The 72,089-nt window shown below is 40.0% G+C and overlaps 1 pseudogene; it reads right to left on the reverse strand.

Moving 5' to 3' along the window:
* Positions 1 to 8,347: 8,347 nt before the first annotated feature.
* LOC112630169 lies at positions 8,348 to 38,692 on the reverse strand (annotated as a pseudogene).
* Positions 38,693 to 72,089: the final 33,397 nt, after the last annotated feature.

The following is a 72,089-nucleotide window of genomic DNA, read 5'->3' on the forward strand; positions in this document are numbered from 1 at the left end:
AACATTTTTGTATTAGTTACAGTTCTCTAGAGAAACAGAAATTAGATATTTATATCGAATAAAGAGATTAATTATAAGGATTTGGTTCATGCAGTTGTGGAGACTTGAAAGTCCAAGCTTTGCAGAGAAGGCCAGTAGGCTGGAAACTGAAGCAAGAGTTGATGTTGCAGTCTTCAGTCTGAAGGAAGTCTGGAAACAGAATTCCCTCCTTCTTGGGGGACCTCAGTTTTTTTCTCTTAATACCTTCAGCTGATTTAAAGGTTCAATGAGCACTACTGATTTAAATGTTAATCACATCTTAAAAATACCTTCAGAGCAACATCTAGACTAGTGTTTGGCCAAACAACTGGGCACCACAGCCTAGACAAATTGACACATAAAATAAATCACCACAGACTACTATTTCTCAAGTTGGATCCATGCAATCTTCTTAAGCCATACTTAATCTCCAAGTGAAGACAACAAAAAAGTCATACTTCCGCCTAACATGATACAACTATCTTGTGTGTAACCAAAAATACACTAACCCTTTCCACAGAGGAGAAAGCAAAGTCCTTGAGTAATGTTCACTCTTTTTGATATCTTATAACTTAAATTTTACTATGATATTGTCTTAGTACATTTAATGCTGCTATATCAGAATACTAGAGACTGGGTAATTTATAACGAACCAAAATGTATTGACTCATGATTCTGGAGGTTGGGAAGTCCAAGACAAAAAGGCCAAATCTGGCAAGGGCTTTCATACTTTATCATCCCATGGCAGAAGGGAAAAGAGAGAGTGAGAGAGTGAGAACAAAGGCTATCAAACTTGCCCTTTATAATGAACCACTCTTGTGGTAATAGCCTAATCACTTCTCATTAGGCTCATCTCCCAACACTATTGACTTGGGGATTAAGTTTCTAACACATGCTTTTTGGGGGACACATTTAAACCACAGCAGATGTTAAGTTGATAATACTTAAATCCTTGATGTAAAATCAATATGTCTTATGTTATATGTTAAGGGGATATGGGAGGAAAGAAAACAAGATATTTGCCCTATACACATACATGCATTCAAATGAAATAAGGAAACAATTACCATCCTCATTTCTATAAATAGTCATGTGGTTGTAGCTAGTACTTAAAACTACCTTCTTGGTGCTGGGCATGGTGGTTAATGCTTATAATCCCAGCACTCTGGAAAGCTGAGACAGGAGGATCTCTTGAGGCCAGGAGCTTGAGACCAGCTTGAACAACATAGTGAGACCTCATCTCTATTTGGAAAAAAAAAAAAAAAGGCCAGGCATGATGGCTCATGCCTGGAATCCCAGCACTTTGAGAAGCCAAGGTGGGTGGATCACGTGAGGTCAGGAATTTGAGACCAGCCTGGCCAACATGGTGAAACCCCATCTCTACTAAAAACACAAAAATTAGCCAGGCGTGGTGGTGGGCACCTGTAATCCCAGCTATTCAGGAGGCTGAGGCAGGAGAATTGCTTTAATCCTGGAAGCAGAGGTTGCAGTGAGTCAAGATCGCACCAGTGCACTCCAGCCTGGGCAACAAGAGTGAGACTCTGTCTCAAACAAAACAAAACAAAAACAAACAAACAAAACTACCTTCTTTCATTATCCATTCTGTATTCCCCTTGCCCTCCACAAGCATGTTACTCAGCTGGTCATGGTTTTTTACCAGGTCAGGTGACTCAAAACTTCATTTATGAAAGATCTAAGTAAGCCATTAGTAGTTGTGAATGAATTGGATTGTAGTTTTTCACTGACTTTACTCTAGGGTATGGAGGACTAAGAGATGTCCTAATAGATCTCCTGCATTTCAGCCTTTTTCATATCTCCATTGTGTAGTTGCAGACTAGTCCAGCAGTATATTAACTCCCTTCTTTGTCTGCTAATTCAGAGGCACAAGAAAGCCAAAGTGGCCAGGTAGCAATCTTAACTTCCAGTTCATGGAGCCATTGTTGTGTTTGTTAGTGGAAGAATTCCTCCCTTTGGAACTAAAACCTCTAGATTAGCAGCATAAAAATCTCAGGAATAGGAAGCAAAAATTTTGCTAGTGAATCAGTAGCATAGTAGTGATACTCCCTCCCATTTCTATTTCTTAATTCTCAGACCTGTGAATCCTGGGTATGGGAGAAAACAGCACCATTTATTGACACTGATTTAGGCCCCACACAGCCACCTGGAGAACCCTGCCCCAGTCCTGCAAGATATTGTCACTTAGCTGACACTATAACTGAGTCTTCAAAAGGCCATTCCACTGTACTATCAAGCCAGAGATGTTTCAGGATGGTGGGGAACATGGTAAGACAAGTGAATTTCATGACCCTGGGCCTACTGCACTTCATTTACCATAAAATGAGTTTCGTGATCAGAAGCAATGCTGTGTGGAATGCCATGATGGTAAATAGGAGGTCCCGTTCTTTGGATACCAGTCAACCTTCTTCCAGAGACTCCTGTCATCATTCAGCGAACTCATAAACAAGGTGACTATGATGGCAATATGGACTTCCAATCAGTGGATGCCACTGCTAATTTCCCAGTCTGCCAGCAGCAGAGACCACACCAAGTCCCCCATATGGCACCATTCCCTAATCAGCTAGCTACCTAGTGGTAGGTCAATTACATTGGACTGCTTCTAACATGAAAGCAGCAGCATTTACTCTGGTTATAGACATGCCTTCCCTGCACAAAATGCTTCTGTGAAAACTACTATTATAGACCACTTTGCTCAGAAGTACCATCTTTTTGCAATATTTTTCAAAAGAATATACATAGCACTGAAATAGTAGTTAAAACAGTCTAACTCACTTTCTTTGGTGACCAGAAATCTAGTACTTTATTTGCAATCTATTCATTTTAATAAACTTGCTCTAAAATGCAAAAAAATCATATTTATAAATGACAATTGGTTAGAAACATAATACCAGCAATGTGACATATCTGTAGTAATAAACTGAGTGCTCTATTCAGTATGCTTTCCATCAGTGTATATAATGGGTTGTCAGTGCCAAGCTGAGAAGATTTGGATCCCCACGGGCATAATTTCAAGATTTTTTATAGCATGGTGGAATTTTGTAGGATTTTATAAAAAAAAAAAAACAAAGCTAGATATCCAGATTCTTTATTGAACAAACCCTCCCAGTGTATTTGGCTCAGTTTCACTGTTGGCTTTTTCTTGATTTTTGGTAGGTTTTTCATACGTTAAATTTTAAGTAGGGACATTGTTGCAATTCTTTAAGGAGTTTTTATCTTTGGTCTGCTCACTCCTAAAATGATGTTTTTTAAATGAACCAAAAGGATATATTTTATATAGCATGTTTTAAATAAATAGTCAGTGAAAATGTGTGTAATAGTATCTATTTTTAAGTACTATGATACTATGCGTAATCTGTTTTCTTTAAAATTTGTAATTCTTTCCTTTAAATATATCATTAACTTGTGATAATCTTAACTACATTTTAACTCTCTTCTGGAGTGATTATACTTTCTTTACGATGGGCTTTTTTACTTTTTTTGCTCTTTTTCTTGTCCTTACTTATTGTTTCTTTTCTATTCTTGGTCTGTCTTAATGTCCCTTTCTCATATACTTTTATTGCTTACTTGCTTTTCATCTAACTCTGTAACTCTCTTTTCCTATAATCCTAAATGATTTGTGTCATCTACCAAACTGAGTTTTTACTATTTTTTTCACCAACTGTTAATCAGTTTTTGTCATTTTAAGGCACCCTCAAATGTGACTTCAATTTCAAATAAACTTCCCATTTGCTACTGATATAACTATAATGTTTGTATACATCTCACTTTCCCATGACTTCTAATTAACCATGAACGACTACAGTTTTTAAACTTGATTTAGGTATAATGCTATAGAAATACACTTTGTTAATATGCTTGAAATTAAATTTAAACATATTCCTTATTTTGGGAAAGCCTGTGCACATGCCTCTGGCAAGCATATATGTCACTTTATCATATTTGCTGGAGTATTTTTTCTCCTGCTATTAAACTGTAATCCCCTTAAAAGCAGGAACCATATTTAAATCTCTAGTGTCTGGCACAAGGCAGGTTTTTAATGAATGGATAGTAAATAAATACATGAATGGATGAGAACAAAGTTAGTTGTGTAATTTCCATGGTCTTGTCCAAAAAATACTTCCTCTGCCAGCTCCAAATGATACCAAATGAAATTTCTTTCACAAAGGCCAAGTCTTTTACTTTCCCAACTGGACTTATTTTACAACAAAAATATCGTTAGAAAAACACATTTATTTAAACCTATTCATCCAAGGCAAAAGTTCTTAATCTTGGCTGAAATTGGCTGAAAGTGAGAATCATGTCCCCATCCCAGTAAAAATAAATTAGGAATACCAGTCTCCCAACCCCAGGTGAGTCTGATGTGAAGGAAAAGCTGAGAACTACTATGCTAACTAAGAAAGAAGCAACTGATGGCATGTTCTAAGGAGCATGAAAATAAAGCAAGGTCTCTAATGACTGTGGCAGAGAAGTTCTTTGCTGAGGGAAGGTAGGTGGGGAGTTTGAAGAGTCCAGTTCTCCCTTCAGGAGGCTGGGGGTGGCTGGAGACAGAAGTGTTTTTCTGGTTGTTGTTTTTGTTTTTGTTTTTTGTTTTTGAGACCAAGTCTCACTCTGTCACCAGGCTGGAGTGCAGAGATGCGATCTCTGCTCTCTGCAACCTCCACCTCCTGGTTTCAAGCAATTCTCCTGCCTCAGCCTCCTGAGTAGCTAGGACTACAAGCCTGCACTACCACGCCCAGCTAATTTTTGTATTTTTAGTAGAGACGGGGTTTCACCATGTTGGCCAGGATGGTCTCGATCTCTCTTTTTTTTTTTTTTTTTGAGTCGGAGTCTCGCTCTGTTGCCCACGCTGGAGTGCAGTGGCGCAATCTCGGCTCACTGCAAGCTCCGCCTCCCGGGTTCACGCCATTCTCCTGCCTCAGCCTCCTGAGTAGCTGGGACTACAGGCGCCCGCCACCGCGCCCGGCTAATTTTTTGTATTTTTAGTAGAAACGGGGTTTCACCGTGGTCTCGATCTCCTGACCTTGTGATCCGCCCGCCTCGGCCTCCCAAAGTGCTGGGATTACAGGTGTGAGCCACCGCGCCTGGCCAGAAGTGTTTTTTAAGGTATCTGTTATCTTTAAAAACCTAAGGAGAAAGATTGTAAGTACTGTCTAAAGAGGTAAACTCTGAAGAGGAAAAACATTTAATTTTAAATTTTAAAATGAGGTCAGAGATTCTAACAAGTGCTAATAAAAGGCTCTTTGAATTTTGGAGGCTTTTACAAAAAATACTGTGCAGGCAGGCAAACATAGCAAGTGTGTTAGATATACAGACTAATACACTAAGAGGAAACCCTAAAGAAGAATCAAAGTTGACACGACAGAACTTGAGGGAGGAAAAAATAATTAGTATTAGACTACTAATTCTTTAAAACCTTGACACGGTGGCTCACGCCTCTAATCCCAGCACTTTGGGAAGCCAGGGTAGGAGAATCTCTTGAACCCAAGAGTTCAAGACTAGCCTGGGAAACATAACGAGGCCCCCATCTCTACAAGAAAAAAAACACAAAACAATTAGCCAGGTGTGGTAGCATGCACCTCTAGTCCTAGATACTCAAGGTGCTGAGGCAGGAGGATCAATTGAACCTAGAAGTTCAAGACAGCAGTGAGCTATGATCGCACCACTGCACTCAAGCCTGGGTGACAGATTGAGATCCTGTCTCAAACAACAAAAAAGTATTTTTTAAATTAGTGTCTATAGGATAATAATTCAACAACATAAAAACTATATGTGTCTGTGGATGAGGACTAGAAAAGAAGAGAGACATTAAATGATTGGCATGTTTAGGTGTATTAAACTGGAAGCTTGAAGTTCTAATTCCTACTTTGCTATTAAGATGCATATGTGTGGTGAAGTTTGGGCTTCTGGTAAAAAAAAAAAAAAAAAAGTAAATATAGTAAAAATACAGTTTAAAAAGTAAAAATATAGGTCAGGCGCAGTGGCTCACACCTGTAATCCCAGCACTTTGGGAGGCTGAGAAGGGTGGATCACCTGAGGTCAGGAGTTTGAGACTAGCAAGGCCAACATGGTGAAACCCTGTCTCTACTAAAAATACAAGAATTAGCCAGGTATGGTGGAGAGTGCCTGTAATCACAGCTACTCGGGAGGCTGAGGCAGGAGAATTGCTTGAACCAGGAAGGTGGAGGTTGCAGTGACCCGAGCTCGTGCCATTGCACTCCGGGCTGGGCGACAGAGCAAGACTCTGTCTCAAAAAAAAAAAGTAAAAATATAAACAAACCACCAAAAAAAAATAAAAAAGAAAAGAAAAAAGAAAGAAAAGATGCTGTGTGTCGTTAAGGATGTCTCTTCATTTCTCTGGGGCCCCAATTTCTTTTCTGCAAAGTTAGGGAGTTGAAAGCTTTAGCTAAACTAGTGCTTCTTGCAAGTTTCCTCTAAGAGAGTAAAGAAGTGTAGCCCATGGCTCAGAGCCAGGGCAACCTGAAGCACCCACTGCAAGTGCAAATTTTCTTGAAGTCTCGTGTTTTGCCTTAAAGATGCATATCCTGATATGTGAATTATTTCTCAAAATGCTGGGGTTTTTTGTTGTTGTTGTTTTTGTGATGGGGTCTCACTCTGTTGCCCAGGTTGGAGTGCAGTGGTGCAATCTCAGCTCACTGCAACCTCTACTTCCCAGGCTCAAGCAATCCTCCCACCTCAGCCTCCCAAGTAGCTGGGACTACAGGTGTGCACCACCACACTCAGCTAAGTTTTCTATTTTTGGTAGAGACAGGGTCTAACTATGTTGCCCAGGATGATCTCGAACTCCTGGGCTCAAGCAATCCTTCCACCTCCCAGCGTTGAGATTACAGGTGTGAGCCACTGAGCCTGGCCAAAATGCTGTTTTTTCAAAAAGTTCATAAGCTTTTTATTCCTTGCTATTTTTTTGTGTTTTTTTTTTCTTTTAAATATACAGTTAATCCCATATTGTATATAGAATTTTATATTCTGGTTTTTTCACTGTCATATCTTTCACATTTTATGTATGTCATTAAAATATTGTTACCTTTTATTTTTATTTTTTCTTTTGAGATGAGGTCTTGCTATGTTTCCCAGGCTAGTCTCTAACTCCTAGGCTCAGCCTTCTGAGTGGCTGGGATTACAGGGGCCGCCACTGTACCCCACTCATTATTTTTCTTTTAAGAGCTGTATAATGTTCAGTCATATGGCTGTACTGTAACATGTTAACCTTCTCCTGACTGAGATGTTCAGTGTGTTTTCATCTCCACTATACTCTTTCCCTCCACTTGGCTCAGTGTAAAGACTGAGCTTTCTTTATACTTTCTGTTTTTGTTGTGGTTTTTTTGTTTTGTTTTGTTTTGTTTTTGTTTTGTTTGTTTTGTTTTGTTTTGAGACGGAGTTTTACTCTTGTTGCTCAGGCTGGAGTGCAATGGCACAATCTCGGCTCACTGCAACCTCTGCCTCCCAGGTTCAAGTGATTCTCCTGCCTCAGCCTCCCAAGTAGCTGGGGTTACAGGCATGTACCACCATGCCTGACTAATTTTATATTTTTAGTGAAGATGAGGTTTCACCATGTTGGTCAGGCTGGTCTGGAACTCCTGACCTCAGGTGATCTGCCCACCTTGGCCTCCCAGAGTGCTGGGATTGAGGCACCGCGCCTGGTCTTTCTTTATACTTTCTAACTGAATCCTCGGAAGTGCAGGAAATCGTAAGACAAAAATTTTTCTCTCTCAATGCTGTGGTGTGTGAAATGGTCTTTTGGTGACATAAATTGTAATTCGTCCTTTTTGGAGGTCTCGCCGTAACAGGGGGGAAGGAAGAAAACATGACTGAAGGCTGACTCCACACAAGGTCTTCTGGAAAGATTGTCACATATCACCACCCAGTAAGGGAGTGACTATCCCACTTCATGGAATAATAAGCGGAGTCTAAAAGGAACAAGTAACTGGCTACAAAAGTGGGGTACCGGGGTAAAATTGGGTTCAATCCACCTCAGATCTGTGCCAGGTGGTCCCAGGCAGCACACTCTGGTCCCATAGCAGCAGCAGAGCCAGCGCAGGGTCCCCAACGCTCTCCACCAACCCAGTCTTCCCTCAACTCTGATCTTGATCGCTTTTCTTGGCTGCACAATGGCCTCTCCTGTGATTAACGTCTTATTTTTTGATGAAGATCCTTAGCATACAGCAGATAGATTGTTTTCCAGAGGATATATAAATGAAGGGTTACTTAATGTTTAGAGCAGGGAGCAGCAAACTTTCTCTTTTCCTTTTTCTTTTGGTATATAAACTATGTATTAGCAGACAAGGCCACAGACTTAGTGCTTCTTGGACACAGCCATAGTATGGCCACAGTGGCCAGTGGTCTTGATGTGCTGGCTACAGACACAAAGACCTCAGAAGTGGCGCAGCCCTCTATGCACTGGAATCTTCTTCAGTTGCTCCAGTCTTCACAGAGCTTGTTATCCAGATCCTTGGCCAGGACCTGGCTATAGTGTCCAGCCTTTCCATCCTTCTGTCTGTTCAAGAACCAGTTGGAGATCTTGAATGCATGGATTCTGCTTAGTGGCGGTCATATGTTCCACCTCATCCTCAGAGAGTCCTGCGCTCTTGGTGAGGTCAGTGTCTGCTTTCTCAATACCACATGAGCATATCTTCGACCCACACCCTCAATGGCAGTGATGACAAAGGCTATTTTCTGCCAGCATGGATGTTGGTGTTGAGTACTCGCAAAATATGCTGGAATTTCTTAGGGATCACGAGAGACAAGGCAGCAGCACAAGCTGCACAAAAGTGTGCAGGCCTCCTGTGGAAGAGCAAACTTTTTCTGCAAAAAGCCAGATCATGAATATTTTAGCCTTTGTGAAATACGTGATCCCCGTCCTAACTACTCAATTTTGTCCTTGTAGTGGGAAAACAGCCACAGACAATATGAAACAATGCGTGGGCTGTGTTCCAGTAAAACGTTATTTAAGCACGCAAATGTGAATTTCATGTAATATTCATTGCTTACAAAGTGTTATTCTTCTTTTGAGTTGTTTCCAGCCATTTGAAGATGTACAAACCATCCCTAGCTCATGGGCAGTTCAAAAGGCAGCGTGGATCATCATTTGCCAAGCTCCCCACCTCTCAAATGGGTGGAGTGTTCAAATGTCCAGGCTGCTGAAGTGAGCGCCACTCACTCTACTAGGACAGTTCTAAAGGGCATACATAAACAGAGATCTCAGCCAATAAACTCCTACTTGTACGTTAACATGTGTGGACGGTAGGTGATAAGTGATCACAGAAATGCATCTTCTAGATACCAGGCAATACCGAATATCCTCCCAAAGCTGGAATTCAGTTAGTACTCCTGTTTCTGGAAGGCATCCTTGCACTAAGCATGAGGTCTTGTTATTTCCATCTCCATTCCAACCATCTCTCTAAGAATCACTCATTCTGGGCCCTCAGTACCTGCAGTGCTCCCCTTTATTTATTTATTTTTAATCTGCTGCATTTTTAAAAAGTTTCAATGGTTTTTGGGGTACAGGTGGTTTTCGGTTTCATAGATGAGTTCTTTAGTGGTGATTTCTCTGAATTTAGTTGTGTTCTCCTTTAAAGACCACCTGTCACCCCACGCAGCCCCTCCCTCCGGTGGCCACACTAGAATTTGAAGCTTAAACTAACTCCCCTCCCTGAATCCTTCACATCCTGTTCCCTGCCCCATTCCTCTACCTTCTTACCCTCTTTCACCCCATTTCTTTTACTGCCTCAATGGCAACGATTATTCCACCCATTGGATCCATGATCAATTGCTTCTATTACTTTTTCACTGTGCTTCACCCAAATAAAATCCTCACTTTCCTTATCCAGACTAAATTTCAACATCAATCCTGATACTGTCTTCTTTGCTTGCACACTGAGTCTAGTTTTTAGCACCTGGGTGGTGTCTTTAATTCAGATAGGACACAAGGGAGAAGATGTGGGAAGTAGAAAAGATTATGTAAACCCCATACTCTCCCCGTTGGCTGCACTGCCCATGCCTGGTGATGCCTTTGGTGCTAGGGGCTTTGTGTGCCACTATGGCCCTGGGACTGCCTGCTCTCTAGCCTGAGTCTGGGTCCACAACTCATCTGCTCTTCCAAGCAACAGGCCCAAGGCACAATCAGAGGAGAGAATGTGAATGGAGCTGGATTTTCCAAAATTATCTGGATCACTGTCTTCATTTCCCTTAGCTCTTTCAGGTATATTATTCATGAAATAAATCTGAGCAGAGAATAAAAATTAGATGCTGAGTACACAGCAGAACTCTTCTCTTCACAGTGGGGTAACTTACGCCTCTGGGCCAAAAGAGAGATGACCTAGTACTTTCTACTGGGAAGTAGTAGGCTTGAGAAGTAAACTAGTGATTCTATCCCTTACAACTGATAATCTAATCTGATGCACTCTTAAAGATACTGAACATGTTTCAGAGCAAGCAAAATGTGTATATGATATGACACTATTTTTGTAACCAATAAAAACATTCATACTAAAAGAAAACTAATCTAAGAAACAAAATAACTGCCTTTCAACAGGTCAGTGTGATTAATAGATGATAAGGTATTACACTTTATATATTTGAGTTTTATAAATCATTCATATAGTTACATGAAATTGTACTGAAGAAATCCATTCAAATTGATGTAATTATGGGCACTGGTATATAAACTAAGAACTGACTAAAAGACCAGCAGAAAACCTGTCATGCTTTAAGTTAAAGGCAGGCACTGTGAACTCTTTGATATCTGGCATGCTGTCAACTAGAAGCTTCAGTGAGTGGTTCTTTGATCTACCCATTCAACATTATTTGATCCAAGTTCCTGGAGGGCAAGGTCTATGTCTTACACATCTTTTTGTTTTAAAATTCCTTGTACCTTGTTCTGTGCCCGGCATGTAGTAAACTCAAAAAATAGAGCTGAAATGAATCAATGAGTGAATGAATGAATATGGTAGTGAGGCTGAGACACTACAAAAATGTGAATTGGTTTTTGGTTTTATTTTTTTAGAGACAGGGTCTTGCTGAGGCTGGAGTGCAGTGTCACCATCATAGCTCACTGTAGCCTCAACCTCCCGGGCTCAAAGGATCCTCCTGCCTCAGCTTCCCAAATAGCTGGTATTACAGGTGTGTGCCACCACACTCCACTAATTTTTAAATTTTTAAATTTATCCCTATGTTGCACAGTCTGGTCTTGAATTCCTGGGCTCAAGCGATCCTCCCACCGTAGCCTCCTGAAGTGCTGGGGTTCCAGGTGTGAGCACAGTAATACTAGTGTATCTGGCCTGGTTTTGTTTTTAAGCCAAGAAAGCCTAAATTATATTCAGTATGTATTATATTCTAACATTGTGCCAAATCGTAATTGTCAATTAAATTAATATTTTTAAAGTGGTCTTGAAGTTAGTAATAAATACCTTAATTCGGTTTTCAGGAGGAAAAATGAAGAGCATTTCATTAAAACAGAGAAAGTAGTAAAATGAGAAATAAAATGAAAATTAACTATGAATCTCTAAATATATAAGTTTTACTTTAAAAAGGAAGAGTAAGATATTATCAGGTAGATAATTATATCTGAGCATAAGTAGGGATGTGTTCACATGAATGATTTACTAAAATCAGATATATAAGGTATAACACCTTTTCATTTACTAATCTTACATCTCTATTTAAAAGCAGTTAAATTTTCTCAGATTATCTTTTAGTATGAATGCTTTTATTGGTCAGCAAAATAGTGTTATATCATTTAAATGTTTTAGTACCAAAAAAAATACCCCAAGCAAATAGCTCGATAACCTGCTGCTTGAATGTTCTAAAAGCCCTTACAAAGTGTCTTGATGTTATAAAAAGTTGAGTAGTGATTTCCCACAATTTGTACAAGTGGTACTCCTCCTCCCAGCTTCTGCCCCTGTTCAATTTCTCTCAACTTACTGGAGCAAACTATTTATGCTGAAAGTTGGCAGTAGGAGGAAGATGCCAGGAGAGGAGCTCTGTGGTCCCCAAATTTATGACATAAGCTGTGTGACACTCCTTCAATGTGATAGCAAGCCAGTGGTTTACATTCACTTTCTAGGAAGTCAAACCAGGCAGGGTATATAACTGGGATGTTGTGGCTTTTCCAGCTTCATAAATTCAGTATTTTAGTTGGGTATGGATAAATGTCACAATTATATGCCACAAAAATCAGTTCACATAAACCTGTCCTTACTGAGGTTTTTTTAAGTGGAAAAGGAAAGTTTAAAATTTTTAAAATTTTGAATAAAATATACTTGAATCTCTGATTACAATGACATACAAATAAGGAAAAAATATTGACAAAATTAACATAGTTCTCATGGCAGAATTGATAAGAATATACTATATTTCCCCTCAAAGGTGTTCTCAGAATACTTTTGCTGGTCGGGCATGGTGGTTCGCACCTATAATCTCAGTGCTTTGAGAAGTTGAAGCAGGAGAACTGCTTGAGTTCAGGAGTTTGACACCAGCCTGGGAAACAGGGGGACCCTGTCTCTACAAAAAAAAAAAAAAAAAAAATTACAAAAATTAGCAGGGCATGATGATGTGCACCTATAATTTCAGCTACTCCAGAGGCTGAGGTGGGAGGATCGATCCCTTGAGCCTGGGAGGTTGAGGCTGCCATGGGCTATAATTGTGCCACCTCATGTCATCCTGGGCAAGACCTGTCTGTCTCTAAAAATATAAAAATAAACTTTAGTCAGCCATAGTTGTACATGCCTGTTGTCCCAGCTACTCAGGAGGCTGAGGCAGGAGGATTGCTGGAGCCCAGGAGGTCAAGGCTGCAGTGAGCTGGGATTGCGCCACTGCACTCAGCCTGGGTGGCACAGTGAGACCATCTCTAAAAATAAAAATAAAAATAACTTGCTGTTATCTAAGAAAATTGTTTAAGGAAAAAATTATAATGTTTCTTGCAATCTTTAGTTTCCAGCTGTTCTACTGTCAGTGATGACAGGAGACAGGAATTTAGCTTAGCAGTGTGCCCAAAGCAAGGCAGCATAGCAATATTCTGTAGGGCAAATTGCTCAGCAAGCAATATGTCCTCTGTGTGGGAATCTAATGTGTGCCCATGCCGAGCTCATTTGCTAAAAAAAATAAAGTTTAGAACAAAAGCTATCACTTCATCTTAGCTACTTACTGTGGGAAACTACTATGTAAGTTTTTTTCTGATTTTCAGTCTCATATAAGAAGAAGGAAGGTGTATTGTGGCTGAGGTCAATATTTAACTATTTTGGAGTCTCTGCATTTCAAAACCTTCACAAATTTCAAAATTCCAATTTTTAATTATTCTGCCTCATGCCAAAACATATTTGTCTGGATCAAGCTAAGTTCAGTGCACATCAGCGTACCTTCAGGAATTATAAATGCGTAATTTTGAGATGTTTTATGGCAATACTATAATAGGCCCCATTCTTTCATTTACGTTTGAAGCCTGATAAGAATATGTGTATGGGTGCTGGGGCATGAGGGTGAGCACCAGCCTTCAAGGGTGCTCCTGCTAAATGAAGGCGATTTCTCTGCCCAGAGTTGTGGAGGCTGAAAGCATCCACAAGGTGGTTCCAGAGGTGACAAGCTTTTCAATTAAGTGGAGCTACTTGGATATGCCATTACAATAAAACAGGAGCGCTATAACTGGGTTGTAATTACCCTTAATGTATGAATTTTTCTTTCTACTTCCCTTCCTTCCTCCTTTTCATTCTTTCTTGCTTGCTACTTTATTTGTAAATTTATGTTTCTTTCTAGATTAAAGTCACTTTGTACACATGTGGGACATTTTCTCCCAGAGTTGTGATGGTTGTAAAGTCATCCTTAAACATATTGTTTGACATCTCACTGTCTTCTTATACGGGGAAAGAATAAGGGGAAATATGGAACAATCATAATTAACCATCAATGGAGAGTACAAAAGTAATACATATGAGGTTTTAAATCTCAATCATCAATTTCAAGAACAGGATTAAAGACTAAAATCATAAAGATATCAGCAAAAATGATTTGTACACTCAAAAAGAATGTAGGGCTTTAATACATGTTTTATTTTTAGTTTTAGTTAAAGGCCCTTTGCTTTCGTTTTGTGTGTGTGAGGTTTTTGTTTTGCTTTGTTTTTTTGAGACAGGGCTGCCCTCTGTCAGCCCAGGCTGGAGTGCCATGGTATGATCATGGCTGGGCTGAAGCGATCCTCTTGTCTCAACCTTCCGAGTAGCAGGGATTACAGGCGTGTGCCACCACGCCTGGCTAATTTTCTTATTTCTTGTAGAGATAGGGTCTCACTTTGTTGCTCAGGCTGATCTTGAACTCTTGGGCTCGAGTGATCCTCCCATCTCGGCTTCCCAAAGTGCTAGGATTACAGGCATGAGCCGCTGCGCCCAACCTGCATTTTTTATGGTGAAGTGCAACTATGAATTGCAATGGAAAGCAAGCTAAACAATATATGGAAAATTAAGCTTGCCTTAAGTAAGCATTCCCAAAATTTTGAATTTATCTTACAGATAAAATGAGATAAAAAGGCAAAATCTCTTGCCCCTTTAAGGAAAATGGTATAATATCACAGACATTTGATAATTACTTTTACTTTAATAATTATCTTTACTTTTACAATAGCACTACATTTTTTATAGCTTTATTAAGGGATAATTGGCACACAATAAACAGCACTTAATTACAGTGGGTAAGTTTTGACATATGTATATATCCTTGAAACCGCCACCTTGATGGAGATAGCCGACACAGCCATCTCCAAATGTTTTCTTCTGCCTGTGGCAGTTCCTCACTCAGTTTCCTCCCCACTATCCCCTTTCTTTGGCCCAACCACTGCCTCATTGGCTGTCATGATAGGTTAGTTCAGTATTATGTTTAATAATCCGTAAGGAAACAAAAATGATCCCTTTCATTCAGTTAAAAAAAAATAGTTGCGTTGTTTCTTAACTGGAAGGTAAAGTAATAGTGTTGGAGTGAGAAGGAAGACACACAGGTCATCAGAAGGAACTCTCACCTGATGATTTTGCCGATTATTTTTCATACTCCACAGCCTAACGCTAATTGGATTAAAGATTCAAGAATCCAGGAAATGAAGTATAAAAGGTATGTTGAATTTAATAAATAATGGTTTTTTTCCTATCTTATCTATCAGCTTATTTCTAATTAATAAATGGATTTATGAAATCTGGCCAGAAATGAAGATCTCCACTGATAAATGCTCAAACAAGCTGTATGTTGGAGTTTTATGTCAATAATAAGGCAAATTGTGGCAAATGACATTAAAACACTAAACTCTATCTTATGAAAGTGCAATTTTATTCCATTACAATATGTAAAAATTATGTATGCAGATAAGTAAAGACTGGCTGAGAATCTCAAAAACGATAGTTCAATTTTGCTGGCTTGTGGAATTACGTGTATATTTTTTAAATTAAATAAATATTTTAGTATGTATAATAAATAATTTATTTCTATCCCTTTCCAATATACATTATTCTATTGAACTTGAAGGGTATGCTTTTGCATTTTGAGAGTGTTTTTGTAAGCTGTGATATCTAAAATAAACTCAATACTTCATTTTATAAACAGCACATTTTTCATTCTCTTGACATTGCCAAAGGATAATGCTGTACATTGAAACATAAAACAAAAATAGACCCAACTCAATTTGAAGCATAATATATGTAGTACTAATGCTACTTATTGATTACCACAAAGGTGTTTGCTTTTGCTTTTTGTAGCTCTTCCACTGTAGAGCAAGAAACCAGAAATATACTATTTGTGAAAGGTGGTTGTACTAAAATGTTTTCATGTGGTGAATGCTTATTCCACACTCTCATAAAACAAATTAGTCTTTCATGATAAATGAAGTATTGGTTCTTTGGGCTATGTGCATTTCAAATCTTGAATATGCTTAGATAATTTTAATACCAGAAATCTGTGTAAAATACATAGCTTAACATATACTTTATACATGGGTTTGTATATGAATTTTAATTAAAATATGTTTCAAATAGTCTATTAGTTTCAATTACTGTTTACCTAGTGTTGAAAGATATGGCAGTGACCAGCCTAATTTGACAATTTACTAAAATATTTTTATTGATATAGTTCTGATTTAAAAGATATAGACGTATTTTCAAATCGATTCATACACTTGAAAGATATGTTTTTGGCCGGGCGCGGTGGCTCAAGCCTGTAATCCCAGCACTTTGGGAGGCCGAGACGGGCGGATCACGAGGTCAGGAGATTGAGACCATCCTGGCTAACACGGTGAAACCCCGTCTCTACTAAAAAATACAAAAAAACTAGCCGGGTGAGGTGGCGGGCACCTGTAGTCCCAGCTACTCGGGAGGCTGAGGCAGGAGAATGGCGTAAACCCGGGAGGCGGAGCTTGCAGTGAGCTGGGATCGGGCCACTGCACTCCAGCCTGGGCGACAGAGCGAGACTCCGTCTCAAAAAAAAAAAAAAAATAGAAAGACCTGTTTTTGAGCACTCTGTATTTAGCACCAGACTAGGAATCAAGGTTTATTTAAATGGAATAGTAAATGGTAAAATCAGAGTGTGCTCTTAAGCACACAAAATTAGGGAGGACATAAGAATAAACCAGTGATTGATAACCATAGGTACAGATGAGTATATGGATGAGTCCTAGATAGGTATTTACACTACTTGCTAATACTGATCATTGAAAAGATACTGCAAGTCCATCTTCATTACTAGTTTTGAATCTGTTAACCATTTCCCTGACAGTGAGGCTGAAGTAGAGAGTTTTGAAATGAAACAGTTCTGTGGATCTGTGGGTTTGATTTACAAATGAAATATTTCTATGATGTATCTGCTCTACAAAGATTTTAGATGAGAGGGTTTTCATTTCAGACTGGCAGTTGGCCAAGCAAAATTGAACTCAGAAAATTCTGGGTTTTGGCTGGGCACAGTAGCTCACGCCTGTAATCCCAGAATTTTGGGAGGCCAAGGTGAGAGGATTGCTTGAGGTGAGGAGTTTGAGATCAGCCTGGGCAACAAAGCAAAACTCTGTCTCTACAAAAATAAAAACAAATTAGGCAGGCCTAGGGGCACGCGCCCTGTAGTCCCGGCTACTCGAAAGGCCCAGGCAGGAGGATTGCTTGAACCTAGGAGATGGAGGCTTCAGTGAGCTAGGATTGCACCACTGCATTCTAGCCTGGGCAATAGAGTAACACCTTGTCTCAAAAAATAAATAAATAAAATAAAGTAAAATCCTAGGGTTCACTCACAAAAACAAAATAAATGCTGAATTCTCAGGAAATAAAATTACAATAAAAATTCTGTTTAATGGTAATTTCATACTTATATGGATTTGCATATTTCCTAAAATGAGTTTAGATTTAGTGAAGTTAAAAGTCTATGTTTTGGTTAAAGCCCCAACATTTTAACAAAAAACAGCTGATTTTAATCTATTTCTTTCAGAGATTTATGTGTTACTTAGGAATTCTATTGTTTATATATTGATTACAGGCTATAATAACATTAAATAAACTGTGAAAGCATATCACAAACCAGTTTTAGCAATAACTATATTTTTACGTATCTGTCTTTTGAAAAAGCTGGACTGGATATTTATATTTTACTTAGTAATATCTCAATTTCCTCAATAAGTAAGTCAGTAAATTGAATTTATAGTTTATTTTGTCTTTCCTCCCATCAAATTATATGAATAAGAAATACTGTGGTCTCATAACATAATTCTATTTCCAAGAGAAAGAACATGCAAGTCTGTGGAATAATAGTCAATAGTGATTTTTGTCAAAATATATTTATTGAGCATCTATAGTACACAAGGCACTGTAGGGGTGATAGCAATATATTTTGTTTGATGTGCTTGCTTTTAAGAGAAGTACACTCAAAAAAAAAAGAGGAGTCCACTTTAGGTAGGAATTCACATTCAGGCAACAAATACAGGACATGTTTTCCATTCTATATGTCAAAGGTAGCTTTGGTGGATTCCCACATGCCAATTTAGGGCCTGTGATTCAGACATTTTCAAAGTAACCTTATTAAAAATGAGTTACAAGCCTCAAAAATGTAGGGTGTGAGTGGTGATGGAATGGTATGCCCAGTGAGGTCAGATCATAGAGGGTCTACATTCTTCATGCAATGGGCAACTACTGAAGAGTTTCAAAGCAGGGAACGGTTTTCTATACAGAAGTGATAAGACTGTGAATTTAGTAATATATTTGACTAGAAAGGAGAGTAAAGATCTGAGAAATGTAAGGAAGTACAATTGTCAAGACTTGGTCACTGGTTGAATGTGACCGATGACAAACGCTTCCAGGTTTCTGGCTTGGGTGATGAGATGGATGAAGTTGCCAGTTCTTAAAGGAGGAACCAGGAGGAGAAGCACACATGCAGAAAAAGGTCATTCCCTGTGGGATGTGTTAAGTTTTAAGTAGTCTGGGGGACTTGACAATGAAATGTCCACTAGGCAGTTTGGTCCTCTGGAACTTCAGGGAAAAAAATCTTTGCTAGGATGAAAGATTTCAGATTCATTATATAAATGCGACTCATTAGCATATGTGTTGTCACCAAAATCATGGGAGTGAATGAAATTGCACAGGGTACTCAATAAATGTTACTGGGTCTAATGAATGACTGAATAACCAGGGAAGATTAAAAGAGAGAACTCAGAGGTCAAGGAGGAGTTCCAAAATGATAGGGAAAGTGCCAGACAGGATAAACAGTACCCACTCTGTAAGTTTCCTCAGGACTGTCTTCGGTCATAGGAATATACAGTTTTGTAGCAGAATACCATACAAACAAGTACACTATAAAGTTTTAGTGAAACTTCAATAATCAATAACTTGGAGATAACAATTGCTATGATACCATTACTTGGAGATAGCTAAATTAGCTATTTCAGAACTGACACATTTCAGCAGACTGAATCTACATCATTACGGAGCTCCTGAATCCACATTATTAATGAAATGTGAACGTCACCCCTTCAATGTGTTCTCTGAGAAAAGAAAAAACATAACATGAAGCTTAAGAGGCATTATTAAATAGGAGTTATGAGCACAAACTTTAGAGCAGTGTTTCTCAATCTCATTTTCAGTCTTTCTTTGTTTTTTCTTTTTTTGGAAACAGGGTCTTGCTCTGTTGCCTAGGCTGGAGTTCAGTGATGCAATCATACCTTCTTGCAGCCTTGACCTTCAGGGCTCAAGTGATCCTCTTGCCTCAGCCTCCAAGTAGCTAGAACTACTTGCAGGTGCCACCAGCCACCATGCCCAGATAATTTTTAAAAAATTTTTGTAAAAATGGGGGTGTTACTGTGTTGCTCAGCCTGGTCTTGAACTCCTAGGCTCAAGCCATCCTCCCACCTCAGCCTCTCAAAGCACAATTTCATCCACTCCCATGATTTTGATGACAACACATATGCTAATGAGTCTCATTTATATAATGAATCCGAAATTACAGGTGTAATCACTGCCCTCAGCTTTCATTTTCACTACACCCCTAAGGAGACATTTTAGACAAATTTTTCTTAACCAATCTCTCCTTCCCCATGAGATTTTAATACTATTTGTGTACTATGTGACTGTTTATGTATCTGTCCCTTGGGAGGGCCACAAACCTTGGTAATGTCTAAGATTTTTTTTACCCCCTAAAAATCAATTTCTGCTCTCATGAAGAATGCACACTCTGGAGAGTCACGCAGCCCCAGTTGAGGTCCTAGCTCTACTGCTTTTTAGCTGTGTGACCTTGTGCAAGCTATTTAATCTCTCTGTGTTCCAGTTTTCTGTAAAATGGGGATAATAATAGTACAGTCCTCATAGAAGTGCTGTGAAAACTGAATAAATTCACACATGTAAAATACCTAGCAAGCCTAACACATAAACAGCAATTACTCCTTTTCTACTTATGTGTGTGTGTGTGTGTGTGTATATATATATAAAAGTACTTACACTTTCCACATATATATATATATAAAATCTTCCTCTCTTTTCTTTATTTTCATTTTATCTTGTTACATTGATCTTTGTGAATGTTCACTTTGTGTTTAATAATTTTGCTGCTTGTAATTTAGAAAACTTTTTTTAGAGACAGGGTCTTGCTGTGTTGCCCAGGCTGACCTCTAACTCCTTGGCTTAAGCAATCCTCCTGCCTCAGCCTCCTGAGTAGCTAGGACTACAGGTGCGTGCCACCACGTCTGACATAGAAAACATTTTATTATTAGTTTTATCCATGATCGTTTTTCCTTTCCATGATGTGTAAAAATGAATTGACTTCATATCAGTTTTATTCAATTGTTTAATAAAGCCATATTTTTAAAAGAAAAAAGTAATTCTTTCCTCAAACACTAGATACCAAAACAAAAAACAAATAATAAAACTAGGTACTAGTCTTCAGAGGCATGCATTTTATATCCATGGTTCATATTTTGTGTTTTAGCCTAATGCCCAGACATTGAATATTTGTAACCATTACCAAAATTCTAGATAAAACCAGAATTATTTGGTAGAATGTTCAACTAAAATTTTTAAGTTTTTTCCAAATTTTTAGTATTATGTAGCCAATGTTTATTACATGTGTGAAAGTTGGTCAGGTATAAAGTGAGCACCTGCCCTTCCTTGGAGGTCATCCACATCTCAGGATCACAGAGCATTCCTAGGAACTTTCACAACATGGTAAAGGCCATTAGTTCTCATGCAACTGTGAAGTTGAATACTGAGCTACCAATGGTTTTGTGTTCCCGTATCAGTAAGCCATGTACCCAGGTATGTCATATCTCCTCCAGTTTGCCTAGATGTAACAATATTTTGCCATACATCTCAGAGTTTATCTTTGCCTGTCAAAATCCTTTATCCACTCCATAGCACTACTAAAGGCTTTAACCAGCAGTTTTGATCATGAAAAAGCAGTGGCTCAAATTGCTGAACCAGAGTGCTGCTTAAATTGAAGCTATTCAAACCTGGATTGAGCACTTATTACATATGTGTGGAATACAAAGGTGAATAAACTCACAACCCTGACACTAAGCAGCACACATAACCATTATACAATGCAGAAAGGGATAATGAGACGACACAGGTATGACCACAGTTATCTGAAGCGTAGAGGAGGGGAACGACACATTTAGCTGAAGGGATTGGGAAATGCATTTTGGAGGAGGTGGCATCTGAGAATGGCCATATAGGATTTCAAAGGGCCTTTTAGGAAAAATATCTTGGGATATGATGAAATTCCATTCATTTGCAAGACCCTGCAAGGGGCATGCTCTTTCCCGTACTTTCTCTCTGGGGCTTCACCTGAATATGTTCCTGTCCTTTCTCTGGTCTAGCCACATAGGCCCATCTTAGTTTCTGGTACCCTCTCTCTTGTCACATGATTTCTACATATGTTATTCCCTCTGGCTGGAACACCTTTGCACCACCTTTTCACCTATGTAACTCCTAATTATCCTTCAGACCCCAGCCCAAGTGCCACCTCCTCAGGGAAGCCTTGCCTGGCATCTCTGATGAGATCAAATCCTCTCACACAGGCTCTCATGCCATTCATTTGTATGATCACTTGATTGAAGTCTGTGTGCCCCAGTGGATCATAAGCTCCACAGGGGCACCAAGTGTGTGTATTACTTCACCTTTGTATTACCTGCATCTGGCAGAATGTCTGACACCTACCAGGCACTTAATAACTAGGTATTGAATGAATACGTGAATTAATATGAGCCGAGGAAAGCACAGAGGTGTGTTTGGAAACTGGTAAAAAATCTGGTTTGACCGAAGAAATAATCTTCAAGTTTATGTTCAGAGACAATGATACATACAAATTGTCCAAAAGTGTTTTTCTGGTAAAATTAAATAATAGCTCCTGTTTCCCAGTGCATAAAACAATACATTCACGGATAGATTTCTCCATTTAAAGTTTTTCTCCTATATATGTTTTCTAAGCATTTGAAGACTTACAGTAGTCACAGTCTCTTTTTTTTTTTTTTTTTTGCCTGTAAGCATCGGTGAACAACAAAATAAATGAATGTACAGCAAAAAATATTAGAAGAAAAAAGTTAATCATGATTAGTTTGACAGCATAATCATTATAGACATATGCTCATGGATATTGTATTGTACATACATATAACAGTTATATTTTTCATGAATTAAGTTTTTCCTAATTGATAGGATCCCCTTTCTACTGCAAAGAGGTAGAAAAAATTGTTGGCCAGGATCAAACATTCATAGGAAAAATGTAAGTTCATTAAATCACCCACATAGCTTGAAATATTATAATTTTGCAACTGTGTAGACAAAACATCTGGATGATTAGATATATTTTTCATTTTCATCCCATTGTGTCAGAGTTATATAGTCCTTCAATAGCCTAGTATCACCATGGCAACTTTATATCATATATGTACATTTTGCTTTTGTTACATATTAATTATCTGAAAACAATTTAGGATTTAAAAATCACAATTACAATAGTATGCACTAATTATTCAGAGAATTTCACTCTATTTTTGTGTTGTTATCAGAGTTTCACAACTTTTCTATTTACTAACTCTAGGGTTTCTATTAAGAGTGTATTGTAATTCAAAACTCTAGCTTGTTCTAGGACTTTTTGGTCCATTATATTTTCCTAAAGTATTCATTTTATTCTTGTTTCTTCCTCTTTTTTATTTAATCATTACATTATCTTATTTTATTTGGCTTTATACTAAAATAACCCAATATATTATACTGACCTCACCAAAGCTAGACATATGTACAGCATTTACTTAATTGAACCTTTCTGGCTTGTCTTGTTCTATATTTAAGCCTCCATTATGCAATGCTATTTACTTGATTTATTGGGTTTGGCTTACATGTTTTATAAATTGTGACTGTTGGGAAAATTTTAAAGAGATTGACTTGGCCTGATTGGAGAGTTTTATATTGAGGACTCATTGCCACTGAAGTTACATTTGTTTTAAAAAATACATGCATTTTAATAAGGACCTTGATCTGGGAATAAATAACACTGGCTTCCAGTAGCTAGGACAAAAGGTTCTTCCAGTTTTAGATTATTTTTTCCTGGTTTAGAATTTAGTTGAAGGCTCAAGTTTATGTGATACCAAACAGCAGGGTGAGGGGGTGGAAATGTAGTCATTGGGATGTTTCAGGATATCTGAATAGAGGACATTCTATAGGCCCTGCATTCCAATGGTTTTCTGCATTGTCCTCTTTCCATCCAGAAATTTGGGCTTCTGCCTAAGTCCTTTTCTAAGGGCTTATACTCTTTTTCTAAGGGTATCCTTAGGGAAAATTGGTAAAGTAATAGTTACTTCATTAACCAAGTTTAACAGGGATTGCTGTCCTATAATATCCTCTGATGACAGGGACTAATTCAATATAAAATACTGCCTCTTTTTCCCTTTTATCTGTGGTTTAAATTCCTAATTTTGTATGTCTCTTGCTATGCCCAGTTATACATGGAGTGCTACTATGTCCAAACACTGGGCTAAGTGCCAGGGAGTCAAAACTAAGTTAAACAGAGTCCCTGCCCTGAAGGAGCTCACAGAGACATAATGGAGTAGAGACGACATAGACAAGGTGTAGCGGTGGCATTCCAGAAGGGCAGTGCGCCACGTTACTTTGCCAATGAGAAGGAGGAACAGGGAAAACCAGAGAAGAGGTGACCCTTGAGCTGAGTCTTCTAAGCGGTTTGGGTCTGATCGGTAGGACAATATGGGGAAGGCACTCTGGGGGAGGAAACAGCACAAACGGAGATGCAATACCTCATTCATTCAACCACTCAAAAAATTTACTGAGCAAGTTCTATGTGCTCTGAGTAGAACGTGTGGCTCTGCCTTAAGAAGTGCACTGTCCAGTAGAGAAAGAAGATCTAATACGCAGATAAGGTGAACACAGTACTGTAACAAAATAGCAGAGGCGTTCCCAGGGTGGAACAGAGCTGAGGAAGGACTTCCAACCCAGATGCCCACCTGGTTCGGTTTATAATCTCAGCCCCGCAGAGTAGGCTCCTGCTGCTCTGTGCCAAGGTGGAGCCTTCTGGATCAAGCCTGCGTGGACTCTGTTCATCCCGTCGCTGTCCTTTCAGGGCTGCCCCCGTCAGAGGGCCTGCCACGTGCTGGGCCTCTCCCCAACCCGTCCTATAATATCCTCTGATGACAGGGACTAATTCAATATAAAATACTGCCTTTTTTTCTTTTATCTGTGGTTTAAATTCCTACTTTTGTATGTCTCTTGCTATGCCCAGTTATATATGGAGTGCTACTATGTCCAAACACTGTGCTAAGTGCCAGGGAGTCAGAACTAAGTTAAACACAGTCCCTGCCCTGAAGGAGCTCACAGAGACATAATGGAGTAGTGGCGACATGGACAAGGTGTAGCTATAAGGCTTCGCCAACAGCTACTGACCTCTGACTTGCTTATGCAAAGGGTCTTACCTTTCAATAGAATGTTGCAGTCCCGACATACCAAGGCTTTTTCCTTTGTCTTGAAGTCTTTAATAACCACTCCTCAGGTCACTTCTGCTGGAGAATGATTCTAATTGTCCTGTGGTAGGAATGGCTCTCCTTATACCTCTTCTGAGCCACAGCTTGATCAGAGATAGGATTCCAATGTCTCACATTTCATTATCTTAGAATCCTCCAAATAAAAGCAGTGATATTGACTCAGAATTAGACACCTACAGGTGAGCATCCATACTCAGTGCGTTGTACGAAAAGGCTTAAAAAGTCTTTTTCTAACAAAAATATAGTAAATGTAAAACTTTTAGTTTTCCTTGAGGACATAAAAATGTACTAAAATAATAGGCATAGCTGGGCATGGTGGCTCATGCCTGTAATCTCAGCACTTTGGGAGGCTGAGGTGATAGGATCGCTTGAGGCCAGGGCTTTGAGACCAGCTTGAGCAATAAAGTGAGACTCCATTTCTACAAAAAGTTTTTAAAAATTAGCTAGGTGTGGTGGTGCATGCCTGTGGTCCTAGATACTCAGGAGGCTGAGGTGGGAGAATCCCTTCAGCCCAGGAGGTTGAGGCTGCAGTGAGCCATGGTCTGATCATGACATTGCACTCTAACCTGGGTGACAGAGTGAAACCCTGTCACAAAATAATAATAATAATAATACTAGGTATAATATATTTATTATTATGCCTGTAACTTACAGGAATCACTGTATTTAGACAGCAGTGATTTCTGCATATTTGTATATATTTTGAATATAATTGAATTGAAACAGAGCAATTGCCCCAATTCAGCATGCTGCACGGTAGCTCTGCTCTATTCTTCTACCTGTCTATAAAATTTTTTTTAGAGACAAAGTCTCACTCTGTGGCTCAGGCTGGAGTGCACTGGCGTGATCAGACCATCGTTTACGGTATCCTTGAACTTCTGGGTTCAAGGGATCCTCCCACCTTAGCCTCCTGAGTAGGTGGGACTACCAGCATGTGCCACCATGCCTGGCTAATTAAAAAAGTCTTTTTTGGGTAGAGATGAGATCTAGGGGTATTGCCCAGGCTGATCATGAACTCTTGGCCTCAAGTGATCCTCCCTTCTCCGCCTCCCAAAGTGCTGCAATTACAGGCTATCATATTGTATTTTTATTGCTAAAAGAATAATACTATATATATTGACTATGGTCATGGTCACATGAATTTTAGCATTTGATAAATTGTATAGGACTAAGCACGCACACACACATGTGTGCACACACACACACAGAGCAATTGTTCTAGGCATTTATTCCAGAGAAATAAAACTTATGTTTACACACAAACCTGTACACAAATGTTTACAGCAGTTTTATTTATAATAGTCCCAAAGTGGAAATAATCCAAATGTCCTTCAGTTGGTGAATAGCTAAACAAATTGTGGTATATTCATACCATGGAATATTACTAAGCATTAACAGAGTCAAATTATTGATGTACACAACAACTTGAATAGATCTCAAGGATATCTCAAAAGTCCATATATCGTATGATTCCATTTATATAACATTCTTGAAATGACAAAATTACAGAGATGGAAAACAGATTAGTGGTTGCCAGAGGTTAGGGAGTGGGGTAGGAAGGAGGTAGCTGTGGCTGTGGCTATAAAAGGGTAGCACGAGGGATCTTTGTGATGGAACTGTTACATATCTTCACTGGTGGTGGTTACATGAAACCACACATGTGAAAATATCGCATAGAGTATATACACACACCCCTTCACACATACATATATGTAAATGAGTGCACATAAAACAGAATAAGATTGCTGGACAGCATCAGTGTGAATTTTCTGGTGGTGATATTGTACTATAATTATGCAAGATGTTGTCATTGAGGGAAACTGGGCAAAGGGTATGTGGGATCTCCCCGCATTATTTCTTACAACTGTATGAAAATCTATAATTATCTCAAAATAAAAAGTTAGAAAATAATACAGCAATTTCTCTTAACCTGGGGCTATTGTAAGAATTAATAACAGAAAATCTAGAATGCAGATCTTTGAAAGCTTCCTTTGTGTGTGTAAATCATTAGTGTTATTTTTAATTCTGAAGGGGCACCCCAGCATTAGGTTTTATAGTTCAAAATTACATGAAATTGATGGACCTCACCTTGATTCTATCTTTTACATTTGGAACTTAGAGTTGTTTTAATTTCTTTCACTTATTAGGGTCCACTAGTTTTGCTAACAACTTCAGCAAATGTGTCTGCTACTTAAGAGATTTTGTGTGAGACGTTGAATGCTGTATTCAATGGGTGCTCTCTATAAATACTGTTTAAAATTAGATGGCAAAGACTTTCAATTTACATTCTGCCAACTGTTTTACCACACTTTTTTTCTTGCCTGTTTGCCTGCCATGCTATCCTCTATAATGAGTGAGTTACAGTAATTGTAGCTGGAAAAATCATCATGCAAGGGGGGAGAAAAAAAGCTCAAAACCTGCCTTATTTTTAAATCAGTAAAGCTTCTGTCATTTTTTGGCTGAGTTACAGCCTCACAGCAAAGTCAAAGAACCAGTAGAGTAAATGCCACGTGGGGAAAGGCTCGGTTGAAGCATAAATTAACTGTATTTCATTTTCCCTTAATAAAGAATTTCAGTTTTTCCACCGTTAACTGTATAATCAATTTGCTCCCCTGCTGGTTCGCTAACTTGCTGTTGGCTTTACTTCAATAATATTGAGCCGAGCCTGTAACGAGAAAAAGAGGAGGCGCTGATCTCACTGAGAAAAAATACGCTGCTGTGATAGAACATACAGTTTCTCCTTCCTGGAATTTTTCCGGGCCTTTTATCCTTTAAAAGCCTAAACGTGTTTCCCCAAGACCCCCCACTCCTCTGGCCTCTCCATACCCATTATAATACCTAGTATATTCACTGAGCTATTGTAATCATGTTTTGGTGATGGGAGGATGTTCAAGTTTTAAATCCTTCTCCATGTTCTGCAGCCTTGGGCTTCCCAGCCTTGGAGTGCCACTGGAAGACTTTTGTGTTTGATTGATTGACTGATGTTTTATTTTCTTTTAAAAAATCATTTAACTATGCAAGAAGTAAGAAAGCCGCTTCCATGAGCATAACTCGACATCAAACACTGCTGCGCAATCAGCACTTTAATTGTAAAATTATCCTACTGGAAGGGTTGGAGAGAGCACAGAAAAAATACATTCTATCATAACTGCTGATTTTGTTCTTCCTGCCCTTCCCATGCCTAGAAATTATACCCTATACTATGGGTTGGTTCACTAACTTACTTGTAATTCTACTTTTTTTTTTTCCAGCTTTCTGGATTACAAGACACAAGTTAAACATACAAGATAAACAAATATTATCTTTAGTCACAGAATCACCAGACAAAAAGCTCTTCAGAGCAAGCCGTCTCCACCCCTCCACATTGCTATTTCTGCTCCTCATGCCTAAAGCGGCACTTCAATTTGAGGACGGCTCACTCGGAGAACTGGGAGAAGCTGTAGTGCACTGAAGTCAAACTACCACAACCCCTTTATCGGCTCCAGGGCTGGGTGCCTAAAATTTGGTTTGTGCTTCAGATAGCTTCATAGTCACATTAACCCCTAAGGTACCTTCCAGAGGACTGGGGAAGAGTATAGGATTACAGAACTTCACAGATTCTTGGTGTAGACATTCACAAAAACCGTCCCATTCTCAGCAGTGATTCTTTCTTTTGTTTCCCTTAGCTCCTTTTCCAATGATTATGGCACTTACTGTATAGTTTTGGACTGTATCTCTCGTTGCCATCATTCCTGGGTCATCGTTACATAATAGTTTGGAATGAGGTTTTGTTTTTGTTTTCACCCCTAATTTTATTGTAAATCCCTATTTTTTCCCTCCCTGACTTTCCCCCAGAGAGTCCCCAGGAAGTATTCTAATGAGCTGAGCTATTTTTCAATTTCGCTCAGTTTTTCCATCTGATGGGAGAGTCCATTTAAATTGATTTTTCTGAAAGAAATGGTTCTTTTTTTTTTTTTTCAACAAGTTATATAAGAAGGAGTGAAAAGAAAGAGATGGATAACAAAATATGCCATTTAACACAACCTTTATCCTTCTGGAAACTTCAAGATCTGATGTTCACCCTAAACTATGCACAAAATGCAACAAAGCCTTCATGATTGTCCCGTCCTTGGAAGCTAAATCTGAGTCTGCTCAGCAATTCTCCGTTTTCACTAAAATCACCAGATCAAAATTTCAGTTTGTCTTGAAATCAAAGCAATATAGAAAATTCACACATACTACAATGATTCTGTTTTACAGAATCCACAAGAAAATGAATAACAAAGACACATATGATTGAATTTCTCTTTGGCAATCACAGAGAATTACTTTTTGAGGAAAATATAATTAAGAATGGCATTTTATTTGAGGAAAACACCCTAACACATTGTCACTGAGTGGGCTAGAGCATTCCAAACTCTTTCCCTGTCATTTCTTCTTAAGATGCAGACCAGACTTAGGAGCATAGCCCTCAGTCCCATCAAAGCACACAATAGCTGGATTGGGGCAAAAAAGCACATTGGAGACAGTTGTTTGGCTGCTTTGGGACAAGCCATGACAAGCCCAGGCAATAATTTGAAAGAAACTTTTCCAAAAAGATCATGTAGCAAGCTCCCAATTTAGAAAGCAGTAGGGATCGTGTCCAGTCAAATAATGGCGGCCACACCCATCGTGTCCATTCCGTTCGCCATCCAAGAGATGTGACTGACTCACTTAGAGTGACTGACTCACTTAGAATCCACTGAAAAGATGTTCCACAGACTTTTTCTTTGAGACAAGTTTTTTTCTCCTAATCCCTGGTTGATAGTGAATCCATCCTTTCATTTTTCATTTCCACACTTGCTGAAATGGTCATCATTTCTTAGGTCTTTGTTCTACTTTTTTTTTTGAGATAGGGTCACACTCTGTCACCCAGGCTGGAGTGCAGTGGCACCATCACAGCTCACTGCAGCCTCGACCTCCCAGGCTCAGGTGATCCTCCCACCTCCATCTCCTGAGTAGGTAGGACTATAGGCGTATGCCACTGTGCCTCGCTACTTTTTGTATTTTTCTTAGAGATGGGGTTTTGCCATATTGCCCAGGCTGGTCTCAAACTCCTGGGCTCGAGCCATCCTCCTGCTTTGGCCTCCCAAAGTGCTGGGAGTACAGGCATGAACCACTATGCCTAGGCCCTGATCTGTTAATTCACCATTACTGATCTTTGATAATCTTTGATATTCTCATTCTAATCAAATTCCTTGACAAAGGGAATCTGCATAGGCATAGTTGCTATTTCTAACAGATTTTTTTTTTTTTTCTTGGAGCTTATAAAGTCTCCTGAACAAAGGGATAAAATGGAGGCTAATGCTAAATTTTTTTTCCTTCTTGTCCTCAAGAAAATTAGAGGACTGAGGAAATCATTTATGAAAGCAAAAATAAAATTTTATTGATTTTTGTAGGGCAGGTAGCTATGGATATCTTGCTTCTGTGAGAAAGCAGGTAATATTTTGTTAAGTATGCTGGAAGGTAAGAAATGCTTTTTTCTATAGCATGGCCATGTTGAAAATATGTCTGTGTGCACAGACACACATACCACAAGCAAAACAAAACAAAAAATCAGAGTGAACAAAGAGAAGTCAAAATTGAAAGAGGTAAGATTAAAGTTAAAATTGAGTGTACTATACCCCAGGGCTTTTTCTGAACTACTGCCCTGTGATCAGAAACATTCAGTGTGACAATCGGCAAAGGTAGAAATGGGCATCATGGCTAAGAAAACAATTGCAAGAAAAAGTATGATGTTTTTGAAATGAGGAAAAAAACTACATTTTTCTTTTTTCCTTTGATACTAAACAGACACACACACCACTTACATCGCATGACTTAGAAAAAAATGTTAAAACATCCCCTGCTTCTCGTCTTACATGTTTTTGCTTAGTGCACTGAAAAGAATAGACTTAATTATTGTGGTGACAAAATAAGGCAGATTTATCATACAACGAGACTTATTGCCTGGCTTTTTTTTTTTTTTTTTTTTTTTAAGAGACAGGGTCTTGCTCTGTCAACCAGGCTGGAGTGCAGTGGTGCAATCACAGCTCACTGCAGCCTTGATCTCCTGGACTCGAGAGACCCTCCCACTTGAATTCCCACTTGAATTCCCAAAGAGAAATTCGAGTCTCCTGAGCAGCTGAGACACAGGTGCCGCACCACCATTCTCAGCTGATCAAAAAAATTTTTTTTAGAGATGGGGTCTTACTGTGTTGTCCAGGCTGGTCTCAAACTCCTGGCCTTAAGCAGTCCTCCCACCTCAGTCTCCCAAAGCACTGAAATTACAGGCGTCAACCACAGCACCCGGCCTACCTGACACTTTAAATTAAAAATAGATTTCTCAAAATGAAGTCAACTTATACATTAAGTGTAAACTGAAAATTTGCAAGTTTCATGTCCCTTATCAAAAATCTCTTCTCTAACCAGTTAATTGTTAAGGAAGAGAAGATGAAATAGAAGCATCTGCTCTCATTTATGCATTTATTAATTATTCCACAAATACTTGTTAAGCACCTTCTAAAGTTTTGGGCACTATGAGGGTTTATATCAGTTAGCGTCCCAAGAGTAAACAGATGGCACATTCAAATTACGATAATCCAGAGGGAGTTTATTTACAAAAGGGATTAATTTCAAAGGTGTGGGTAAAGCAGGATTATGCAGGAACTCAAGGCTAGCACCAGCAAAACTGTCACCACTTGTAGGTTCTGAAGGAGAGGGAGAGAGCAAAGGAATATGACCAGGGAGAGAGCTGGCAGGATCAGGGAACCTCACAGAAAAGTAGCCAGGGGAATCAACACCTTGATCTTACCCTTCTTCCCTCCTCCAAACTCTACACAGGGATCCTCACTGACTGAACTCAGCCAGCATCTGCAGAGACCTGAGCCCACTGGCTGAGTCTGTGTGGGCAGCAGCCAGAGAGCAAAGGCAGACAGCAGAGTAAACAGGAGGTCTGCAAGGGCAGATCCAAGACCCTCACATGTGACTAGACCAGTGAACAGAAAGCACCTGTCCTCACAAAGTTGACTTGTTTATTAGAAAGCATCAATGTCAACCTCTAACAATAAAAGTGTAAGTGTTTTTAGGCAAGTAATTAAGGGCTAATTTCCGGTTGGGACAGTATGAAACGCAACAAAGTAGCAACAGAATTGAATCAATGTGTTCTGAATGGCTGCTCTGTTCTTCAAAAGCAGGAATGTAAAATAATATATACCTTTTTTTTATTTTTAGAAACCTTTCTCCTTGCTCTAATGGGGTGATAACCTAAGAGGTTGGAAAGAGAACAAAACCATTGTGTGAAACATAGACCTTATTTTTTGTTCCTTCTCTCAGCATAGGAGCATACAAGGGTGCTCTGCCCTTCTGGACTCCCTGGCACACGTCATACACATGAGCTAGAGCTCTCAGTAACTATTACGTCCTGAACAAATTCACATGTTCAGAACTAACCTTCAGTGTGATAGTATCAGAAGGTGGGGCGTGTGGGAAGTGATTAGGTCATGAAGGCTCCATCCATGTGAACAGGATTAGGGTCCTTATAAAGAAGACCCCTGAACACTAACTAGCCCCTTTTACCATGTGAGGATATAGCAAGAAGGTGCCATCTCTGAATCAGGAAGTGGGCCCTCACCAGACACTGAATTTGCCGGTAACTGGATCTTGGACTTCCCAGCCTCCAGAACTAAATTTCGGTTGTTTATAAACTACCCAGTGTATGGTTTTTTTGTTAAAGCAGCCTGAACAGATGAAATAACTCACTTCCTTTTATTCTCTCTCTTTTTTTTTTTTTTTTGAGATGGAGTCTTAGTCTTGTTGCCCAGGCTGGAGTGCAATGGTGCAATCTTGGCTCACTGCAACCTCCGCTTCCTGGGTTCGAGCAATTCCCCTGCCTCAGCCTTCTGAGTAGCTGGGATTACAGGCATGTGCTACCATGCCTGCGTACTTTTTGTATTTTTAGTAGAGATGGGGTTTCACCATGTTGGCCAGGCTAATCTCAAACTCCTGACCTCAGGTTATCTGCTCACCTTGGCCTCCCAAAGTGCTGGGATTACAGGCATGAGCCATTCATTGTGCCTGGCCAACTCACTTCCTTTTTAAAACAAGAATTATCTTAGTTTCAGTGCTACCTGTTCTTTTTTTTTTTTTTTTTTTTTTGGAGATGGAATCTCGCTCAGTCGCCCAGGCTGGAGTGCAGTGGCACGATCTCGGCTCACTGCAAGCTCTGCCTCCAGGGTTCACACCATTCTCCTGCCTCAGCCTCCCAAGTAGCTGGGACTACAGGCGCCCACCGCCATGCCCGGCTAATTTTTTGCATTTTTTAGTAGAGACGGGGTTTCACGGTGTTAGCCAGGACGGTCTCGATCTCCTGACTTCGTGATCCGCCTGCCTCGGCCTCCCAAAGTGCTGGGATTACAGGCATGAGCCACCACGCCTGGCCTACCTGTTCTTTAAGGCTAGAACTGGCTGGGCACAGTGGCTCATGCCTGTAATCCCAGCACTTTGGGAGCTAAGTAGGGCAGATCACTTGAGCACAGGAGTTCAAGACCAGTCTGGGTAACATGGTGAAAGCCTGTCTCTACAAAAAATACAAAAATTAGCCAGGCATGGCAGCATACACCTGTAGTCCCAGCTACTCAGGAGGCTAAGGCAGGAGGGTCACTTTTGCCTGGGAGGCAGAGGCTGCAATGAGCCATGATTTCCCCACTGCACTCCAGCCTGGATGACAGGGTGAGACCGAAAGAAAAAAGAAGGAAAAAGAGCTAGAATTTCTCTAAGTATCCTAAGACTCATGTCTTCTTCCAATCCACCATAGTACACAAATCCTTTCATTTACAATATGTGTGTTTCTTCTGTCTTTCAATCTTGACCTTAAAGTTGCTTAAGCACTCACAAATATTTTACACCATTTTTAAAGATTCCTTTCCACAGCATCTAGTGTTGCAGATAATGCAGAGAGGGTACTTGGTTTGATTGAGTATGTTTGATTATTTAGATAGACTGTCTCATTACAATTAAAATAACATTTATTCTTCAACCTGCTGGACCACGATCCTCCACAGGTAGGTTGATTGTATGTCCTGTTTTGCTTGAAACTGTCTCAGTATGTCTGTATTCTCTGAGCAAGTATTAACAGTTCTCTCCCTTCACTTATAAATATCCTGAAGAAAATATTTGCAATTCATATACCAGGTGAAAGTATCTGTAATATATAAAGAACTCTTACAACTCAACAATAAAAAGACAACTCACTTTTAAAATGGGCAAATAAGGTGTTTGTTTGTTTGTTTGTTTTTGAGACAGGATCTCACTCTGTTACCCAGGCTGGAATGCAGTGTCACCATCACAGCTCACTGCAACCTCTGTCTCCTAGGCTCAGGTGATCTTCCCACCTCAGCCTTCCAAGTATTTGGGACTATAGGCACATGACATATCATTCCAGGCAATTTTTTGTAATTTTTGTAGACATGGGGTTTCACCATGTTGCCCAGGCTGGTCTCAAACTCCTGGGATCAAGTGATCTGCCCACCTTGGCCCCCAAAGTGCTGGGATTACAGGCGTGAGCCACCTCACCTGGACTGGCAAATAATTGTAAAAGACAGTTCTCCAGAGAAATATACAAGTGGCCAATGAGCATGTTAAAAGATGTTTAACACCACTAATCATTACAGAATGCAAATCAAAACTACAAGATACCATGTCACACCCATGAGGATAACTATAATCAAAAAAAGAGAAAATAACAAGACTAGGCACAGTGGCTCATGTTGTGTGATTCCATTTATGTGAAATGTCCAGAATGGGCAAATCCATGCAAAACGAAAGTATCTCTGTGGTTTCAAGGGCCTGTGGGAACAGAGAATGGGGAGTGACTACTTAATGTGTGTGGAATCTCCCTTAGGGATGATGAAAATGTTTTTGAGATAGAAGTGAAGGTTTTAAAATACAAAATATATTAAAAACCAATTAATTGTACACTTTAGAATGGTGAATTTTATGTGAATTAGATCTCAATTTTTAAAATTGCAAAAAAAAAAAAAAAAAAAAGCTGACACCAACAACCTAAAAAACCCAAATAAAAACATAAAACTTCAATGTCTCCTGGTTTGAACAATTAATTATATGATCACTCTATTCATAGGGCAATTAGTAGGGAGTAAATAGAAGGAAGTAAAGATTACAAAGATTGCAAGGAGCTGGGAGTTGAAGATTCGGATAAAAATCTTCTTTTAAGACCTAGTTCTGTAAGAGATAGATAAATTAGCAGTACAGGTGCAAAGGTTTGGTTTTGTATTTTCAGTCCAATGTAACCCAGGATCAAGGTCAGACTGAAATTCTAAAGATCCTCTTGAAGAGTAAGGGTTAATATTTCTTAGTACAGAAGTTCCCCAACCTAACAAACTTTTAAGTAGAACCTTCAGATAGAGGAGCCTATTGGCCTAATGTTAATTCAGGAGAGGGCTTGGAGCTTGAGAATTGAAATGCTAAGCCTGGCCAAAGTGTTCCTGATGGAACTTTTTTTTTTTTTTTTTTTGAGACGGAGTCTCGCTCTGTGGCCCTGGCTGGAGTGTGGTGGCGGGATCTCAGCTCACTGCAAGCTCCGCCTCCCAGGTTCATGCCATTCTCCTGCCTCAGCCTCCCAAGTAGGTGGGACTACAGGCGCCCGCCACCACGCCGGGCTAAGTTTTTGTATTTTTAGTAGAGATGGGGTTTCACTGTGCTAACCAGGATGGTCTCGATCTCCTGACCTCGTGATCTGCCCGCCTCAGCCTCCCAAAGTGCTGGGATTTCAAGTGTGAGCCACTACGCCCAGCCCCTGATGAAACTTCTGTGGCAAGACTTCCCTAGTCCTTGCTATCTACCTTCCCCTGACCCTGGCATTGGCCCACATCCAAATGTGCCCAGTGTCAGAGTCAGGGGCAGGTAGACTGCAAGGAGATCCTACAGCTGCTGAGTGGTCCCCTAGGCTCATGCAGAAATTACCACGGACAGGAGTTGCTTCCTCCTTCACATGTGGAGTGGAGATGAAACGAATCCATCTTGCCCAAAGGTGACTGATACAATGTGTATTAATCTGGTCCTAAAGCTTAAAAGATGAACTCACACTCCTATATAGGGAAATGCATTTGGGAGCTAGACATTTATAAGCCTAGTCTGTTCATAAGTAGAAAGCTATACTCAGTTTATTCCCCTTCTTTATTTCAATTCAAGTGTTGAATAAGAGGTTTCCTTATTAAATAAAATCCCCTGAAGTCTCAATGAGACCCTTTCAAAGGGGTATCTATTCTGCCTGAAATTGTCACACCATCTTCTCGCTCCTTCCTTTTCTGTTCTCCCTGTTTTTCATTAAGGACTCTGTAGATTCAGCACTGTGAAACACACACAGAAGTAAAACACTGGATATTTGCCCTCAAAGACTTTACAGTCAAGTTGAAGAGACAAATAGAAATAGAAAATGCTAGATAATGTTATGCTTTAAACAACATATGAGCATTGTAACAAAGCAATATATGATTACATTCTATGTGGTGGTATGGGAATTAGCGCTATGAGTTTAGCAGGGTGAGATTCTTGTGAGATGAAAAAGATTGAGAATAGTTCATGTTTCATTTAAAGCAACTCTCATTTTGACAAACTCTTAAGGATTTTCTACTGACAATTGAAATATGGTGCCCATTGACTAAGGCTTGAAAATAGTTTTGCTTTATATAATTGTAATCACATTTGATCTGTATTATAAAATTCTAATACAACCTCCCTTCCTAACTCCAAATTGGATAGCCTCTTAGCATTTATGGTAACAGGATTTGACCTATAATACATTGTGTTTATATAATACTCTATATTTAGCATCAAATGGAAAAGTTTTCCAATAATGAGCTTTTGGAACACAGTCAATTCACAGGAATCAAGTCACGCTCATGACAGCTCAGCAGCTCTGAACTGTTCTTGAGAAAAGAGTGAATGACAGGATGCAAAACTAGCAATTGTGCAAAGAACTGAACTGCTCCGTTCATCAAAACTTGACTGTAAACTTTCCTTCTAATTGACTGCTTGGCTATTTGACCTTTTATTTTATTTTTTGAAGGAAATTGTATTTAGAGTCCCTGGTCCTCCCACCCCCTAACTCCTAAAAATCTTTTGTTTTATCTCAAAGGTAGTACAAGTAGACTGTCGGCTAAATTATCTTGGAACACAGGCAGTCTCCAATTTTTAGTTTGACAATTAGTTCACTTAACCACGTTTTCTCATTTCTGAGAAGCCAAACCAATCCCAAACAAAACCAAATCAATGACATTTATCAAAACAACACCATCACTGCCAATAACAAATAAAAATTTGACAGTTACAATAAAAACCATTCCATGAGATAGGATTCCCCTGTTATCCTCATTTTGCAGTGATGTGAGGTACATTTTGTGAGCCCTCTGTACTGAGAAGATTCAGACACAAAGAAATGAAAAGTTTTCCTGTTTCAGGTGTTTTTAGATACAGAATTTTCCATACTGGATTAGATCATTTCCCCATCAAAACCAATATCCTGCTTAGTCGACATGAGTTAATGATGGCAAAATGCTTTGAAAACATAAATACTACATACATGCGAGCAATAATGGGCTTCCATACTAGTAACTTTGTGGCTCCAAGCCCAGGCTCATGATAGGATACTTTGAAAAGAACATTAAATCTATAGAAGAGATGAAATATTTACAGATTAACTTCTTTCTTCTTTTCACATTTTATATGACTTGAGCAAATAAATACTTTTTTAAAAAATCAGGAAGTGTTAAGAGTTAAGGATGTTTCCAGATCTAGCTAAGCATGTGTTTTGCTACATTCTTTATAATGTGTAAGTGTTTCTTGGGTTGGCTCTGAAGAATTGAGTTAAGCAGGTTACATGTAATTACAGGGCTCACTGCCTAGAAATGATTATTTTGTTCTTTCTTCCCTCCTATTGGAAAGGGAATGGGAAGACAAAGCTTTACCAAATAGTATTCTTAAGTTGTATAGCTTTAAATTTGCTTAGAAAGTGGGAGCCATTTTTTTTTTCGGTTCTGTTTACCTGGTGTATTTCAGGTTCGTCTATTTGTTCTTGAACTATGGGAAGAAACTTAAAATAAACTAAAGACTACAGTGTTTGCCTTTTTACTCTAAGTGTTGTTTATTGAACAGCTTTTTAAGATTAACAACCACTGAAGAATGTATGGGATTCATCAGCCAATTATGGTTACTTTGCTCTCTACAAAGGCTGAAAAAAAAATCACCCAACGGGAGTCGTTCATTTTTTTGGTTACTTTTTAAAAGGGATCTCAGATGTTTCATTTCAAAAGTTCCCAGATAACTTTACCATTTGTTCTTTATTTAATTTGGAATTGTTTAGATCATCTGAAGAACACTTGCTTTCCTAACAAATTCAGAACGATTAAGGTCTTGATGCTTTTAGGAGCTGACATTTTTACTAAAATTCTATTTGAGATTCCATCTAAATCAGATCTAATTTTTCCAAGCATTACTGGATAGCAGAGTTTATAAAATGCAAAAAATTTGCCAAAATAATACTTAATATTTATATTTAGTTTCTATCTCAAAAATCCCAAAGCACTTTGCATGCAAATATTTATCCTACTTTATAGATGAAGAAATTTGGGGACTAGAGTAACCACTGCAACACTGCATAGCAAAAAAAAAAAAAAAAAAATGCCCAGAGCTGGAAACAGACCCTTTGTTCTAGTCTTGATTGTACCACCTTGAGCCTGGCATTTAACCTCTGTGGACCTCAGTCTCTGCACCTATAAAAGGAGGGATTTGGGCGAGATATGCTGAGGACACTAACATTCTACACGTCTAAACTTCGAAGAACTTTTCTAAAGCAAGAAAAAGAATAAGGGCTAAATTTAATTTGTCAGAGCGGAAAGAGAGCAAAGAGAGAGGAGAGAGGACTGGGAGTAGGAGATAAAAAGGCGTGGAAAGTGGTCTTGAGATGGATGTTATTGGGGACCAACCTTCTCAATGCACTGGTCAAGCGCCCGACGTTGTTGAGAACAGCACCTGGTGTTCTGGGCTTGCGTGTTTGTGCCAGCAGGTATATAGTGGGTTGTGTGCAAAATAAAGAGTTCCAGTCAGATGAGTGAGGACAAACCTGTTGGGCACGTTGTTTCGAGTCATGTGTGCGTAGCAGTCATTAGATCTCTGGAGCTTTTCTATCTTTGCTAATTTACTTTTCATTTGCTTTTCTCAAACCAGCATAACCTACTAGTAGGTTCATAGCTACAGTTAATTGTGTGTACACAATGCCAAGCCATAAATTATACTCTTTCAGTTTCCAAATTAACTGACACCATCTAATCACACAATTAAAATGCTTTTATGGTTATGAAAGCAATACATGCTTTATTGAAGAATATTACAAAAAATAAAAAAAAAAGACCAAAAAAAAACGACATGTAAAATCAAGATTGACAATAACCCTGCCACCTAGAGGATGAATAATCACTTTCAATATTCAGTATGTTTTCCTTCTGTGTTCTCTTCTATGAGCATATATACAATTTTTGTTTTCAAACCTGGGATCACATTGTATATGCAGATTTAAACCTATTTTTTATATTAAGAGTATATTGTTAGTACTTTTACATGATAAATGTACTTATATAGTAAGGGGGTATTTAATTCTGATGCCAAACATCTGGATGAAAAGTAAAAAGTCAGTCAATTATCTAGATATTTTTCCAATACCCAGATGTTTGGCACCACATCGACAAAACATTAAAATCCTTGACCAAGCTGTTCAGCTTTTGCACAGATGTCTGGCATTATGTAGGCAAACTCTCTCTGAACTGATGGACATTTTGGCAGGAGAGAGACACAGCATTTATTACATGCTCTGGGTCAAAAGTGTTTTAAAATTTAGCTCGTGTGCATGGGTAACCTTTTCATTGTTTCACAATGAATCAGCAGCATGAAGAAAAAAATATATATTTTTAGGAACCCTTAATCCATTATGATGAAAGTCCGCTATCTATCTCTATTTTTGGTCACTTCTCAGTCTGTTGGACTGTTTGTTGACCTTGAGAGCTTAGCATAAAGTTGTTGTTTCTTTCAAGTCTTGGTCTTGAGAATTTGTACCCTAGTGATGGTTTTGTTTTGTGTTTTTTCTATAATTAAGAAAATTCTTTCTGGCTGATAATTTTATTAACAGATTGCGCTGAATATTTAAAAGTCATGTTAATGTGCCAATATCCCTGACAACAGTCCTGCCTAAAATACATTTAAGACGTTTAAAAAAGATATTTTTATGTTTTTCTGACTATCTTGTTTCTTGGGTTATAATTCTTCATCTAGCTCTGCATTAGTCAGTGTATATATTTTTGCATGTAAAGCCCTTTTTTGATTCCTTGAAGACATAATTTATAAAAATGTGATGAAGTACAATGTTATCCACCATTGTATCACACCAAATTTTATGTACTTGAGCACACATTTATAGTGATCTTAAAAATTAACATCCTTAATATATTTGTCTACTTCTTGACACTCTAAAAGTTATCCTTCGTTTTCCATCTGTTTTTCTCTTCATTAGTGTTGCTTTGATTATGTCTATTACATGTCTATAACGTTAAAATGTCTCTAATTCTGTGGCTTAAACAGAATAAAAAGAAAATCTATCCAACTTATGTCAAAGGGAGCAATGTAGCTGAATGATTAAATACATCAGTCAATTAGTAACGTGGGACTAAATTCACATCTTGCCTTTTATCGGCAAAGAACTGTTCGGCTTGTCCCTCTGTGTTCTCCTGGCTCTGTCATTAACTTGCTCAATTGCCACTGGCAGGACATTAGCTTGGGCTATGCCTGAGCCTTTTCATCCTTCATCCATAAAAAATTACATACTCCCACACTGCTATGTTTTCTGGAATAATTTGTGAAGGTTCTTTGACATTATTAATATTAAGTGTTGTTATTGTTGAGTAACTTGATTTATATGAAGAAATTGCCTGAGAAAAACCAGGTAGATGTAAGTTTTTGATTTTTAAAAATATAAATAAACCACTGCACATTTGAGGACTGACTGCTTTGTTTCTTGCAAGACACTGTAATCTCATTTTTGATTTTAGCATCTGGTTTTTTTGTGTATTATTTGCTTTTATGAATATTTTCTTCAGCTTTATTGAGTGTTTTATTATGCCTGGTGTTTTTGCCCAATTGCAATTTCATTATTGTTTTATATTCTGGGTGCATTTCTGGAGTCTGTGCAGGTCTAAGTAAGGCAGTCATTAAGGAGGTGATGATACGCCATCGCTATTCTGGGATGATACTATCTGCACATGATTGCTGTGTTTATATATTTTTTGTTTGTTTGTTTTTGAGATGGAGTCTTGCTCTGTCGCCCAGGCTGGAGTGCAGTGGCATGATCTGGGCTCACTGCAAGCTCTGCCTCCTGGGTTCAAGCAACTCTCCTTCTTTAGCCTCCCGAGTAGCTGGGATTACAGGCGTGCACAACCACACCCAACTAATTTTTGCATTTTTAGTAGAGACAAGGTTTCTACTGAGCTTGTTGTTGGCTGAGCTGGTCTTGAACTCCTGACCTCAAGTGATCCACCTGCCTCAGCCTCCCAAAGTGCTGAGATTATGGGCATGAACCACCGTGCCCAGCCTGCTCTGTTTATATTTTTGGATAAAGATGAAAAGCTATAGCTACCCAGCTAAATATTCGGGAATAACTAAATAGTTGCATACTTTTCATTTTCATCCAAAGTTTGACAGTGCTAGGCCCTAAAAACCAGTACCCACAGACTTCTGACCTAGTGTTCTTGAGATGTAGATGTCTACTTGGCCACAAAGGTTGTTGTCTAAGTCTGCTTGTGTTTGTGCTGCTATAACAAAATACCTTAGCCTGGGTAATTTATAAAAAACAGAAATTTATTTCTCACAGGTCTGGAGGCTGGGATGTGAAAGATCAAGGCGCTGGCTGGCAGGTTCAGGGTCTGGTAATGGCTTACTCTCTATTTCCAAGATGGCACCGGTTCCTGTGTCTTCCAGAGGGGATGAACACTGTGTCCTCACATAGCAGAAGAGCAGAAGGGCAAAACAAGAAATGCTGTCTCTCCCTCAGGCCCTTGTATAAGGGTGCTAATCCCATGTGTGAGGGCAGAGCCTCATAGCCTAATCACCTCCCAACAGCTCCTTCGCTTAATACCATTCTCTTGGAATTTAAGTTCCAATGTATGAATTTTCGACAGACACATACATTCAAACCATAGCAGTTGTATATGTAGATATGCAAAAAATATAACCATGTTTGCACACAAGAAAGATTGTTGAAGGAAATGGTAGAATCAGTTTAAACATTTATTTCACAACTGATGATTGAATTCAGTCACTAATTGGTTGCTTTACAGTTAAGTAGTTGTTTGACAAACTTCAAAGTTATCTTTCACCTTTGATATCTTTTTCACATTCCTATTGGTATAGGAATATTCTGGTTGTACACATTCTTAGGCAAATAAACTTTTCTTCTTTTCTGTTTTGAGACGGTCTCACTATATTGGCCAGGCTGGTCTTGGACTGCTGGGTTCAAATAATTCCCCATCTCAGCCTCCCAAGTAGCTGGGATTGTAGGCACCTGGTCTTAAATTTTAGTGACTATTTTCTACTGTCTCTCTTTCTCTCTCTCATTCTATTTCTCTTTCTCTCTCTTTTTTTTTTTTTTGAGGTAGAGTCTTGCTCTGTTGCCCAGGCTAGAAGGCAGTGGTACGATCTTGGCTCACTGCAGCTTCTGCCTCCTGGGTTCAAGCAATTCTCCTGCCTTAGCCTCTTGAGTAGCTGAAATTACAGGCACCCGCCACTACACCCAGTTTTTTTATTTTTTAAAAATTATACTTTAAGTTCTAGGGTACATGTGCACAACGTGCAGGTTTGTTACATAGGTATACACGTGCCATGTTGGTGTGCTGCACCCATCAACTCATCATTTACATTAGGTATTTCTCCTAACGCTATCCCTCCCCCAGCCCCCACCCCCACAACAGGCCCTGGTGTGTGATGTTCCCCTCCCCGTGTCCATGTGTTCTCATTCTTCAACTCCCACTTATGAGTGAGAACATGCGGTGTTTGGTTTTCTGTCCTTGTGATAGTTTGTTAAGAATTATGGCTTCCAACTTCATCCATGTCGCTGCAAAGGACATGAACTCATCCTTTTTTATGGCTGCATAGTATTCCATAATGTATATGTGCCACATTTTCTTTATCCAGTCTATTATTGGTGGACATTTGGGTTGGTTCCAAGTCTTTGCTTTGTGAATAGTACCACAATAAACATATATGTGCATGTGTCTTTATAGTAGCATGATTTATAATCCTTTTGGCATATACCCAGTAATGGGATTGCTAGGTCAAATGGTATTTCTAGTTCTAGATCCTTGGGGAATCGCCACACTGTTTTCCACAATGGTTGAACTAACTTACACTCCCACCAAGAGTGTAAAAGTGTTCCTATTTCTCCACATCCTCTCCAGCATCGGTTGTTTCCTGACTTTTTAATGATCGCCATTCTAACTGGCATGAGATGGTATCTCATTGTGGTTTTGATTTGTCCTTATGACCAGTGATGATGAGCATTTTTTCATTTTTCCATTGGCTGCATACATGTCTTCTTTTTTTTTTTTTTTTGAGACGGAGTCTCGCTCTGTCGCCCAGGCTGGAGTGCAGCCGCGCAATCTCGGCTCACTGCAAGCTCCACTTCCCGGGTTCACGCCATTCTCCTGCCTCAGCCTCCTGTGTAGCTGGGAATACAGGCGCCCGCCACCGCACCCGGCTAATTTTTTGTATTTTTAGTAGAGACGGGGTTTCACTGTATTAGCCAGGATGGTCTTGATCTCCTGACCTCGTGATCCGCCCATCTCGGCCTCCCAAAGTGCTGGGATTACAGGCGCGAGCCACCGCGCCCGGCACATGTCTTCTTTTGAGAAGTGTCTGTTCATATCCTTTGCCCACTTTTGATGGTTTGTTGTTTTTTTTTTTTTTTCTTGTAAAGTTGTTTAAGCTCTTTGTAGATTCTGGATATTATCCCTTTGTCAGATCAACAGATTGCAAAATTTTCTCCCATTCTGCAGGCTACCTGGATCATGTTACTTCTATATTCTGAAGGCTCCAGAAGCTTTCCAAAATATTCAGAAGGCAAGACCCTAAATGCAAAAGACTACAAGACCCTATATGAACTGGATCCCAACTACCACTCTCCCTGTCTCTCTCCCAAATCCAGCCACGCTGGGCATCTCGATATTCTTTACGTGTATGGTATGAAGCTAGCTTGTGTCTCGGGATTTTTCTATTACTCCATCCTCTACCTGGAAGCTTCTTGCCTTGTTGCATCATATGTCTCAGGTCTCTGTTCAGTGTTGCCTCCTCAGAGGGACCTTCCCCTACCATATTTTATAAATTAGGTCACCTGCCCCTTGTCATTCTCAATATCCTTCATTTGCTTTGTTTTTTTCATGGAACTTTTCACTACCCGAATTTATATTATGATACTTCTGTTTATAGTTTGTTATCTGTCTCAGCTGCCAGCATGCTATCTTCATGAGAGAAGGAATTTTTTGTTTCTCTTGTGCATTGATGTATCCCTAGCACCTAAATTGATTTGGCACATAATATGTGCTCAATAAATAACTTTTACCAAAAAAATGACTCAGTGTTTACTAATACAGGACTGGGATTCTCTAGATTTGTATCACTCTCTCATGTTGCTCTGGGTTTGTAAAATTATCATAGCTGGCTGGGCACAGTGGCTCGTGCCTATAATCCCAGCACTTTGGGAGGCAGAGGCAGGTTGATTGTTTGAGGTCAGGAGTTCGAGACTAGCCTGGCCAACATAGTGAAACTCCGTCTCTACTAAAATAAAACCAAAAAGTAGCCACATGTGGTGGCGGGAGCCTATAATCCTAGCTACTCTGAAGGCTGAGGCAGAAGAACTGCTTGAATCCGCAAGATGGAGGTTGCAGCGAGCCAAGATCACACTATCACACTCCAGTGTGAGTGACAGAGCAAGATTCTGTCTCAAAAAAAAAAAAAAAAATTATCATAGACATGTGTACATTCCTGAAAGCACAATTATCAGCAAATAACATTTCCTGGACAATTTACCTAAAGAAGAGTAGAATCTAAATAATATTAGAAGACAGTTGAATTAGATCCAGTCAATCAACAACCTGATTTGTCCTTTCAGCTGCGATGATAATTTCTGGCAGGTGACCCAGACATGGGCCTGTTGGCTTGTAGCATGACTGGGGTTAGATGTGCCATTCTCATGTACCGTGAAAGCAATGTGAGGGCACACCCACTGTCTGTTTTATTAGGGTAAGTTTTCTTTTCCATCTTGATTCACCTCACAAATCAGCGAATAGTCTGTGTTGTGGTAATTTCCTATGTTCTTAAAAGTATTTACTTCCCACATTACTGAAAAATTTAAAAGACCAGAGTTGACCAGAAAGGCCTAGCCACTTCACAAAAACTTCCCTTTTATGAATGCTTGTGGTTAGTCGCATAAGACGTATATGTTGACTTCTCTTCATGTGTCAAATTATGTGGGAGGCACTAAGAAAAAGCAAAAACGCAATAGCCCTACGTCGGGATCACACTCTCACCTCTCTCATTCATGGTATCTGCTCTGGAGAAGTTTATAATCTATCCAAAGTTAAATAGATCACAAGGGGCGGATCACGAGGTCAGGAGTTCGAGACCAGCCTGACCAACATGGCGAAATCCCGTAAAAATACAAAAATTAGCCAGACGTGGTGGCAGGTGCCTGTAATCCCAGTTACTTAGGAGGCTGAGGCAAGAGAATCGCTTGAACCTGGGAGGTGGAGGTTGCAGTGAGCTGAGATTGTGCCATTGTACTCCAGCCTGGGCGACAAGAGCAAGACTCCATCTAAAAAAACAAACAAACAAAAAAACAAAATAAAACAGAAACCACATAAAATGGAGACTAATGTGCAAGTATATAGTTAAGAGCTACGTTGATGGGTTGAAATATATATTACAGGAATTGAGAGCTGAGCAGTCATTGACTGGATTGGACCTTTCAGAGAAGGTTCTAGAGAGCCAAGGAAAGCTTCGTAGAGAAGTGGACACAAGACCCAGTCTTCAAGGATGAGGGACGGTATTGCAGGCACAAGAAATTCACTCAGCTGGTAATGACTCAGCATCAGTTTGGTCACCATTATCAAAGCGTTTTGAATGTGTAGCTGCGACCTAAATAACTTCCCAGAGGTAAATGCATCTTGTAGGTTTACAACAAGCAGTATTATTAAAGTAGTCTATATAAGGAAGCTACTCCAGAAAGGAATTCAAACCCACACATGATTAAGCAAGAAGGATGAATCATAGTCAAAATGGAGGAAATAACTATGCAAGACTTAAATAACTACTGGTGCTTAGTTTAAAAGGTTTTTTTTTTTTTTTAAATTCTCCCCCCAAAAGTTTTTCTTTACTCCCCAAATCCAATAAAAAAATTCTATTTAACCTTATCAGTACAAAACTTACTGCCAAAGAAAATAATCACAGTATTTATGTTGCTGTATTAGTTATTGCAAAATTGATAAAAGAAGATGCAACAGATAATGTGTTCTTATTAATACATATGGAATCAGTAATCCTGTAACAGTTTTATCAAGGAGGTGTGATTAATGCCAGTTTGAGGTGGCACAAGTGAGGTTCAAAACTGACATTAAGCCAAGTACCTAAGCTCCCGCAGCTTGTAAGTGGCATTGCTACTGGGGTTTGAAGTCTGGTCTGTCTGGCTCCATAATACCACCAAGACCTGCCATAAGGAAACTAAGTAAGTGGGGCATGGTGGCTCACGCCTGTAATCTCAGCACTTTGGGAGGCCGAGGTGGGCGGATCACAAGGTCAAGAGATTGAGACCATCCTGGCCAACATGGTGAAACCCCATCTCTACTAAAAATACAAAAAATTAGCCAGGCATGGTGGCATGCGCCTGTAATCCCAGCACTTTGGGAGGCCAAGGTGGGTAGATCATGAGGTCAGGAGATCCAGACCATCCTGGCTAACACGGTGAAACCTCATCTCTACTAAAAATACAAAAAATTAGCTGGGCATGGTGGCACACACCTGCAGTCCCAGCTATTCGGGAGGCTGAGGCAGGAGAATCCCTTGAACCTGGGAGGCAGAGGTTGCAGTGAGCCGAGATCACGCTACTGCACTCCAACCTGAGTGACAAAGCGAGACTCCGTCTCAAAAAAAAGAAACTAAATGAAAGCAGGTTAAGTAGAAGAAGGAAGCCAGTCTATGATGGTCAACAAATGAACAATACACTCACACATAATAATCTGCCAGGTATACAAAAAGATTCCATCTACTATCAGTCTAGGGCACATCACTTTCAGCAAATCTTGCTTTTAATTTTAACAGCACTGCATTATTCACAATACTTAATTTGACCTTTCAGTTTTCTATTTTTACACTGATTTTTACATGAAACTTACACATTAGCAAGAGAAGCACTTTAAATCAATCCCAAACAAAACACAAAATGAAAGCCTCTGAGTCAGGAAAGATTGGGAGGCAAAAGTTTGACCTTGTGAGTTGCACGCATTAGGAGCACTAGCAATCTTTGCTAGCCAGCAGCCAGTAGGCAGAGGGGTGGGGAGTAAACGCCAGGATAAGGAGGCAAGACCGCTTCCCAGTTCTCTTGAGTTACACCTCTATTTTATTTTGTTTGAATTTTCTTTGGTAGAGATGGGGGTCTTGCTACGTTGCCAGGGCTGGCCTTCAACTCCTGACCTCAAGTGATCTTTCTACCTCAGCCTCCTAAAGCACTGGGCTCACAGGTGTGAGCCATGATGGCACCCAGCCTTGCTGGAATTTTTTAGATCAAATCTGCCCATGTCTTTATAAGAAGCATATTTCAAAGCCAAATACTAGTAATGTTTATATCAGCCGCTATTTTACATTGCTCAGGCAATGTTCTCTTTCACTAATGCTATTAACTGAACATTGTTTCAATTGCTTAGAATGGAAACAATTATATGTAACATTTCATAGTTATTGTTCTTGACATATATCAAAAGAGAAGTGACACTGGATGTGACAATTCAAAGAAATTCCAATATGGAACACAACTTTTGCCCCCAATTTTTCCTGTGTTTTCAAATAGAGATGCTGAGCTTTATTTCTCACACTACTTATTTGTTGGGTCCTGCTCACAGGACAAGAGTGAGGTCAGTATGATATAGGAGTGCTGGGAAGGGAAAAGCGTGGTCCCTTTAAATGATACAGAATGGGGGAAGGGAAGCGCTGGGTAGAGAAAGGCGGATCCCTGGCTATGGCTCCACCCGCAGGCACTCCTGCTTTCCCGCCCAAATGTTGCATTGTCCAAGATCTCCCTGGACCGCCTTACCCCCATCCTGGACCTACAAAAACCTAAGACGGCGGGCGCCGTGGCTCATGCCTGTAATCCTAGCACTTTGGGAGGCCGAGGCGGGCAGGTCAGGAGGTGAAGAGGTCGAGACCAGCCTGGCTAACATGGTGAAACCCCCTCTCTAATGAAAATACAAAAATTAGCTGGGCGTGGTGGCGGGCGCGCCTGTAGTCGCAGCTACTTGGGAGGCTGAGATAGGAGAATCGCTGGAATCCGGGAGGCGGAGGTTGCAGTAAGCGGAGATTGCGTCACTGCACTCCAGCCTGGCGACAGAGACTCCGTCAAAAACAACAACAACAACAAAACAAAACAAAAACCCCCAAGACCCTTGCGGGCAGACACACAGCCAGCCAGACATCGAGAGGAGCGCATTGGCAGAAGATGCAAGTGGCTGGTCCTCGAGAGGACGTTGAGAGGAGCATGCCAGCAGAAGAGCACACACCGACAGGCACCGGCACGCCACCGGAAGGCCATGCACCAGCAGAATGATGCGGGGTTTGACTGGGCAGTCAGATGAGAGCATGGACCGCCAAGGGGCCCGACTCCAGGGGAAAACCATCTCCCTTCTGGCTCCCCCATCTGCTGAGAGCTACTTCTACTCAATAAAACCTTGCACTCCAAGCCCACGTGTAATCCGATTCTTCAGGTAAGCCAGGGCAAGAAACCCCAGGATACAGAAATCCTTCTGTCCCTGTGATAAGAAAAGGGGTATAATTGAGCTAACACAAACTGCCTATAGACGGCAACCTAAAAGGTCACTCTGTAACACACGCCCGCCCACTGGGGCTTCAGGAGCTGCAAATATTCACCCTTAAACACTGCTGTGGGATCGGAGCCCCACAGTCTGCCCGCCTGTATGCTGCCCTAGAGGTTTGAGCAACAGGGCACTGAAGAAACGAGCCACACCCCATCACACACCCTGCGAGGGGGACAAGGGAACTTTTCCCATTTCAAGTAGATGTCCTGGTGCTGGAGAAGCAGGAAAAACAGGACCTGCGGATACCCAGGAGCCCCGCAACTCTGGCTAGAGTGAGGCCTGAAATCACACTCAAGAGACGCCACAGTTAGAGATAATGGCACCTATTTTTTTTTTTTTTTTCATTTTTAATTATTTATTTTTTGTGAACTGGGGTCTGCCTCTGCCACCCAGGCTGGAGTACAGTGGTGTGATCATAGCTCACTGCAACCTGGAACTTCTGGGCTCAAATAATTCTCCTGTCTCAGCCCCTGAAGTTACTGGGATTATAGGCAGGAACCACTGCTACTGGGTTTACTTTTTAAATTGTAGTAAAATACATATCACATGAAATTTACCATCCTAATCATTTTTAAGTATACAGTTCAGAGGTATTAAATACACTTAAAATGTTGTTCTACCAACACCACCATCCACCTCTGTAATTCTTTTCATCTTGCTGTTAAAATTATGAGAGGCCATTGTTTTGGACCTAGGCCAAATCAGATCAGACCTCTTTCTGCACTAGGCCCCAACAGACCAGACCAAACCAAAATGGAGTCACTCATGCTAAATGAGACATAATCAAAATGAAACTAAGGAAGCTGCAAAGCTTTGCTGCCATTTTTAGGTTACTACTTTCCTAATTCAGCGATTTCTCGGTTACAACAAAAACAGACCAGTTTTTTTTTTCATCACCTGAAAACGGGAGATTCCAGCATAAAGAGGTCCCTTCTAACCCTTACCAAAAAACAAAACAAAACAAACAAAAACCTGAAGTCCTTGTTCTCACATTTAAAAACTCACTGTTTTGCTATTTCCCACTGAGATTTGAGACCAAATAAGTACACTGACAATGGTGACAGAGTGACATCAATGTCTAAAGTTTTGGCCAATCAAAACTGAGAGGTTGACCAAAAGGGGGCAATTGTTTAATTAAAGTTTTGCCTAATGCTGTCTCCTTACATATTTTAGGTTTGGTCTAAAGGTTTCTCCATACATAGTGAACTGTAACCTGACTGGAGGTGTAAACAGACTGTAACCTACTCTTGTGCCAATCATCCAGTTTTGGCCAATCGTAGGTGGCCAACTGATCGAACGTGTTCAACACCCAGCTGTAACCAATCTGGCTGTTTCTGTACCTCACGTGTGTTTTCTGTATGTCACTTTCATTTTTCTGTCCATAAATCCTCTCTGACCACGAGGCAGTGCCAGAGTTGCTCCAAACTTATTGAGGGAGGCGGGGGTCTGCCTGGTTCTTGAATTGTTCTTTGCTCAATTAAACTCTGTTAAATTGTTTAAAGTTTTTTTTTTTTTATGTTGCAAAACTGAAACTGTACATTAAACACTAACTCCCCATTCCCTTCTCCCCCCAGCCCCTGACAACCACCATTCTACTTTCTGTCTCTATGATTTTGATTACTCAAAGTATTATTGGTACCCCTTTATGTGGCACCTTGGTGACTGAAGACCAGGTTCAGGGAGGTTTTTGTGTTTGGGGTTTTGTTTTTTGGTTTTGTTTGTTTGTTTTGTTTTTGTTTGAGACAGGGTCTCACTCTGTCACCCAGGGTGGAGTGAGTGGTGCGATCACAGCTTACTGCAGCCTTGAGCTTCTGGGCTGAAGCGATTCGCCCACCTCAGCCTCCTGAGTAGCTGGGACTGTGTGCATGTGCACCATGCCCAACTAATTTTTAAATTTTTTTGTAGAGGTGTGGTGTCTCACTGTGTGGCCCAGGCTGGTCTCAGACTCCTTGCCACAAGCAGTCTTCTCACCTCAGCCTCTCAGAGTGCTGAGATTACAGGTATAAGCCACCAGGCCTCGCCAGGTTCAGGTTCCTAATGTTGGTTATCTATCTATGAATACCAACATGCAGCAGTGGTAATTATACTAAAACCTACTATAATTTTTAAAATCTTTTTTTTTAAGACAGAGTCTTGCTCTGTTGCCCAGACTGCAGTGCAGAGTGGCACGATCTTGGCTCACTGAAACCTCTGTCTCCTGGGTTCAAGCCATTCTTCTGCCTCAGCCTCCTGTAGCTGGGAGTACAGGCATGTGCCACCACACCCAGATAAATTTTTTTTTTTTCGTATTTTTAGTAGAAACAGGTTTTCACCATGTTGGCCAGGCTGGTCTTGAACTCCAGACCTCAAGTGATCTGCCCGCCTTGACTTCCCAAAGTGCTGGGATTACAGGCGTGAGCCACCGCGCCTGGCCTGATTTTCATATATATTACATATTTTATACATATATATTTAATATAATTTCAACATCTGAGCATTATTATGTTACAGTTTTCAAGATCTTAGCATTATCATAATTATCCTTTTTATTTTGTCTTAAGCCTCTCCTGCCAGTTCTAAAAACTAGTAGAATAAAAACCTTAGGTACTAAGTTATACTTTATTGTTTACCATTTTCTCTAATTTATTATTTCAACTCAGAGTCACAAAACAACACAAAAATCTCGTTCAAACACAGTGGTAACATGCCAGCAAGTAGCACTTGAGAAACACAAGCCACTGAAGCCAGACACAGGGGCTCACACCTGTAATTCCAGCACTTTGGGAGGCTGAGGTGGGAGGATCGCTTGAGCTCAGGAGTTCGAGACTAACCTGAGCAACATGGCAAAACCCAGTATCTACAAAAAAATACAAAAAGGCTATTTAGCTGGGCATGGTGATGAGTGCCTGTATTCCCAGCTATTCTAGAGGCTCAGGCAAGAGGATGGCTTGAACCCAGGAGGCGAAGGTTGCAGTGAGCCAAGATCATGCCACTATACTCCAGCTTGGACAACAGGGCAAGACCCTAAGAGAAACAAAACAAGCCACCTTTCCTTGTGGATTATAGTGCTAGGCAATTTACTATATGTGGAAATACAGTGTATCAACGATTATTTTCTCCCGGAAACAGTGCTGTAACAGAAGGCTAAAGTTCCTGACCTAGGGCCTTATGCCAACTTTTACTAAATGCAGGACTTAATAAACTATAAATGATATATTTTAGTTTCATAGCATAAAGCTTTCTAACACACATAAATCAATTAAGTAGTGCTACAGGTAGTCAATAAACATAAAATCCATTTAATATGGTGCAGTCTCTTTGACCACATCTTCCTGCCAACTATTACACTGAAGCAAAACAACTCCAATGGGCAGGCTTATTCGTTTTATGGATTTCAGGATGATTTCTTTGAGGACATTTTGACAAGTATATTGAAGGAAAGTTTGGGGCAGTTATGTGATGCTGTTCTGGAAAAGAAAGAAAAGTGAACTCAGGACTGATTACTTGCCATCCTCTTGTTCTCTGATAGTCAATTTTCCTGTCATAAAACCTAGGGATTAGAACTAATCGCAGCCCGCTAGTGTGGTTAAGGTTGGGATTCGTTTTCTCAAAAGGGGAGAACAACATATGTTCATGTGAGAAACTGCCTGTTTACGTGTCAGAAGTTACAACATGGGTGTAATTGGCAGAGGGCTGTACGTGTGAATGGCTATGAGTACAAATCACTGTAAAGATTGCTTGCATGATTTCCCCCTCCAATTTATCGCTGAGTGGAAGAAACATGCGCGGGGAGATCTTGGTTCTTGACATCCCGCTTAATAAATTCAAGGCAAAAATGGGCAGACTCACAGAAGGCCTGAGAGTCCTGAACTAGACCTTCAAATCATCCTAAATGTCACGTCAGACTACTGTTCTGTGACAAGAAATGGTCAGTTATCTGTTAAGAACCCAATAAACGTCACACAAAGTGGATCTCTAATAATTATTCTCCAAATCTTGTGATACAATTCCGAGCTTTATGTCAAGCCAGCCCTGTGTGGCAGGACACCGTGAGCAGTACAATTTGTTCTAACTCAGGTTGAGGGATAAAAGAAACCACTCATTTAATCTTGTATTACATCAAAATTGATTTGGTCAAAAGTCACAAATTAGTTCAGTCATTTTTGACAGCATGGTTTTTATCAGAGGACCAAAAGCTTGGTTAAGTGATGGAAGAGAAGGGGAGAAGATTTTGTTTCCAATCTTGGGAAAAAGACCTGTGCATCAAAATTATTCAACTATTATTTTCAGATAGCGTTGTTCACAATAACTCTCCTAGAGCTGTGTTTATTTTTTGAGGATTGCGCTCTGTCAGTTACATTGATCTTAAAAGGCTTAGTTATTCTTTTCCTTGCTGTGCAACCAACTCCACCAAAGTTGTGTTTATCTCTGCTTGTTTTCTAATCCAGTGGAACCAAGGAGGCAAGATGGTCAGGTATGACAAGATTTCCCTGTGAAATGGAAACTGCTGTTTATCTAGTATGTTGCAAAAGTGGTAGTTTTGCTCTCTAATCACCTAAAACATACCTGAAAGCAAGAAGGTTCTCTCCTAAAAGCCAGTAAATACAATGTCACAAACCAACCTGTTTGCCATAAGGCACTGGTGATGTCCAGAACATGTCCTTCGGGGGGTCAAACAAGTGACACTCTCAGATTCTGAAAGTGGAGAGCCACCACCCCTTTAGGCCCTTCTAAGTACGGAAGAGAGGAAGTGAACCAGTGATTAGTTTGCTTCTTTAGAAAATCCAGCTTTTTTTCAGGTTATTTCTTTTTTGCCTTCATCCCAGAGAGTAAAATTCCTTTGAAACAAGGAAGCATTTCTTTCAAGAACACCTTTATCTCCTTTAGCTTTTGTTTTCTGATAGTCAACCCCACCCATTGTTTCACTTGACAAGTAAGGGAAAGAAAGATTTTTTTAAACTCATCTAAAGAAGGAAAACCTGTGTGAATGGATCTTGAAACCAGTGGAGTGGATGGCCACTGTGGACAGGACTAGGAGCAAAGAGGTGCACTAAAGCCAGCCTTTACATGGGGCCGCCCTACTCAAATTCAAAATCTGTTTAACCACCAACTCGCCGTAAGCAAGAAGGCAAGTCCTTTAAGCAAAGCAATGGAACTCATTAAGAGGTACTTTTAAGACATCTCTCAAACGTACACAATAAGCTGTATTAAGGATCATGAAATAATAATATCTACCATTTACTGGCACTATGTTGCCAGCCTGGGCAACATAGTGAAACCTTGTTTCTACAAAAAATAAAAGATTAGCCAGGTATGGTGGTCCGCCTGCAGTCCCAGCCACTTGGGAGGCTGGGGCGGGAGGATCACTTGAGCCCAGGGATTTGAGGCTGCAGTGAGCTATGATCATGCCACTGCACCGCAGCCTGGGTAAGAGGGTGAGGCTCTGTCTCAAAAACAAAAACCAAAAAAATCATCTGGAAAGTGTGTTGAAGCTCAGATTGCTGCCTCTCCCATCCCCTGGAGTTCCCAGGTGATAGTAATGCTGCTGGTCCAGGAACTACACTTTGAAACCACTAGCCTAGACTGTTATCTAGCTTACCTCTTCATCTCTCCACCTCATCATTTTCTAATCCGGGGATCAACAAACCCTGGCCCTTTGAGCCAAATCAAGCCCACAGGTTGTTTTCATAAATAAAGTTTTATTGGAACACAACCATGCCCATGTGTTTACAGATTGTTCATGACAGAGATCGCATGACCCACAAAGCCTAAAATGTTTATGATCTGACCCTCTACAGAAAAAAATTATTTTGGACCTCATCTTTACCATGCTACAAAAATGGTGTTGCCAAAAATACACCCATCCAGTCACCCTGTAACTTAAAAGATGGTTTCTCATCACCTACGTAGTCAAGTCCCATGTTTTCTATGGTGTGACAACCTGTCCAACTCTGTTTTACCTATATCTTTGTACCCTATCCAATAATTTAACCATCCTGAACTTCTTTCTTTTTTTTCAAACAGTTCAAATCCTCACTGGTTTCCAAGTCTTCCCACATCTTGTGTCTCTATGTACAATATCCTTCTCTCACTTCTTCGCAGGATGAGCAACCACATCACATGAGTTTAATTTTTTTTCTTAGATCTACCTCATTTGTCAGTTTATTTTTTGGGATTTCAACTATTCACTCTGTCAGTCACTCAGAGACAGGGAGAATGAGGACAATACTGCCTGCCCATTCATTCCACATAATGAGTTTATGTTTGTGAATGAACATGAGATGTGAGATTTTACCCTACAATTCCCTCAGTCCACTCAGACTCCCGGTGCCTGTCCTGTGTTAGTGTGAGGCTCTCACCACAGAGGGTGTAATCCCAGTGTTGAAGGATGACCGTTTTTCATACAACAGAGCCAATAAACACAAGCCAACTTCTGCATCTGGGGCTCAACGAAGCAGCAGCAATCTGTTCCAAAGCTGGAGGAAAACTGGCTGTGTGGGGCTTACTGGATACTGGATATCTAGATACTAAATACCTAGGTGCTGTACTTCATGGGTGATTTAAGGGTTCACTTCAAACATCAGCATTTATTTGTTTATATTTTATTATTATTATTTTTTAATTTTTTGAGATGGAGTTTTGCTCTTGTTGTCCAGGCTGGAGTGCAATGGCACGATCTCGGCTCACTGCAACCACTGCCTCCCAGGTTTAAGTGGTTCTCCTGCCTCAGCCTCCCGAGTAGCTGGGACTACAGGCGCATGCTGTCATGCCTGGCTAGGTTTTGTATTTTTAGTAGAGATGGGGTTTCACCATGTTGGCCATGCTGGTCTTGAATTCCTGACCTCAGGTGATCCACCTGCCTTGGCCTCCCAAAGTGCTGGGATTACAGGCGTGAGCCACTGCACTCGGCCAACATCAGCATTTAGAACCTAAATCCTAAATAAAATCTAACTCACTCTTTAAACTTTGGCGCAAATGTCGTCTCTTCTCATTTGCTCTGATGTGGGTCAGTCTTCCTTCGTGCTTCTGTAAATACCATAGTTCCTTCAGTTATTTGCACATATCTGTGTTATAAGGTTGAACTGTAATTATTTATTTAATTTTCAGTCTGTCTCCATTAGGCAGTGAGCTCTCCAAAGACAAAGGCATATTATTTATTTAGCTAGTTTTTAGAGATGGGGTCTTGCTAAGTTGCCCAGGCTGGAGTGCAGTGGCTATTCATAGGAGAGATCCCACTACTAATTAGCATAGAAATTTTGACCTACTTCATTTCTGACCTGGGCCAGTTCACCTCTCCTTAGGCAACCTAGTGGGCCTCACTCCTGGGAGGTCATGATATCAATGCCAGTTTTGTGTAGACACCCAATGAGCATAGCTCACTACAGCCCAGAAGTTCTGGGCTCAAGCAGTCCTCCTGCCTAAGGTCTCAAGTATCTGGGACTACAGGTACATGCCACCATGTCCAGCAACAAAGACATATTTTAGTTATCCTGTGTTTGTGTCTGTTTCAATACCTAGCCTAAGTATAAACATTCAGCAAATGTCTATTGATGAAATGGATGAAGTCCCACCTCCCATTTTAGACCACTTGCACTTCTCAGAAATGATCTATGAACTCCCACTGAATGTTTAGTTGATGTCCATGGTTTATCATTTCAATGCATTTTAATTCTTCCAGTATTCATTTTTCTTCTCTAGATTTAAGCATAGTCATAGCAGAATCAATATGCTCACCCCATCATGAAAAAAAAATATTTGTTAATGAATTGATTCCTACTTTGAGCATGACATGTTTTAAAGATGAAGAGAAACTAATCAAGTTAGTTTTTATTTGGTCAGAGACTTATTTGTGCCTGCTTATCTAAAGTTATAAAGGCCCCAAATATGGCTCCGTGTTGCAGAGGGTCTTTCTCTTCTTATATCGACAGAGCCCATATTCACAATGTATCACACTTACCTCAAGGTGTTGTCTGGAGTTTTCTAGGCTGTGTCCTTTGCCTGGAATGCTCTCTCTCTCGTGCTGGCTGGCTTCTTCCCACCAGCTGTGGCCAGGGCTGCTCCTTATTCCTTCATCAAAACTCACTCTCTGCCAGGTGTGGCGGCTCACACTGTAATCCCAGCACTTTGAGAGGCCGAGGTGGGAGGATCGTTTGAGCCCAGGAGTTCAAGACAAGTCTGGGCAACAGAGCAAGACCCTGTCTCTACCAAAAAAAAGCCACTTTCTCTTCCATGAGCCAGTTTATTTTTTTTTTTCACAGCATTTGTTACAAATGTAAGTTAAAAGTCCTAAATACATATTTGTTCAATGAATGTCGAACTGCTCTGACCTTATATTCAATTTTCCTATCCAAGGCAAAAACCATTATGGGAATAGATGGTAGAAAATTGGCTACTTAAAAGTTAACCACACTTAAGAAAGTCTAGCATGCAAGGTAGTGATTATCCTGGAGCACTCAAAAGGCATTTGGGTCTCATTTACCAGGGGTTTTCTGCAGATCTCAGTTTCTTAGAATTTTAATCAATATATTTTTAAAGCGGGCATAATTTATCACACAGTTTTGCAACTTTACTCTTTATAACTCTAAGAAACTGTAGAAAATGTTTTCTTTCCCTGTCGCCTACATGTTTGAAGGTGAAATTGAAAATTCAACCAATAAAACTGTGCTAAAAAGTTTGACACTAAGAAAAAGAAAGGCCTGGTAAGTTTCACTGTGAGATGGCTGGGAATGTTGATTGGTGGATCTGTGTTTGTTGGTTAGTTTGGGGCCTGGACACTGAGAATTAAGTCCAGTTAGAGATGTCAGGGAACCCAGACTTTTGGTTCAAAGCCAAAAGGGAATGTGGGGAGGGAGTTAAGGACTGAAATAGGCAGTAGGGTTTTCTTCCTCTTTGTCCCCCTTTCTCTATCCCTTGTTTGGTTTATGCATAGATTTTTCTTGTGTATCCTTCAATCCCTTCCACATTACCTTTCTCTCTTTCACACTTAAACTGAGATTTAGAACTAAAATGAGAGTTTACAAAGGTACTGGCTATAATTATATTATTTACTATTTATTAATTTTTTTGAGACAGGATCTCTCTCTGTTGTCCAGGCTGGAGTACAGTGGTGCAATCATGGCTCACTGCAACCTTGAGCTCCCAGGCTTATGCAATTCTCCCACCTGTGCCTCCCGAGTAGCTGGGACCACAGGCGCATGCCACCATGCCCAGTTAATCTTTTTACTTTTTGTAGAAATGGGGTCTCACTATGTTGCCTAGGCCGGTCTTGGACTCCTGGGCTCAAGCAATTCTCATGCCTCAACCTCCCAAAGTGCTAGGATTACAGGTGTGAACCACCACGCCTGGCCTATAATTATGAAAAAAAAACCCACACACTATTTTGTGATATGATTTAAAATTTATCACTCTAATATAATATTTTATTACTCAGGTTTACTTTAGACAAAACACTACGTCCTTTGCTTACTATTTTTAAATGGTCATTGAAGGAGGCAATAGCCTGCAAATACATGCATTTCTTTGACCCAGAAACTTTGCTTCTAGGAATTTGTGTTACATATTACATACTCAACCAGTATGTAAAGAATTTGTATAAGCCTGTTCATTCTAGACCTGTTCCATCTTATTGAAAAATTCATACACAACCTAAATGTCCAACAGTAATGTTGATTAAATAAATGTTGGTATATCCATACAATTAACTGTTATACAGCTATTAAAATTAATTATGTCGGCTGGGCGCAGTGGCTCATGCCTGTAATCCCAGGACTTTGGGAGGCTGACGCGGGCAGATCACTTGAGGTCAGGAGTTTGAGACCAGCCTGGCCAACATGGCAAAACCCCATCTCTACTAAAAATACAAAAATTAGCCAGGCATGATAGCACATGCTCACAATCCCAGCTATTTGGGAGGCTGAGGCAAGAGAACTGGTTGAACCCGGCGGGCAGAGGTTGCAATGAGCCAAGATCACACCACTGCACTCCAGCCTGGGCGACAAAGGCAGACTCTGTCTCAAAAAATAAAATAAATGATGTAGATATTTATTCCGATAAAAGATACTTATGCCATTTAGTAATAATAAAAGTAGTTTGCTAAATGGTATTCATCATATGATCTCTATTTTAAATGAATGTATGTATACACACATAAATTATACAGTGATTACTTCTGGTGATATGATTATGAGTGAATTTTCTATTTTGTTAACATGAAATGTCTAATTTTTCTATAATTAGAAAAACTGTTACTTCTATAATAAAAATAGTTTACTATAACCAACAAAACTTGGTGCTTATTTTATGTGACAGTCCCTGAATTTGAATAGAAAATGGCATCCATTTGTGTTCTAATTAATGTTGTAATCCTGTTCTTTCACTCTCTTTTCAACTTTTTTGCTCCTCCTCAATTAAAGAAACTCTTATGTATGTGAGAAACCATTGGTGAGAAACTTTTCAAAGTCTCTGGAGCTCAAACATGCCTTGAAATAAAAGGGAGATAAACTGAAACATTCACTGCTCCAGGGATCTGTTCTGTAATGGAAACGCTCCTTACACTATGAGGATTTTCTCTCCATCTATTTGATTTTAATGAGTTTTAACTTTGAAAGGTCTGAGGAGTAGATGTCTAAGCGTTTTGGTTCATTCAATGTGCTCCCCTCACCTGGACATGCAGGGACATGAGTGACTGCGAGCGTGGACCTTGTTAAGGCCGTGCGCCCATAAGCAAAGGAAATGTGAAACTGAGGAAACTTTCCAAGGCCTCACAACTTTCCAGGTCTCCCCTGACCTATTTCTATTTTCCAGACACACAACACCTTACTCTGAATTATCCTGATTTTTCCCAAGTAGCCCTGGATTCCACCTCCTGCCCTTTGTAGATGGCCAGACTAGAGAACTGGTTTAGATAGCACTAGCAATAGGCTCATGGTTGGCCACAGCTGGAGGAAAGCCTTCACTCAGGAGACACACGAACTTCTAATATCTTCTAATATTGCAACCCCAAACGTGAGGTTAAAGGAGCTGAGTGAAGGATCAGGGCCTGCCAATTGCACGTGCTATTTTTGGCTCCTGTATTTGGTCCAGGTGACCTGGGAGACCACTCATCCTCTCTGCACGTTGGTTTACAATGGACAAAATGGACAGTGTGCTGTTGTAGGCAGGGGACTTTTTAGTTAAAGGCAAAGGAAAGAATGCCATAAACACAGTATGCTCGGCAGAGCTAATAATGATGCGGGGGCCCAGAATTCTTGCCTAGATTTTATCTCTGGCTTGTTGTGTGTCCTTGAGCACTTAGGCTATTTCTGTGGCCTCATGCATAGACAGGTAGTAATACCCTGTTCTCTCCACTTTCGTTATATGGGCACTGTGAGGATATAATAGCTAGTTAATGAGATTTAAAATAGGAAGAAAATGTTTTGGAAGCCTTCAAAGTACTTTGAGATTTTCAGATTCTGATTAAATAGAAGGTATTGTTAGGAGAAGAATCTGGACAGTTCATATCATGTACATATTGTTTCCTTCAGTGCTGTATTTATTGGGCAATTTCTTTTTCCTTTCAGCACAAATGTGGAGGAAAAATGAAGGCAAAGCAAAATAACAACAGGCAAGTCTGAAAACAAAGGTGTTGCCAGCCATGCTAAACCTCGGACACATATTCTGAATGAAGCTAAAGTTTAAAGTCCCCTCCGATAGATTTAGGAGAGCGTATTTAATAGGGCGACTTAAATGTCCATACTAGCAAGTGTGTTTCTCACATGGAGAAGTAGCACGACTTTATGTCAGGAAAGGGATGAGAACACACTTCTTGAACACATACAACGCTGAAGACATTTCCTGGAAAACCACTGGCCTTTGCTTAGGACAGTTGCATCACACAGAGATGTTTGTGGTTCAGATTTATAAGAAACATGGGAACTGAAGCCAAAGCACTACTTTTGCTCGGTATAACCAGATGCCAGATCTGAAGTGTTAGGCATGTTCCTATATGTATGTTAGAAAAAAGTTGCCCAAGTTTTGGGCAACTTCCTCTTCCATCTCTCTTACAAGCCAACAAATCAAAACAGTAAACTGTTCTCTGAAGAAAACAAATTTATTTGGTTGATTCAAACTTTTAATGAGACTGTTACTCCCCTGTGTACCTTTCCTTTCTCTGGTTCTAGAAATACATCTAGAAAGGGGGAAAATGTTAGTATATTTTCTACTGACTTTATGTCACAAATGTTTAGCTTAGAGGGTGGACTCTGAGGAACAGTGTCCTTTCCAAATGTTGTAAAACTTTGTGTTCCTTCTGGAAAAACAAGCAAAACTAATCACAATGATTTCCTGCTTTGGAGCAATGAGAAATGGGAGGGAAACTTCACCTTTTCAGAGCTTTTGATGTTTACACCATGTGAATTACCCACCCCCAAATTTAAAATAGGAATATTTTAAAAAGTGTTTACCTCTGAGAAGAGAAACTGGTAGTGAAGAATGGGAACTGTAGACTTTTAAAATTATGGAACCATTCTGATGTATTTGCATTTTTCCCAATGTTCATGAATAAATAAATGCGCATTCATAATGAAAAAGAATAATTAACCTGGAAAAGCAAAAATGGAAAGGTCTGTGTTCGCTGCTCCCTAAATAAGAAAAGATAAGCCTTGAAGTGTGGCCTTATACTTGTACGTCTTTTCCATGTGCCAAAGAGCTACCCCATGGTCAAGCCAAGTGGTGATTATGTAGCTTTCTCTGAATAGACATAATAGGGTTACACATTCACTGTGAAAAAGCTGCAGACAGATGACACAAGTCAACAGAACACCCTACACAGAAACTGTAAAACCATTTTAACACTTACTTCAGATATTATTACATGTGACAAAGTATTTGAAAGATCAACCAAATAAACTGTTCTTAGGAAACATTTCCAATAGAATGCTTCTTGAATAATGTTGCTTTTCTTAGGTCAGTGGGAATTGAATTAAGACACTGAAACACAGAGTCAAGATAAGAACCTGTATTTTTAGCTGAATACTTTTATAGAAGCCTCCAGATACTATACTACTTCTCAATCCTTTTTTCTTTTGCATAGAGAAAAACTGAAATAGATTGTCTCCTTTATATGGCAGAGAATCTATATGGGGGTATTACAAATGTAACAAGATTCCAAATTTGACAGCATATATCTATATAGCCAATTATCCATTTGTTCATTCATCATTTATCTTACTATGCACAAGGCTCTGTATGAGATGCTCTGAAGATAGAGAAATGAATAAGACCTGGTTGTAGGAGGGGAGTCTAATGTGAGCATCAGAGAGCAAGGGTGGTGTGATAAGGAAGGCATAGTACTGTAAAGCACAAGTATACTCTAGAGTCAGGGAGGAAAGCAACACCTCTCGAGAAAGGTGGCCATGGAGCTTACAAAGACCAGTGCTACACCTACTATGTACCCAAAAAATTAAAAAGTAAAAAAAGAGCAATACATATAAAGCACCTGCTACACTGCCTGGCACATAGTAAAGGACTGAAGTCTTAACTGTCATATAGAATGTAGTAGAAGAATGCCTACGGTATTTTGGGAACCTCTTGGAAGAATACGTAATTCAGTCTGAAAGTGGGAGAGAGAGAGAAAAAGAGAAAGGCAGTAAATCCTAAAATGTTCTTCAGGAGCTAGTTGATGGTTCTTAGAACTGTATTAAGTTCATAAACAATGAATTGATGACTTTAACTCAAAAGAAGGCTGGATTTTCTCCTGAGCTTGAGTTCAAGCAGGGATACTTCACCTATTACACCAGGAACAAAAAAGGCCATGGCATACCATCCTTGGCCTGTAGCATTTTATACTGGGTAATTCTTTGTTGTGGAGGGTTGTGCTGTGCATCATAGGATGTTTGGCAGCCTTCCTGGTCTCTACCCACTAGATGCCAGAAACAGTTTCCTGGTTGTGACAACCAAAAATGTCTCTAGATATTGCCAAACGTCTCCTGGGGGTAAAAATCTCCCCCAATGAAGAATCACTGCCTAAGACCAAGACCATTTCATTAAGTATTTATAATATTTAGTTAGCTATTAAGTTGCAGATGGAAAATTAAGGTTTGTGGAGAACCAACTTAAATATTTTCCTCTTATTTCTATGGCTGCTAAATGTATCGTGATGAAAACTATCAAATGAACATGTCTGAAGATTAGCATATTCTCATTTTCTACTTGCCAGTCGTAACAGGGTCTGAGACAAACTCCAGGAAAATGGCTCAAATTTGACGTGGGCAACACTTATTTATGGAAGTGAGAACTTACCCTACTTTCTAAATACTTTTATTAAGGCATTAATAAAATAATAATTAAACGTTATTAAGTATTTTATTAAGTTAAGCCTTTTTTTGCAGAAACTGTAGATTAGAGTATTTTAGATCATCAAGGCCACCATGGCTTCCATATTCAATGTTACCAACCCTAGTTCCCTGATAACTCTCCTTGGCCTGTTTGCAGAAGGTCCTGGAGTAGAGACCCCTGCCTTTCATCATTGTCCTCTGCTCTTGATGAAAAACTGCAAGGCCAGGCACAGTGTCTCACGCCTGTAATCCCAGCACTTTGGGAGGCCAAGGTGGGTGGATCACCTGAGGTTGGGAGTTCAAGACCAGCCTGACCAACATGGAGAAAACCCATCTCTACTAAAAATACAGAATTAGCAGGGCGTGGTGGCACATGCCTGTAATCCCAGCTGCTCGGGAGGCTGAGGCAGGAGAATCATTTGAACCCGTGAGGGGGAGGTTGTAGTGAGCCAAGATGGTGCCATTTTACTCCAGACTGGGTAACAAGAGCGAAACTCCATCTCAAAAAGAAAAGAAAGAAAGAAAGAAAGAAAGAAAGAAAGAAAGAAAGAAAGAAAGAAAGGAAGGAAGGAAGGAAGGAAGGAAGGAAGGAAGGAAGGAAGGAAGNGAAAGAAAGAAAGGAAGGAAGGAAGGAAGGAAGGAAGGAAGGAAGGAAGGAAGGAAGGAAGGAAGGAAGGAAGGAAGGAAGAAAGATTGCAAAAAGCAAGGATGCCCTAGAGGCTGCTGGGAGATTTTCTGTTTATCTACAGAGGTAATTCCATCCTGCCTTTCGTGGTCCTTCTAACTGCTTGAGCAAACATATGTAGTAAACCATGATTAACTGGAACTTACTATGTAATGAAAGAAATTTAAAAAAATATTTTGTTTTTAAAAGAAAAAAGGAAACCAGAGAAAGCATGTTTATATTTAAAATTTATATTTTTGGCCAGGTGCAGTGGTTCACACCTATAATCCCAGCACTTTGGGAGGCCAAGCCAGGAGGATTGCTTGAAAACAGGAGTTTAAGACCAGCCTGGGCAACGAAGTGAGACCCTGTCTCTCCAAAAAATAAAATAGAATATAATTAGCCAGGCTGGTGGTGCATGCCTGTAGTCCCAGCTATTGGGGTGGCTGAGGCAGGAAGATTGTCTGAGTCTAGGAGTTCAAGGCTGCAGTGAGCTATGATTGCACCACTGCACTCGAGCCTGGGCAACAGAGTGAGACCTCATCTTGGGGGAAAAAAAGTATTTTTTAAAAATAAAACTTTCAGTATAAGAGCTAGATAAAAAATAATCAATCAAGGACATGCTTAATCACAATTTGTTGATGATTCAGTTGATGTTGTTGCCATTACATAAAGGATTAAAGTGTTTTTCTCTTTGGGTGGTTTATACTATCTCCACTTCCAAAATGACCTTGAAGTTTTTTTTTGTTTTTTTGTTTTTAAAATATATGCATATACAAAGATGTATGTGTAGAAATGGCCCGCTTTCTTTTCTATAAGCTCAAATTAGAGCATACTCTTCACATTGTTCAACAGATTATACTTTTTTTTTTTTGAAACGGAGTCTCGCTCTGCCGCCCAGGCTGGAATGCAGTGGCGTCATCTCAGCTCCCTGCAAGCTCCGCCTCCCGGGTTCACCCCATTCTTCTGCCTCAGCCTCCCAGGTAGTTGAGATTATACTTTTTTACTTAACAATATATTGTGGAGGCAATGCTATATCAATTCATAATGCTGGAATTCAGTCTTTTAAACATTTGTATAGTATTCCATTGGATAAATGTACCATGGTTTTTTGTTTGTTTGTTTGTTTGTTTGTTTTTGTGATGGAGTTTTGCTCTTGTTGCCCAGGCTGTAGTGCAATGACGTGATCTCAGCTCATTACAGCCTCCGCCTCCTGGGTTCAAGCAATTATCCTGCCTCAGCCTCCCGGGTAGCTGGGATTACAGGCATCCACCACCATGCCCAGCTAATTTTTTAAATTTTTAGTAGAGACCGGGTTTCACCATATTGACCAGGCTGGTCTCAAACTTCTGACCTCATGTGATCCACCCGCCTTGGCCTCCCAAAGTGTTGGGATTATAGGTGTGAGCCACCGTGACTGGCCTGTACCATAATTTATTAAAGTATGTCCTTACTGATAGAAATGTAGGTGTTTCAAGTAGTTTATTACTAAAAATGCTGTAATGAATATCACTATTCATTTGGTTTTTATGAATCTTAACATAAATTTTTAGAAACAGTTGTACGTCAAAGGACATTTGGAGTTAACTGTTTTTTCCTTTTTATTTTTATTTTTTCTTGAGACAGAGTTTCACTCTGTCACCCAGGCTGCAGTGCAGTGGAATGATCTTGGCTCACTGCAACCTCTGCATCCCAGGTTCAAGTGATGCTCCTGCCTCAGCTTCCCAAGTAGCTGGGATTACAGGTGCGTACCACTATGCCTGGCTAATTTTTGCATTTTTAGTAGAGACAGGGTTTCACCTTGTTGTCCAGGTTAGTCTCCAACTCCTGAGCTCAAGTGATCTGCCCATCTCGGCCTCCCAAAGTACTGGGATTACAGGCACAAGCCACTACGGCTGGCTTGTGTTTAACTTAAGTGTATAAAATTTTTGAACGTTAACAAATTGTTCCTCACAGAGACTGTGCTAATGTATTTTCTCACACTGTAAGAGAGTGATTATTTCCCCATATCTGTACTAGTATTATGGACTACAAAGTTTTCTGATGGGTTAAAAATGACGTATTCTTTAAAATTTTTCGTTTCTTTAATTACAACTGAAGATGAGTATATTGTTGTGTTTACACAAATATGTGTTTCTCTGTGAACAGTTGTTTCAAGTCTTGCCAAGTCTTTTCTTCTTTCCTTGTTTCTTCCTTTCTCCCTCCCTGATCTTCTTCCTTTCTTGCTTTTTTGGTTGCCTTTCTGTCTCTGTTTTTGTCTTTCCTTCCTAAACACTCTTGGAAATTAGCTCCTTTTCTATCATACCTGCTAATATTTTTTTCTGAGTTTGTCTTTGCTTTTCAACTTTGTTTATGGTAATTTTTCATGTAGAAATGTTATTTTACATAGTCAAATGTATTTTTTTTTCTTATGTCTTTTGTCCCATGCTTAGAAAGGCCTTGGTTGGGCACAGTGGCTCATGCCTGTAATCATAGCACTTTGAGAGGATCACTTGAGCCAAGGAGGTTGAGGCTGCAGTGTGCTGTGATTGTGCCACCACATGCCAGTCTGGGTGACAGAGCAAGACTCTGTCTCAAGAAGAAAAAAAAAAAAAAAGGCCTCTCTTAATTTGAAACTATAAAGAAACAAAAAAATCTTCCATGTTTTCTTCTAGTACTTTTACGGTTTTACATTTCATATTTAAATCTTTGAGCTATCTGGATTTTATTGTTTAATTAGGAGTGCAGTAGGAATTGAAACTTGATTTTTTTTTCCCATATGGCTGGCCAAGTGTCCCAACACCATTTATTTTCCTTCTGAATTGGAATTAGCCTTTATCTTAGACAAAATATTCCTATTCAAGAATATTTCTGAAGTCTCTATATTCTTTTTTATTTATCTCTATCTCTTCATACACCATTACCAAATTATTCATAATGTCTTAATATATACTGTGTGGCTTTTTTTTTTTTTTTTTTTTTGGCAGAGTCTCACTGTGTTTCCCAGGCTAGAATGCAGGCATGATCTCGGCTCACTGCACCTCTGCCTCCGGGGTTCAAGCAATTCTCATGGCTCAGTCTCCTGAGTAGCTGGGATTACAGGCATGTACCACCACATCAGATTAATTTTTGTATTTTTAGTGGAGATGGGGTTTTGCCATGTTGGCCAGGCTGGTCTCAAATTCTTAGCCTCAAATGATCCGCCCACCTTGGCCTCCCAAAGTGCTGAGATTACAGGTGTGAACCACCACACCCAACTGGCTATTTTTATTAGTATTTTATTTTTACCTATTTTTAATGTCTGTCTTCCTAACTGTATATGATTTTATCACTAATCCTTCAGGTATAATAATAAAGGTCTAAGTCATTAGGAGACATTCATTTTTATAGTAAGAAAATCTTGACATTCATACTACCTTTGGAAATCTCAAGCTCAAGCCATTGAAATGCTCAGCTGATTTTTGTTATCTTTCAAACTCTGGACCTTACCTTAACTCTTAACGCCCAGTTTATCCTCACTCATCCTCTCATGTCTCACCTCAAGGACTTGAAACAAAAATCAGTTTACTGACTACAGTGGGGATGAGGGGAGCTTTGACAGGAGGGTCCAGGTAATGGTTATTGTAAGACTGAAGCCACATGGGATATGTCACCCTGGGGGGCTGCAGCTGTGAAGCACTAGGAGCCAAGTGGGCATGGAATTGGCTCAGGACCCCACGGTTTGGCTTATCAATTATGAGGAGCACAGAAACAAGACTGTCAGGTAAGGCTAAGGATTGTTTGATTGTATCAGAAGAAAAACCTCAGACCTGACAAACAGGATTCTGTACCCAATTCAAACTCAACAGAGCAAGGAGTACCAGGCCCTCAGGCAAGTCTCAGAGTTAAGTTAATTAAAAAATCCAAGGCACTCTCAAGGAAAGGAAAGGCTAGATACCTTTCAGGAAGGCTGCTATAAAACCACAGCAGTATGTCATGAATCTTCCCTTAGTCTTTGCAAAAATAGACCTACTCAGGAACACTTTCCGCTGGTCTCATGAGTTAGAGCGGTCCCTGTAGATCAGGGTACTGTGTGGAGCCCACAGGAAGTCTGGGATATGAGGATAATCATGGGGGTTTTGGAGCAAGTGGATGCCCCTTTTCAATTGCTCCTATATCCATATGAGACAGCTTCTGATTTGCTATTGTGCTCACAAGTTGCTTGGGGCAGAAGGTGATCTGCCAGGGGTCACTTTTGAGTGTGCTAACATCAAATGGATTCCAGATCTGCCACTTCTGAGCTGTATTACCATGGGCAGGTACTTGGTTCCTCTAAGCATCAGTTTTCTTTTTTGCAGATGGGTCTTACAAAACTCCATAGGTTTACCTGCTAGGATTGTTGTGAAAATTAAATGAGCAAAGATATGTTATATGCTTTAAACCTGAACTGGCACGTAGTAAGCTCCGTAAATGTTAGGGGTTGTTACTGTTATCATTACTACCACCACCATCTTGTTTAAAGGATCAGATTCCATGGGTTACAAGTAAGAAATAGCTTTCTTTCCCCTACTCGGTAGGGTTAGCCCTTTTTCTGTCCCTGGGATGAAATCTAAGGTAGTCCTAGGACTACTTCAGTTACTGGAGTGAAGTAACTATCTCTATCACATGTAATTGCAAAACAGTCCCATTTCAGTAATTGAAATGCCTAGTCCTATGCAAAAATCTCAACTTGAGCTTCATTTTCTCTTTCCCTGAGGTCAGCACTGATTGATTATATAAATCTGCAAAGAGAAAAGGGCTGGGCTCTGGTTATCTTCCTCTCTTTCCAACCTATGTTTTCCCTAATCCTAAACCCCCACTTTCCCACCCCAACTCCCAACCAGAGCAGCCGACCCCTCTGGGATTTTTGTTTCATTTTTTTAGAGACTGTGTCTCTTTCTGTTGCCCAGGCTGGAGAACAGCAGCATGATCATAGCTCACTGCGGCCTTGACCTCCTGTGCTGAAGCCATCCTCACACCTCAGCCTCCTGAGTAGCTAGGATTACAGGCAAGTGACACTGCTCCTGGCTATTATTTATTTATTTTTAGAGATGAGGTCTTGCTATGTCGCCCAATCTGTTCTCAAACTCTTGTCCGCAAGTGATCTTCTTGTCTTAGCCTCCAGAGTAGGTGGGACTACAGGCACAAGCCACCGTGCTCCATCAGTGATTTTTGTTGACTGACGCTGTGGCTGGAGTTCTCTGGGGCTGACAGATGATCAAGTTGACTCTTTCTTTCATGGGATGCTTCCGTTGGCTCTTTGGAGACCCCCACTTGGGAACATACTAGCAGCACTCCCAACACAGGAATGGCTCTCTTGGGGCTGGTCACTTACAAGCTTCAGTGACCTCCCACCCACTATTTTCTGATTAAGGTCCCATGTCACTAATGTCAGGTCCCTTATAAAATGACTCCCAGGTCTGCCCTATCCCTTGTGAATATCCTGTCCAGAAAAATCACATACTTCTGCCCTGCCGTCTCTGGCAGGTCAACTTGCTCCTATGAAAGCAGCTGTCATGGCTGTATCCACAGGTTGGAAGTCCCAGTTCTTTAGATTCTGCAGAATCAAATGGCATGCACAAGATACTAGACCCTTGAGTCCCCGAACTCCAGGAGACACAGGGTGAGCTTTCTAAGTCTCTCCTTAATGCCCCTCTCATTTGATTTGTAGTCAGGGAACTACTCTCCTCTTTTCATTTACTATGCCCTTTCCCCAAAATACCCCCCTTCCTGGGTATTTTAACCTCAGGCTCAAGCTGGTTCTTAATCACCTCCTTTGCAACTCTAGCAGAAGTCAGTTAGCATCTCACTTTGGAATGTGGAAATTCTAGCTAGTATTATTTTCTTCTCAGCTGAAACTTAGACAGAAAGAGTCCCTTTTAAACACCCTGTTATATTGTGAGAGTCATCATTATAGGGTGATTATGGGATTTAAATGAAAAAATGCACGCAAAATACTTAGCATAGTGTCAGGCACATTGTAAGTGCTCAATAAACATTAGCTATTTATTTAACAAACAATTTATATGGTATTAACTGGGTAATCTAAGTGCTTTATAGGCAATGACTCATTTAATCCTCAAAACAACTCTATCATTCTCATTTTGTAAACAAGGAAATCGAGGCACAGAGAGGTTGCATATCTTGCCCAATATTACATAGCTAGCAAGTGATGAAGCTGGGATTCGAATCCATTCTGGTTCCAGAGGTCATACTTTTAACCATTTAGCTATTTCTTATTTCTTAATTACTACTATTATTTTTTGAGGCAGTGTCTCACTTTGTTGTTCAGTCTAGAGTGCAGTGATGCCATCCTAGCTCACTGCAGCCTCCAACTCCAAGGTTCAAGTGATCCTCCTACATCAGCCTCCCAAGAAGCTGGGACTACAGGTATGCATCACTACGCCCGGCTACATTTTTTATTTTTTGTAGAGACAAGGTGTCACTCTGTTACCCAGGCTGGTCTTAAACTCCTGGTCTCAAGTGGTCTTCCCACCCTGGCTTCCAAAAGTGCTGGGGTTACAAGTGTGAGTCACCTTGCCCAGCCCCCATTTCAAAGAATAGTAATAGCTATTACTATCATTATCATGATTATTATTACTTAGTATGTATGGGAACAGACTTGGGTGAGCCTAAAAACCAAGTAAGTTACCACGAGAAGCTGTCATATCCTAAGTTTGACTTCGTTAATGAAACTGCTATCCTTCCCCGGATGAAAGCCAATGGATAGTTGGAGTTTCCCAATGAAACACTAAAGAGAATAAATACACATGGATTAGATTTAGCGATGGCTGTGTTCAGTATTACAGCACATTCCAGAAATTGGTTTAAGTATTGTGATCCTGAATGATGTTGTGGATATTCCTGAACAACAGCAAGAATGAGAATTTTTTCTTCTCATTTCCCTTAAACTAATAGGAGCGTTGGCCCTGGAGTCAGGATGACTTCGGTTTGGTCATATGAGCAGGAAAAAGCAAGTTTGTTTACAAAGAAGAGACATATAGATTCTACCAATTAGTTAATTATAGCAGAAATAGAAGATCAATCACCTTCATGGTGTAGTACAGGAGTGAAGAACAAGGGACACCTGCCTTCAGATGATTAGACATATTCCCTTGTCCCAGGCAACATACCATTCAGTGGAGCTGATTCCTCTCCCCTTGACTTCCCACGTATCTTCATAATAAACTGATAAGTAAAACTAATGTAACTTAAGCATGCTTCTATGCCTTGCAATCTAAAGAACTTACTATAATCACATTATCCGCAAATAATAATAATTCAATCTTTTTAATGTCTAATAGTTGTGCTTCTTGGTTCTGTTTCTTGCCTTATTGTATTAGCCAGGAATTCCAGAATATTATTAAGTAATAGTGGTAATAGCGAATAGCAAGCCTCCTTTCCCTCTTCCTGATATTAATGGTAACACCTCTATAGAATTTTTGCTATGTTCTATCCCTTTGAGTATTTGATTAATGCGAATTCTGGAAAGACAGACATACAAAGTGTTGTATACAGTTTTAGGAGGTTCAAGAACCATGGACAGACACATGAATAGTTTTTGTGAATTCCATTATTAAAGACTGAAGTTGGCAGCCTGGTGCAGTGGCTCATGCCTGTAATCCCAGCACTTTGGGAGGCCAAAGTGGGCGGATCACATGAACTCAGGAGTTTGAGACTAGCCTGGACAACATGGCAAGACCTCGTCTTTACAAAAAATACAAAATTAGCCAGGCATATTGGCACGTGCCTGTAATCCCATCTACATGAGGAGCTAAGGCCAGAGGATTGCTTGGGCCTGGGAGGTCGAGGCTGCAGTGAGCTGAGATTGCAGCACTGCATTCCAGCCTGGACTACAGAGTGAGATCCTGTCTCAAAAAAAAAAAAAAAAGAAAGAAAGAAAAAAAGAAATGAGGTTGGCAATTGGTTTAAGACAAATTTTAAGACCATATTAATAAAAATTCTTTATAGTGCTAGTTTAGGAATAAGAAAAAATATGTGAATTTCATCAATTGTCTATCATAAACTAAGATAATTATAGATTCTTTCTCTTTAGTCTTACTGATACCAATTTTAAATATATGCATATATATATATCACTCTGTCACCCAGGTTGGAGTGTGGTGGCGCAATCTCAGCTTACTGCAACCTCTGCCTCCTGGGCTCAAGTGATTCTCCCACCTCAGCCTCCTGAGTAGCTGTGACGACAGGTGCATGACATCACACCCAGCTAATTTTTTGTATTTTTGGTAGAGATGGGGTTTCATCATGTTGCCCAGGCTGGTCTCAAACTCCTAAACTCAAGTGATCTGCCCGCCTAGGCCTCCCAAAGTGCTGGGATTATAGGTGTGAGCCACTGCACCTGGCCAATACCAAATTATATTTATGTGCTTACTAATATCAAACCTTCCTCGCAT

Source organism: Theropithecus gelada, chromosome 8 (assembly GCF_003255815.1).
Source record: "Theropithecus gelada isolate Dixy chromosome 8, Tgel_1.0, whole genome shotgun sequence".
In the NCBI taxonomy this organism is placed as follows: domain Eukaryota; kingdom Metazoa; phylum Chordata; class Mammalia; order Primates; family Cercopithecidae; genus Theropithecus; species Theropithecus gelada.